The sequence below is a fragment of the Protomyctophum parallelum genome, assembly GCF_964188405.1.
Source record: "Protomyctophum parallelum genome assembly, chromosome: 3".
In the NCBI taxonomy this organism is placed as follows: domain Eukaryota; kingdom Metazoa; phylum Chordata; class Actinopteri; order Myctophiformes; family Myctophidae; genus Protomyctophum; species Protomyctophum parallelum.
In genome coordinates, this window is record NC_139698.1 from 16,448,581 (window position 1) to 16,520,669 (window position 72,089).

The 72,089-nt window shown below is 42.7% G+C and overlaps 3 protein-coding genes across 3 annotated transcripts; all 3 read right to left on the reverse strand.

Moving 5' to 3' along the window:
* Window positions 1–3,472: 3,472 nt before the first annotated feature.
* LOC310856557 (gonadotropin subunit beta-1-like) lies at window positions 3,473–7,019 on the reverse strand (the record flags this gene model as incomplete). The annotated part of the gene is made up of 3 exons (XM_083762028.1): window positions 3,473–3,685; window positions 4,411–4,586; window positions 6,977–7,019. The coding sequence occupies 3 exons, from the start codon at window positions 7,017–7,019 to the stop codon at window positions 3,473–3,475; spliced, it is 432 nt and encodes a 143-aa protein (XP_083618154.1).
* A 7,308-nt stretch (window positions 7,020–14,327) lies between these two features.
* s100t (S100 calcium binding protein T) lies at window positions 14,328–16,145 on the reverse strand (the record flags this gene model as incomplete). Its single annotated transcript, XM_083760225.1, has 2 exons — window positions 14,328–14,555; window positions 15,981–16,145. The coding sequence occupies 2 exons, from the start codon at window positions 16,143–16,145 to the stop codon at window positions 14,391–14,393; spliced, it is 330 nt and encodes a 109-aa protein (XP_083616351.1). The 3' UTR covers window positions 14,328–14,390.
* An 8,551-nt stretch (window positions 16,146–24,696) lies between these two features.
* Window positions 24,697–52,255, reverse strand: LOC310856823 (protein S100-A1). Its single transcript, XM_083762315.1, has 3 exons — window positions 52,115–52,255; window positions 34,241–34,362; window positions 24,697–25,774 (listed from the first exon to the last, which is right to left on the reverse strand). The coding sequence occupies exons 2-3, from the start codon at window positions 34,358–34,360 to the stop codon at window positions 25,619–25,621; spliced, it is 276 nt and encodes a 91-aa protein (XP_083618441.1). The 5' UTR covers window positions 34,361–34,362; window positions 52,115–52,255; the 3' UTR covers window positions 24,697–25,618.
* Between the last annotated feature and the right edge of the window lie 19,834 nt (window positions 52,256–72,089).

The window sequence follows — 72,089 nt, forward strand, 5'->3', positions numbered from 1 at the left end:
ATGTTTTCAACACGTGTGTGGCGACGAGTTTTAACCTGCCTTTTGTGACATTGTGATATTGACAATAAAGTTTGACCTTGACCATGACCTTACTGCCTTGCACGCACACACACATGCACAACAACAAGCACGTGTCCGCACGCACGAGCACACACTGCACACACACACACACACACACACACACACACACACACACACACACACATTGCACAATTAGTTTGACAATGACTCAAGTATTGATGGAAGCCACAGCTGCAATGAGCCATTTCTAGACACTAGAGGGCAGCAACTAGTAACATATAGTTATTACTAACTGGATATAGTTCTATAGCCTTTCTAAGAAACAAATATCCCACCTGTGTGAAGTGAGGGGCGCTAATATATTAAAGTCATGTTGATTAGGCGAAAACATTACATTACATTATCTTTATTGTCAATGGGATTTAATGTTTGTGTTAGGGACAAGATGACGTAAATGTTCCCTTCATTGTCAATGGCGTTTTTTAAAACAAACATTGAACTAAAAACAAACATGTTCTCTTCATTGTCAATGGCGTTTTTAAAACACATTGAACTAAAAACAAACATGTTCTCTTCATTGTCAATGGCGTTTTTAAAACAAACATTGAACTAGACACTGTGACACACAATGACATATAAATCACCCACTGCTCAGCTGCTTATATGGTTGTACCCTAACCTAGGGTACAAAGCAGTGGTTCCCAAACTGGGGGTCAGGTCAGGGGCCCCCAGGGGCCGGGGGTCTCTCTAAATATGGGGAGGGGTGATGCTTGATGTGCAGCATTGCATTGTATTCTCACTCAACAGTAAACAAACCAACATACAGTATAAGTGTATACATGGTATCTGCACATTTGTAAAGTTACTATTAATGACTTTAAATACCACAAATTGGTCAACTAAGTGCAAAGCGCTGTGAGCTTGTATGATTGGCTATTTTCACAATTCAATATAACTCAATAGTCAATATAAATGTAACGCCTCAACTCCTACAATTCCAAATGCTCGTCTAGGGGGGATGGGGGGGGGGGGGGGGGTCTTCAACTAGAGACCCCCACCCTGACCTGGCATTACATATAGCTTAACTCGGTCTCGGGTCCATAGATAATGCAAGCCGTTGTGAACCGTCTTTTTTTTTGCCTATTTCTCATGCAGGTAATATTTCACCATTTGGCCAATGTTACTTTTTTATAGTAGCCTACAGTTTGTTGATTATTTGATGCAGTAATCTTATTATCATTTTTTTTGCAGTATTAAAAAGGTTTTAAAAGTCCTTACATTGTAAGTTTAGAAATGTTCAGATATGATGTACATACATTAATACTGTATGTTGGTTTCATATTGAATTACTAATTACTTAGCATCCATTACTCCTAAGGTAGTCAGGGGCAATACGAGTAAAACATGTTGTCATACGACATGTTATTATAAGTTCAAAGTGTGCAAAGACTATAGCGTAATGATGGTCAGAAGTCAGAAGTGCAATTGTTAAAATTCACTGGACCAATTCATAAATAATGAGCCCAAAGTTATATAATCATAAATATAAATATACTGTATGTATATATATATATATATATATATATATATATATATATTTATTTATTTTTATTTTTAAAGATGGAGTGCCGTGTTTATTTTCCACCCTAAAACATGATTGTCAGGTCTTATTGTTATATAAGGAGGTATAATGTTTTCAAAAAAGTGTACCTGGTTTGCCTGGTGGGTGGTGATGGGTGGTGATCCACCTGAACTGAAGCCGCACCCACAGCTGTAGTTGTATGCTAAAGGGGGAGGGGTTAGGTGAGGGGCTGATAGTGTGATGTCACTATATTACTGTTTATTTCATTGGCCCGTTTGCCTGTCAAGGCTTCAGCCTCCAGGAAGAAACCCTAAATACAAAGTGAATACACCATCACACATACAAAAACGACTCCAGGGTGTCTAATCAGAGCCGGACTAACAATGGAACTAGGTGGAGCTTAAGCGCCAGGGCCCGAAGCTTGCAGGGCCTGGTACGAGACTATAGGTAGGCTACAGCTGTTGCTTCTTTCGAAAAATATAACGCAACATAAGAACCCCCGCTAATGTTTTTGGTCTTCTCGTCTGACAGTTTCTGTAGCAGTTTTCGGGAGGGGGGGGGGGGGGGGGGGAGCAGTCTGTTTGAGGGGGTTCCCGACGGCTGCGCGTCGCTTCCTCCTCGAGGGGAAGCGAGTAAGCGACGCCGTCAGAAGCCCCCTCAATCAGGAAGGCCCCCCTCACTCAGACCGACCAACGTGTGTTGTTTGCGACAATAACATACAGCCTATGTAAGAGGAATATAAACAAGACCTTGGCGCAAAACTTCATATTTACCCTGCTCTAATGCAACAAAAGTGTGTTCTTACATCCTCCATTTCACGATTCCAGCACTCGTGAGTAAATTAATTGAATTGCTATTATGAAAGTTTTCAGTGACGTTGCACCCACAGGTTGCATTGTCGTCAATAATTAATCTGTTTTTAAAACGTTATAATATTAATATAGCATATTGGCATTGTCTGTTGGTGCACTGTGCACACGTTATATGGACCATGTAACAACATGGTCAACAGCACTGTTTGCAAATGTATCTACATTTGTTGGCCACAAAGACAATTTAAACAAAACATGCTGCTGCCTGCTAATGGAGCTTGTAGATATAGGCTAATTATTTTTCGGGAAAATTGCAGTTAGTTTAGCAGAGACTGAAGTTGGAAAGGCTGTGCCCAGTGCGGCAGTTCCTACTGTCTTGTGTGCCTGCGGGCAGCAGGCAGTAGTGGATATGCGCTAAACGCATGCATGTTAATTAATTAGTTAATTGGCAGAATCAGAAGGGGCCTTTTGATTTGGTGAAGCGCCAGGGCCTTGAGAGGGGTTAATCCTTCACTGTGTCTAATGAAGTACTATCACCTCATAGACACATGAAAAACTGGAAAAGTACAACAATTGTGGCACTCCCTCTTTAACCCATTTTGGGCGGGAATCCCTTTTGGTGTTCTAAGCATTATATTATACTTTAGCTACTGAAAAATAGCAGATCTACAAGCTCATAGCGCGGCAGCGAGTGCAGCGGTACGAGCTTGTAGGTCTGCTATTTTTGTAAAGTCGTGAAAATGTAGTGCAAAGCTTTGAATATATCCTTTCAGAGCCAACATTTTTAACTCAAATCTTTGCTTCTGGGAGGGTACCCTGGAACAACATTATTTTCAAATGGGGGTCGGCGGCATTTTACATATCATTTCGGGGTCCTTGACATGAAATATTGAGCACCACTGATATAGAAACATGATGTTTTTCAGAAGAAAAAAAAATACAATTTAAAAAGACATTTGTTTTAAATTTCAACGTCAGGCCTGATAATATGATAATGGTCTTTATTAAAGGTTCCGACCAGTTTGAACGACAGGGGGGTTGTTTCCTTAGAACGTTATCAAGTCAAGCAGTTTTCCAGGTCGTTGGCCTGCAAGTCGGTGTCACAGTCGGTGCTGGCCGGGTGGCAGGTGGAGCACGTGCATCGCGTGGCCTCTGGGTAGGTGATGACGCCACCGCCGGTACAGTTGGCGAAACTGGCCGTCTTGTCCATCCACTCTCCCCTGCACACTGTCTGCCGCTGCGCTTGGGTGCTCATGCGATACACGTCGTGCTGTCGTTGTATAGAGTTGTTGGATAATATCGTCGTTATTATTAGCCTCGAGTCATCAATTCGTAAATTCATAATGAGAGCTTTCATTGTCACATAACGGTTTTACAGTTCCCATTGTGTCGTTAAGAAAAAAAAAGGAGAATCAAAAGGAGATCAAGGCAGGAAAAGGTTAAAGTTTAGGGGCTCCATTTTCGTCACCGCTAAACCCCTTATCCCTAAACTTCTTTGCCTTTTCTTTTTTTTTTTTTTACTATTTTGAAAAACATTCTTGAATAGTTCAACTAGCCAATCTACATTGACATGTTGTGAGCTTGTAGACTGGCCATTTTAACTATTAAAAAATGTTAAGCAAAATTGTAAAAATATGCGATCATCGTTTATTTTCATATCTAAGTCAAATTAAGCTATAATCAAGCCCAGAATATTGCATTTTACGCAGCTATGCACATAAAGGCCGCGCATGTGCGTGCGCGACTGTGCACGCGAGGATTTCGGCCGGCTTTAGGTAGAGGACATCGGCCGTTAGCCAAACATGCTAAAAGTTGCTACATTATTTAAAACAAAGCCCCCGATTATAGGGAATAAAACGATTCCGTCAACGGTAGGTTTGGGATTAATTAATTCACTCCGTCAATTCCGTCAACGGTAGGTTTGGATTATTTCATTAACTCCGGCAATTCCGGCAATAACGGTCGTTCAAGGGTTAGGAAAGGAGAGCGGTATACCTTCAGGTAGCAGCGTCCGGCGCACTCGAAGGTGTTGATGGTCCTGTGTTCGCCGCAGGCCTCCACCACCATCTGCTTGGCCCGTATGCCACACTCATTTGCACACTTGCACGGAGGCTCCGCCCCCATCAGCCCCAGCACTGCTGCCATGACAACCAGCAGCTGCATGATCCTCACTAGCCAGGTGCAGTACACGAGCATACCACCAGGGGGAGCAGTCTGCACGTCAAGGTCACACACACATCATGGCCTATTGCAGTTAATGCATGAAATCTCTGTATGTGGCGGTGTACGTGGATCTCATAGACAAGCCTATATAATGGATGACATAACATGATCACATGCCGTAACATAACTACATTTCTAACAACAAAGGACCACATTAATTGTGAGTTGTGATGATTTTAAAAGACTGTTTCAATAGACAATTACATGCATTTTGAGTTATGATGATGATAATGATGATGATGATGATGATGATGATGATGATGATGACCGATATCCGATCTCCGATTATTTGCAGAGTCATATCTGCCGATACCGATTCTGACCGATTCCGATATTATGCAGAGGACCACAATGAAAACAAGCCTAGGCCTATAAGGCCCTATAGGGGCTTGTCCCAAAGCCTGTTAAAAAGTATTCAATAAATAAATAAATGAGTACACAAATGAAATTATTTCAAAATGTTGTAATTGCTTTGTTGGTGAAAACCGAATATATAATCGGTTGTATTATTTTGAGACCGTTCCGATACCGATATGGCATTTTTATGGTCGATTCCAATTATGCTACCGAATAAATCGTGCATCCCTAATATCTATACCTCTGAGGTCTTTATTCTGCACTGTCCTCCATCCTCACTCCATACGGGGCTGTGTTATGGAAGAAGCTTTCCTGTGTGGATTTTACTTGTGTATTCTACCTAACCTGGCCAACACTGTTCCTATATATGACAGATATGTTTTTATCCTTTATTCTCCGATGTGAATTTCCATGCCTTCACCTTTTTTTGCCATCCTATCTGGACTTACAGAACTTCACATACGGTATAATCTGCCATTGTCAATTCAGTCGACTAGATCTGTACGTGCCCGTCGGCCACCGGTCTACTTGAGAGCGATGCAACTTGGGAACCTAATAATACCCCTTGTCAACTTGTCATAGCACCCGTTTTAACTGTCTGTCTGTGTCCAACATGGAGATCTCTGTATCTGCCGTTCTGCCTGTGTGTGAAGAGTGCAAACTGACTGTGAAAAGGGGAGTGGTTAATTAATCAATCAACAGGTGTGGGGTTGCCATGGCAATCAATTGGCTGAGGCAGAGGCTGGACATTGCACAGTTGAGGGGATTTAGGCTGATTAGGCCCACTGGCATAGCCTGACCAGAGCCTTTTGTGGTGGTTCTGGAGAACCGTGGGTCCGACCGACTCGATGCCCGGCAGTGCACTCCCTGCGGGGGTGTGGAACGCGTGTGCCGAATGTGAAGTCGGTGGGGCGAACGGTACTCGAGTTACGTGCATTACAACCGTGCACACACACATGCACGCAGACACACAGAGACGTGGCAAATTTATAGTAGGATTGTCTTTGCGTCAGAATGTTGTCAGAATGTCAGAATGTTGTCGATGCGAAAGGGGTGCATACATTTGCATTTACAGGTCTATAAAGATTACCTGTGTTGTTTTTGGCAGCAAATTTCTATTTTAGTTTTAGTCATAGTGTCTTGAATAGTTTTCATTTAGTTTCTAGTCGACTAAATATCATAAGATTTTACTCGACTAAATCTACAGTTGACTAAAATGTGTTTCAGCGGACCTTGATGCCATCGTTTTTACACTTGCTGAAAATAGCCGATCTACAAGCTCACAACGTGTCGCAGCTTGTGAGCTTGTAGATTGGCTATTTTCAGCATGCAACCAAGTGTAAAATGTCTGGATCTCTTGTCCACTATAGTCCCTTCCTAACATTTTAGTCTAGTTTTTATTTGTTGACGAAATTGTCAGTATATTTAATTATATATTATATAATTAGTTTTAGGTATAGCTTAGTTTTCATTTAGTTTCCATTTAGCTTTCATCCGTGAAAAAAGGTTGTCGGACATTTTTCGTCTTAGTTTTAGTTGACGATATCAACACTGATTACCTGAATGCTGGAATCGTTGAATTGTTCAGGAGTGACACTTCTTTTTCAGCAGCAAAGCAACTTAAGGCTGGTCAGTGAATGAAACCTGCAGGAAAAACATGCATTGTACAGTCAGAGAACTGACAGGAAAAGGTCAGGAAAGTGAGTTGGCACATCACATCTGTATGGAAGCACTGTAACATTTTTTGCACCTCATGTAAAATGGTTACTTGGTTATTATGGTGCATTTATATAGCGCCTTTATCCAAGGCGCTTTACATAGATTGTGCATTACATTCACCCATTCACACACATTCATACGATTGCGGCGGAAACCATGCAAGGCACCAACCTGCACATCAGGAGCAATTAGGGGTTCAGTATCTTGCTCAAGGACACTTCGACACTAACTCTGGGGGAGCACGGGTTCGAACTGGACTCACATCCAGCCACTCTACCCCTGAGCCACCGGCGCCCCGTGTACATGCCTGCTACTTTTCTTTCATGCTATATAATGTAGGCCCTAGAATGTAAGAATGAAAATGATCATTATTTTTTTTCTCCTTGAGCCGTTTCTTTCCTATCCTTTTTAATTTTGGGTTGATCACAGGTTGGCACGTTCACATTTCGCAGCATTAACATCATGTATATCTATACTGTTATTGTACCAAAACAGTACAGAACACATTACACCCAACATATTGTCATTATGTCATTATGTCAGTATTTTCAAAGCTTTTAGACCAGTCCCACGCTTTTCATAACATATAAAAAAATATTGACAGACAGACAGACAGACAGACAGACACACACAATAGAATACAACACACCTGTAGAGTTCAGTTTGGCTTCGATCAGACTTCAGTTCCAACCAGACTTGCGTCTTCGGGAACAACGATGTCACTGTGAACTGATGTGTCCTTTTTCGTGTTGCTTAAATAGTGCTGGCGGTAAATCTTTTAATCTCCCTTGGCTTGACGACGTGCTCCCAGTTTGTTTTCTATTGTATCAGTTTACTGGACGTGTAAAGGAAAAGAAGCAATCCTCCCACACAGACACAGCAAGGACTGAAGCTATTGGGTCAGCATCAGGGCCCTTAATCCTCCCACTGTCCACACATGAAGAGCAACGTACCAGTCTCTCTGTTCTGATCAGATACCATGATTTTGGACAGTGGTGGAACAAGTATACTCGGATGTGTTATGAGGTTATATCTTCCCCTCTTCTCTGGAGTACTGCCTCAAAGAAGACGTATAAGAGGTATAAAACCGTCGTTCCCTGATGTCATCGCTAGGGACACAGGCATCAGTAAGCAGGGACTGGGGATGGCAATGAAGGACTGGAAAGTCTGGCGTGATATCCACGACCTCGACCGCGGTCGAAAAATGATGACGATGACTCCGATGTATAGAGCACCGCAGTCCCGCCCCCTACCAGGGCCATTTTCCTCATAGACATTTCAAAACGTATTTATTTAAAGACCTTTTAAACTCTTGTCGTGACAAATCATGAGAACAAACACATTTCTTTGGTCCGAACAAATAATTAGAAATGTTACATAATCGGGGATTATATATAGTTATGAGATGATAACCTGATGATTGTATTTATATATATATATTATATGATAACGTGGTTATGCTTATATATATATATATATATAATTATAATATATCATGAATAGGTTACATTATTACAGAGTGCTGATCAGTTCTTTCAGTCACAGGTCTGATCTGCTGTGGTGCGTGGAGGCGGAGACCAATCAACCTGTCTGCCCACCCCCTCGTCACCAGGAACCAATCCGCTCTCAGAGGACCAGCCTGGGAACACTACTTAGCAGCAGCTGTGCCGCTTGATCGTTGGCATTGTCTCTCAGTCACCCATACTGTGTAGTACTCTGTCCATGTCGGAGCTAGTTAACGCTCAAATAGTCACTACTGTGTGTATTCTGTGTAAGGCATAGGCCTGGGTCTTCAGTGCACCTGTGGGGAGCACCCAGAGCCTTTACCTGTCTCATTACTTGAGGGTACCAGTGATTATATATATATGTAGAGAGAATATATATGTAATGTGCCCGGAGTATGGGAGCATGTTTATTGTAACCTTTTGTTAGGAAGTAGGTAGAGTAGGGAGTTTAGGCAGTTAAATCTTGTGTAACCCCTCTTTTACTTTTATAGATTAGGTTTAGGTAGAGGGCTCAGTTGATCCAGAATAGGGCTAGATAGTTTTGATTGTTTTGCTAAGTTGCCCCATACAGCCGGTTCCCCTTGTACGTTTCCTCGTATACACATTGTGTAAAGGGCTCTTCCCTTGTTTTGATTTGGTTGGAAACCCTTAACTATCGTTATTAGTAGCTTACAGGTTGCCAGGATAGAAGGAGGTAGATATATATATATATAGAGATATAGATATATTCCACTGCTTACATATAGAGATATAGACGTATATACTATGTGAACTGTGTGTGAACCACCTTCTGTCCTGTTGTGTACACCTTATCATCTTGCCGGGCAATAAATAACAACTCTTATGTCAGCCGTGTTGCATCCTCTTCTTGATATACCCCTAGACATTCAAAGGGGAATGTAACAAGAAAGAAGAAAAAACACTTTTTTTGTTGTTTTTCTTCTTTGTAATTATTCGTTTGGTCCAAAATATTGTGTTTGTTGTCATGATTTGTCACGAGTTGGTTTTGTCCACGGCGTAACCGTCTTTAAATAAATACTTTTTGAAATGTCTATGGGGAAAAATGCATTGGGTATCATTTCTGCGACGCTCTATTATCAGTGCACTTTACACTTTTTGTGTATGCATGTCTTCAATGCTTTGTTTTAGGGATGTCCCGATCAGTGTTGATTTTGTCGACTAAAATTAAGACGAAAAATGTTCGTCGACTACCTTTTTTCACTGACTAAATTGAAGCTAAATGAAAACTAAGCTATGACTAAAACTAAGACGAACTTATTATTATTATTTATTTTAATTATGCTGACAATTTCATCAACAAATAAAAACTAGACTGAAATGTTTGGAAGGGACTAGTGGACAAGAGATCCAGTATAAGTCATTTTACAAAATAGCCGATCTACAAGCTCTGCGACGCTTTGTGAGCTTGTAGATCTGCTATTTAAGTGTAAACACAGTAATTATGATGACATCAAGGCCCACCAAAATGCATTTTAGTCGACCAAATCACCTGTAGATTAAGTCGACAAAAATCTGATGGTATTTAGTCGACAAAAAACTAAAAAATTCCACGTGACAAATGTGACTGAAACTAAATGAAAACTATTGAAGAGACTATGGTCACATTCACACCAGAGAGCTTTGCTGCGATTAAAACGAATCCTGCTCCACATTTTCAGAAAGTGCACTTCGTTTGGCAGGTGTGAATTAAGGCTCATTCGAATCCTAATGCGTATCAAAGAACCGCATTTTACTCCGAGCAAAAACGGGGGTTTCGCTTCGCTTCCAATCGCACTTGATTACGATTCGGTGCAGGTGTGAATGCAATCCGCAGTAAATAAAGGAAATTAAGCAAACAATGTGGCGGGTGAGGAGCTGAACACAGTTGGAGACAGAGAAGGCATATTTTACGCAGTGCAAAGATGTCCCGTTACCGTGGATAGACGTGGTCGAATGAGGAGACTGAAGCCCTGATCGAAATGAGGATGAGTACATTAATCAATTGCTTAAGAAAACACTGCTTATAAAAACACTGCAGTGTATTATAGCCTACCCTACAGAATATTCTGTCTGTCTGTGCGTGCCGTAAACATGGAGTACTGTCACTGTGTGGGGACTGGGGAGTAGGGACTTTCATCTCGATAAACTTGTAAACATTTTGCGCTGCTGTCTGTTATATCAGTGCGCTCAGCGCTGTGCCTCCATGCCCAAAAGAACAGTGCGTGGCGGCTGCGTGCGTAAAGAGAGAGAAAGAGAGAGAGAGAGAGAGAGAGGGGGGTCCAGGCGTCCAGTCCCAGACGGCACAACACATGCACGTTATGAGTGTAATTTTATCACCATAGATTTCACTGTGTAGGCTAGTTTATGAATGGAACACATTGATAAAGGTCCCCCTGCTGCGTTTCCAATTGCTGCGGATGACAGTGTGAAGGCAAACCGCAGCAAATTAAATATGCAAGAATCCCAAATTCTCTGCCCATACGCATTGAGTCTACCGAAGTATTAGGTGAGAATGTGACCTATGACTAAAACTAACACTGGTCCCGATCATGTTTTTTTGCTCCCGGTCTGATTCCGATCATTTGATTTTGAGTATCTGCCAATCCCGATTTTTACAGATCTGATTATTTATTTTATAGATCACGTTTGTGTCATATCACAATAGTACAATATCCCAAATCACAGACTAATCCAGTCTAATATCATGATATGGATATAATGTTGATACTAGGAACCTTTTTTGAGATGTGCGCGTTTCCATTTTGGATCTTAACTGATACTAGGTCTCATCCCGTTTTTTGGCTCCCGATACGATTCCGATAGAAGAATTGTTATTTTGATCAACGTTCGAAAAGGGGTGAGTTGTCCAGTTGCCACTATAACTATTCTTAGCTACTTTCCAGTGCTGGATTAATAGAATAATGGAGGCTATAGTGGAAGGATTAGATGAACCAGATGAAATATTATGCTCCTCCACACTGACGTGGAAGGTTTGTGGAAAACCTGAACATAACGCCCGATGTTCTCTTAGAACACGTTCAAATATCAAACCATTAGGTTTATTATTATTATTATTATTATTATTATTAAGTAGTACGTTGCTAATCCCCCCCCCCCCCCCAAATGTTTGTTCAAACCATATGGGTTTCCATTGGAAATGCATTGGAGCGGCCATTAAACACAGACACAAGACAGGTGTGTCTTGAATGTGTGAATGCAGCCCAGTAAGGGCATATGTCGACCCCACCCGGTCACCTCCGCCCCACCCCCTCCTGGTGCTGCGGCCATCTTGGAAACTAAACACAATATAAACAATTGGAGAGGGGTGGGGCTGAGAAAGGCCCTTATTGCGTCCACTGTTTTGACTCGAGTGTGTGTGTGACCCAAGCGCACAGCAAAGAAGAGGCAAATTGAGGTTTGAAGCTCACCCAGGCATATGCCGTGATTTTTCCCCCCTTATTATATAAGGAGGAAGACATTTTTCAAAAATGTGTAGGCCTACAGTATTTGTTAAAATGTCGTTTTTATGTGGGCACACCCACCAGTTCATTAAGTAGGCTATGCCTGGTTTGCCTGGTGGGTGGTGGTGATCCACCTGAACTGAAGCCACACTCACAGCTGTTGTTTTATGATAAAGGGAAGGTGTTAGGTGAGGGATGATAGTGTGATCTCACTATATCACCGTTTATTTCTTCTTTTTTTTTTTTTTTCTTCTTTTTCATTGACACGTTTGACTGTAAAGGTTTCAGCCTCCAGGAAGGAACCCTACAAAGGGAAGATATCATTGCACTTAACAACCACACCAAGGGGTCTAATGAAGTAGTGTCACCTCATAAACAATACAAAAACCACACTGATGCCTGCCAATTACAATGTGGGACAGGGTCTCAATTTGAACACTGATGCCTTCCAGTCACAATGTGGGACAGGGTCTCAATTTGAACACTGATGCCTTCCAGTCACAATGTGGGACATGGTCTCAATTTGAACACTGATGCCTTCCAGTCACAATGTGGGACAGGGTCTCAATTTGTACACTGATGCCTGCCAGTCACAATGTGGGACAGGGTCTCAATTTGAACACTGATGCCTGCCAGTCACAATGTGGGACAGGGTCTCAATTTGTGGGACGCCTGAAAAGTCTTGGAAATGAGGGACTGTGCCACTTGTCACGTTGGGCAGAAGATAGAACCCGCAAATGCAAGAAGCCAAGCATGCAGGAAAGTTCAACTTAACGTATTTATTAATTCAAACTAAAGTAAAGCTTACAAAAAATACAAAGGTTGCAAGCAGAAAATCAGGAAAGCAAAAAGCTAAACTGTTCAAACACAAAAGCAGGGATGCCCAATAATGCAAAACAGGTTAAGAGTCCAAAATCTCTCAGAGGCACAAGAAGAACAAGGAACATCACAGGAACAGAAAGTATACTGGCAGCAGTGTTGTTTCTTTTCATAATTTAACATTTTTAACTAAAGTTCATGGCTCCAAAAAATGAACAATTTTAGTTATTTTTGGTTCTTTTTTTTCAGAAATTATTGCCACAGCCCATAACCGCAGACTTAATTCCTATTGGGAAGGAAGTCCAAACCTTAAAAAAAGAAAAAACGTTGGGAATAATAAAGTGACAACTTCTACAATATCTCCATTACCATTATCCAAATGAATTCCTTACAATATATATTTCTTTTACATTTTGGAAAAAAATAGCTCTTTTGAAATGTGAAATGCCACTGAATTCAAACCTTTCCCAGTCATGGGCCAACTTGTGAAAGCTGCATGCATTCATTGTGAAGGCTCTCAGTTCAGTTCTCACAGCCTGCATATCTCCGCGTGCTGAAAATAGCTGATCTACAAGCCCACAACGCGTCGCGGATGCAACACGTTGTGAGCTTGTAGATCAGCAATCTTCAGCATGGAACACAGAATAAATCAGGCAATAGGCATCTCTGCGCTTCTGTGAAGGCCAAGAGAGTTCGTGGAACATTATGTTTAATCAACAACACGTTCACCTCCTGAGGAGCCTCCTCAGTGTTTGGGTCGGGACATGTTGCTGTCTGTCTTGCGTGACTGCCTGCATCATCATGCAGTTAGATATGCTCGCGGCGCGCTCCAGTGAAATTGTACGGCTGAGAAAGATTAGTTAATTTTTGCCGGGTTTTCCGCTAGATATTAAGTCCTGTTTAGGGTGTGTTTTAACAGGGAGTTTGTCTGGAAGGCTCTATAGAAACACTCACTCTTGAACGAAGTTGAACGTGAGAAAGGGACGTTCACAGCACGCACGCCAGAAACGCGTTCACAATGACATCCGTCAAGTACAAATAGCCTACAGTACATTCCGTTCACGTTCACCCAAAATATGAACGATTGTTTGTTGAACACGTTCAGGGACAACACTGACTGGCTGTGTGTGTATGGGAAGAGTCCAGTCTAATAGGGAGCAGGTTGATTATAGAATTGTTCACAGGTTTGTGGGCAATGGACTGGTCAGGGAGTGGGGACAGGTGAGTAACTAGGACTGAGAGAAGGAATGTGGGAGTGGCTGACAAGGAGATAATGTGGTCTGTAGAGAGGCAGACCATGACGACCCTACATGTGACATGTTACCTTTATGGAGTTTTAACATATTACACCAGAGTCATTTGTTAAATGTCATGGTTTATTGCATCCAGGACAAACAGCTTTTAATCATGAACGGACAAAAAAAAAAAAAAGTTTACAAAATGAACGAAAAGACAGCTGAGAGTGACAGACATTATATTCCATATAAATTCAACAGTATAATCGAATCCGACATTCAATTATCGATATAGAAATGATCCGATTGGTCATTGGTCACTCGGAGATAATTATACAGCTTGGAACACCGCACATGAACACACACTCACTCACACACAAACACACACACACACACACACACACACACACACACACACAAAACTCGAGCACACAGCATGTGTGTATATTCAAGTCCATGACAGAAATGGCCTTTTTGCAGAGCGTCGCATTGTGACACTCCTTTCCCTGTCACATCCTTTCCGATGTCGCAGCGTGTGAGTTTGTGCGTATATAAGGCTATGTGTGTGTGTCTGTGTGTGTGTGTGTGTGTGGTTGTGCGTGTGAGTGGGTGCGTGCGTGCGCGAGTGGCGAAGCGCGCCGCGCACACATACACATTCACTTCTTCTTCTCCTGCTTGTCGTTGTACTCGAGGAAGAAGTCGTTGCACGCCACGGTGAGCGCTCCTACGAGGATGATGAACTCGGTGAAGTCCACCTCGCCATCGTTGTTGGTGTCCAGGTCGCCCATCACCTTCTCCACCGCCTCTTTGTCCTGGGCTTGCTGAACCACGGAGGGACACACAGCGTGATTATTAGAACTCAATGTCTGCCAAGGACTTAATTAACTTATTTTTTATCAATGACACCGTGTAAAAGCTTATCCCGTTTAGACCTGGGAAGGATTCTACAAAATGTCTTCTCAATCCTGACCGTTTTCTTGAAAAACCTCATGTTTCTATGTCAGTGGTTCTTCTCAATCATTTTCAAGGAAACCCCCAAGATTATATGTAATTGGCCGTCGACACCCATCTGAGAATATGTTGTTCCAGGGACCCCCATATTTGAGTTAAAAATGTTCGCTCTAAAATAATATATATTCAAAGATTTGTGCCGCATTTTCACTTTTTTTCTAAAATAGCAGACCTGCCGTGCTACGAGCTTGTAGATCTGCTATTTTTCAATAGCTAAAGTATGATATAATGCTTAAAACACCAACAAAACGTGTGCCAAGCCGTTCCTTATAATAGTCATTGTTGCGATGCAGTGAGCACTAACTATGAGACCCTGCAGATCGTGTCTGTCTGTGTGTCTGTCCCGCTGTGACACCACCCGCCCGCCACCAGAGGGCGCAGCTGTAGCACACACACACACACACACACACACACACACAAACGAGCTGCGTTCGCTTCCCGCGTTTGCGCGTCCTACTTGTAGTATAGTAATATTATCAAGTGTTTTATTTAGTACAGGACAAATCAAGCGGTGAAAGCAGCACAAACATATCATGTGTATGGCAACCAAATGGCCTCTTATATGTCCAGATTTGTGGGTTTGCGTAAACACAAACATGTGTAAACACAAACATTGAAGACGAGGGCACAAATTGTGACTGGCCAGAATGAGCATGACCATGTGTGATCATAAGAGCGCCCCTCACTTCACACAGGTGTGATTGACTCGACACCGGGATTATAGTAACTGCATCGAAAAATCGATTTTAATTTCAAGAATCAAAGTATATCGAAATGAAAACAGCAACATTGTCTATGTATCGTATCGTTTTGCAATGCAAATAATCGGTATGGAATCGTTTTGCTAAGCAAATCATTGATTGTATCAATACTACATTTTTGTTAGCAATTTATAGGACAAAAAAGAAAGAGGGGTTTAATTACTTAGTTTAAAATAATGTATTTTAAATAGTCACTGTATCGATTTCAAATCATTGAATCGTATCGGATGGCCATAATGAACCAATATGGTCCATGTATCGTATCGTCAACCATGTATCGTGATACGTATCGTATCGCTGTTGAAATGTAATGTTACACCCCTAACGGGCACTGCACTCCCTGTGGGGGTGTGTGTGGAACATGTGTGTTGAATTTGAGCCAAATTGAGCCAAAGCATTTACGGTGGGTCCTCCAGCCAAAAAACGTTGAGAACCCCTGTATTATAGCGGCTGCCGCAGTAGAGAGACACTTACTCCCAGGTAGTTTCCTAGCTCGGACACCAGCATATCTTTGAGCTCGGCGTTGCTCAGCGTGTACTTGTCGCCCTCTTTGCCCGAGTACTTGTGAAACGTCTGGATCATCAGCTGCATGGCGTTCTCCAGCGCCGAGGCATCCTCACCGGAGTTAAGACCAGACATTCTATAGAGAGGAGGAGAGGAGGAGGAGGTGGGGAAGGGAAGGAAGACAAAAGAAAAGACGGCGACGGGTTAGATCGGAGGGCGTTCCTATATAAGACATTTTTCATTGGAGACCCAAAGGAGAAATTGACCCCCAAAATTATGAATGAATGAATCACGTATGCTCTTTAGTGTCAATATACCATATCACAAGGATGTTATTTCCGGGGAAAATAAAATAGCTGAAAAAAATGAAGAAAAAAACGAAGAAAAAAAGTAAAAAGAAAAAAAAGTTAATCTTTATATTTCAATATAAACAATTAAAATAATTGGAAAGCTTACAAACTTAAATGAAACGAAAACACTTTTGTATATGAAAACATGTCTGTAGTCCACATGTTGTTTGTATGAGTAGCCCTATAGGTGTACCCAAACACCTTAGAGCACAACATCGGTCATCCAACCACTCGTTTGAGTTCTACTCTGACAAGTGTAAGACACTGAACTACATCGTTGTGGCGCGAGGAGGCTGCATGGTTTGCGTCATGATGCCAGCTAATGTAAGTGGCAACCCCTCTTGCTCCCGCTGTAGTCAGCAGATCTGATTACAGATTAGGGGGGGATGGGAAGCGTGTCTTCTCTCTTAACATTGTTTGTGACCTGGCTGGTTTCTTCCACATGACGTGAGCCTATAGCCCTCGCGAGCGTCCCCACAGGTAAGCTCTGAGGGACAGGAGGAGAGGAGAGAGACATGTGAGCCAAGTAGCCGATAAGAATGAAACGAGAACCCCCTCGCCCCCGGAACAGCTGTTCCAACCAGAGCGCCAACAGATAAGCTGAGCAACCTGAGCTCTGAGCGCCGCAAAAACAAGTTGTAGAGCTCCCTATGCGCTTCCTCTGACCCAGATCAGACCCCGGCTACGCCGCTGATTTAACCCGCCTGTCAGTCAACCTGTCTGTCAATCGCATGTCACCCCAAGCCTTTGGCTTGATTACAGTGTTCGTCGACTAATGCTATGACGAAAAATGTACGTCGACTGCCTTTTTTCACTGACGAAAACGACATAAAAACTAAGCCGTGATGACTAAAACTATGACTAAATATACTGTCGATTTTGTCGACAAATACAAACTAGACTAAAATGTTAGGAAGGGACTAGAGATCCAGTATAAGTCATTTTACACTTGGTTGCATGCTGAAAATAGCAGATCTACAAGCTTGTGAGCTTGTAGATCGGCTATTTTCAGCAAGTGTAAAAACAGTCATTACGACGGCATCAAGGCCCTATGAGACTATGACTAAAACTAAAGAAATTATGCTTTTCACAGGCCAACATATTTTCAACCAAACTCACGCTTTTTACCGTTTTCAATTGTGTTCTGCCATATAGGCATGACCATGTTACTATCAGTAACATGGTCATATAACATGGTCAACTTTCTGAAATGAACAAGAAGGCCATCACACGGCTAGCACTTTCGATATCAAATTACACTGATCATCCTCTGTATCGCTATAGGCCTATATAATGCCATCTGGACTAATATACAGAACCTTGCCATGGGAAAAAAGTTTCAGTTTCAGTTTCAGTAGGAGTATGCCCCCTCAGCCATCAGCGGCATTAAACAAACTGCCCCGCCGATAGGATGGTTCTGTATAAATGTCCTTCGGTGACAATAATGATTTTTATTCATAGACCCTTTTCACAGCTGCCTGCAAACACAGCTTGTGGGTGTGTTTTGTTCAGCTCGTGCCCAGCGACCTCACACGGGCTGGCACACGGTTAGAGAAACAACTTCTGCACTGCTGAAACTAACCTGCTGTGCAAAGGGTGGATGAAGCAGAATAGAGTCACCAACACAAGTATTGCATAATATAGCTGCCGTTGCGACAAGACATCAACAAGAATAAAAGCAATGCACTTTACAAGCAGAACTGTAAGTGTACTGAAACGTACTGTATATGTTAAAACAGGAGGCCAGGATTTTCTGTCTCACTCCAATGCAATCAGAGAAAAAACATATATATATGCATCTTTTCGTTTTGCAGAGTGACAGTTCATGCTGTCGTCAAACTGATCTGATGGACGAATACCCCAAACTTTATGCACTTCTGCAAAATTTAAAATATTTTTTAAAAAGTAAGAAAAAACATAGTCCTGTTTGGAGAGCGCTTTTGCATCGGAGTGAGTCTAAATGATTATAGGATCCTGTTCTCTGCCTTGTACTGAGAGAAAAATTATACTCATAAATTTTGTCATCTACAATTTATTTACAGGCGTTGTGTTTGCCCGTTTAAAAGTTATACTTTTAGGGTCAAATGGAATGACATCAAGCATTTCATCAAGCCCTACACTATCACAATCTTCTGGGTTAAAGAAACAACATTTGAACAGTGAAGCGAGATTCATAAATACAGCAAGAATGTAAGCTCACAACGGATGGTCAACCTCAGTCACAATGTGACTGTCTGTTGTGAGCTGGACAATCTGCTGTTTCAATGTGACTGTGTTGTGAGCTGGACAATCTGCTGTCTCCAATGTGACTGTGTTGTGAGCTGGACAATCTGCTGTTTCAATGTGACTGTGTGTTGTGAGCTGGACAATCTGCTGTTTCCAATGTGACTGTGTGTTGTGAGCTGGACAATCTGCTGTTTCCGGTGCGCGACAGTCAGCACCCAACCCAGTGGAACCCCGTAGCAAGGTATACAGCCACACACACACACACACACACACACACACACACACACACACACACACACACACACACACACACACACACACACACACACACACACACACACACACACACACACACACACACACACACACACACACACACACACACACACATATATATGCATCCCTTTGTTTCATTTTGTTTGTTCCTGACAACAATTAACCTCTCACAGGAAACAAGAGTTCAAAAAAACGTTGGGTAAAGCTCTTCTTTACCCAACATAAGGCGACGAATAAAATGATATATATTCATATATATATTTGGTTTGATGCCTTGACACTCGCATCTGTAGAGAAAATGCAATCTTGCTCCGAAGACTCCGAAGACCAAAAATTAATCATGAGTGGATGTCGTGTGAGATCCACTCACACTCACGACACAAACCAAAAGTAAAAGAAACAATTTGGGGGTGAATAAATTGCACACAAAACAACAAAAACAGTGCTTCCCAGTGTGCGTAAAAGCACCTTATAGGGCTCAACAAAATATCTGTGCTATAAACCAGATTTTCCGTTTCTTACCTGAGTTGGTGGAGGAGGAGTGGTGCTGACCTGCGGGGTTTCTGACGACAGAGATGGAGACAGGAGGATCAGAGAGGAACAGAGACTGCTGTGGTGTGGAGATGTGGAGGGGGGGACTCCATCTTAAATACACCTCCCGATCTCTCCTCCCTCCCTCCCCTACCTGCACCCCTCCCCCTCTCCTCACCTTTCCTCTGCCTCCAACCCACCTGTCGCTCACTCACCCCCCCCCCCCCTCCTCCACCCCCTCCCCCCACCAAATGCTCCTCTTTCTCATTTTGCGACTTCTCTGTTTACAACAACAACACACCACGCGTGCGCGCGCAGAGGTGTGCGCGTGTGCTATAGGCCTTACCAGGTCCACTGCTGCTCTCACCAGGAGTACAGCGAGGACCTGTGCGTTGCACCAGACACTTCATTCAGGAGTGGTGGATTCCTGAGCCGCAATGGTTCCGCAGGCTCCACCATATTAATTGATCTTTTACTGATGCATTACTGCTTGTTTTTTGTCGTTGCCTTGCTTTTTTCTTTTTTTTTTCTCCATTGTTCTGTAAAGCACTTTGAGCTGCATTTCATGTCATGAAAGGTGCTATACAAATAAAGTGTAATTATTATTATTATTATTATTATTATTATTATTATTATTATTATTATTATTATTATATATGACGTGATGCATCGTATAATCTAATCTACGGTAATCGTAATCGTCGTGAGGGCAGTGGCAATGCACACTTTTCACGCACGCGCACGCACACACACACACACACACACACACACACACACACACACACACACACACACAGACAGACAGAGGTAAGCCTATGTAACTATGGACAAATTGCCCGCAGGCGTCACCGCGTCTTTCATGTTGCATCTCCCTTTTGTGACCCGATGTCAGCCTGAGTGCTAATTGTGGCACCTGCTGTTATAATTAGTGTGTGTGTCAGTGTACTGGCCGGGGGCCCCGCGTGTCTAACGTTGCACCTAGAGTGTGTGTGTGTGTGTGTGTGTGTGTGTGTGTGTGTGTGTGTGTGTGTGTGTGTGTGTGCGTGCGTGCGTGTGTGCGTGCCTGCGTGCCTGCGTGCGTGCGTGCGTGTGCCATATGTGTGTCCTGCTGCATGGACAATCTGACATGTATACAGGCGTATCTGCTTTCAATGGGGAGATGCTGGTGGACGGACACACACACATGCACACACACACACACACACACACACACACGCACGCACACACACACACACACACATGATGGATGGATAGATGCTGCAGACTGTGACAGACAGCTGACTATATTTAGAAAGGCCAGCCAATGGCTTCAAGAAGCAGGTGTCATTTATGTCAGGTGGGCGCGGCACGTAGCCAGAGGGGCGTGCCAATCACGTAATGGAAAGGACGGCCCGCTTCACAATTACTCCTCATTATAACCTCACGCGCGGCGATATACTCTGCGGTGCGGTGCGTGTGTGTGACGAAAACGGCTCGTGGATTGGCTGTTCTTTTAGTGAGCAGAGGGCGCGCCCATTATGTCATGCAAAGAGTTCAGATGCGGCCTGGGCCATGGCTCAGCGGTCCAGGCACCTTGGCTGGTAATCCAGTCTGGCAGTGTGGCGCGGGTTCGACTCCCGATCTTTACTGCATGTCTTCCTCCCATCTCTCTCCCCATTTCCCATCAGCCATCCCATCCAGAAAAAATATAAAATAAAGGTGAAAGCCACCCAAGCCCGTTGGCAATCCGATTCCAAAATGATGCAATGGCATATTTTTTTTTAAATGGTCCCCTTTTGTAAAATTGTTTTCTTCAACATTCTCTCACTGTGCAAAAAGCATGGAATACGGATGTGTATTTTACAGGAAACTCCCGTTAAACTTTCCAACCAACTCCCAAATTGTACCATCACACCTGTATATTACCGTATATTACTGTATATGCCTGCTAAGATTGAGGTTTACGGGCATCAGAAATAGCTCTACGAGTTCACATCGCATCAAAGGAGAAAACCAATTGCTATTACCTATACCAACGTGCACTAAGACATGCGAATCCCTTGACTCCTTCAAAACTGCTCTCAAAGGGCACCTATAGGACGGCTGCAATTCGAAACTGCCCCCTGTAAAATCTGAATCCCCCACCCACCCCTTTCCCCCCTTACTGTATATGTATCTTTTCCCTTTTTACGTCCTCTATGATGATTTCCTGTTTTGACTATATAGTATATTTATACGTCTCTCTAAATGTTTTTGATTAATTGAAAATGGTGGGCCCTATTGTAAACAACAAGTGTAATGCTTTATGGTGTCGTCCACTCACAGTTAACAGTTTTTGTATTGAGTTGTACTTGAAATGTAATAAATCAATCAATCAATCAATCAATCAATCAATCAATCAATCAATCAATCAATTACCCACCACCACCCCCCCCCATCCACAGCCCATCCCCCATACTAACTGCAACAAGTTTTTTTTTTCCACACGTAGGCCTACATAAATGGGCTTCCCCAAAATACTTTAACTTTAAAGCTTTTCCACACATTGTACAAATATAGGCTTCTCCACGTTAGATGTGGCAAACCTTTGCTATATTTTTTTATATAATGTTTTACACATAAAACATATTTACACATACATAGTAGCCTGAGATGAGAGAGAGAATATATGAGGTTCAAAACAAAGTGAGCATATAGCAGCCAAAGTGCACGGCGCATTAGACACATAAAAAGGCCCATTGTATAAACCTTTTGTCAAGCCTTGATCATCTGGTATTAATTACTTTTTAAAATAAACTGCATACTATGAATTGAACACTGCGCGTAACTTTTGTCAAACCATCACTACACCCGTGTATATTTCACCCAATGTTATTCCTTTAAACAAATATTTCCCATTAAAATAATACTGAAGTGCAGCAATGCATGGCAACTTGAGGTGATCTTCTTTAATTTTCATCACGACTTAAAAAAAGAAGAATCCGAAAAAAGTCCATTGTGGGTGTGTGTATGGGATTGTTCTCTATCACTAAACACAGGTGAAATTGACCCAACCACCTGCCTTTAGAAAAAGGCAGGGCAGGGAAATGTATAGCAAGCATTATACTTAGTGATATAAGAATATATATGGACTAGTACTGTTTTCAGAAATAGGCGTATGGTGGAAGGAATTTACATTGACACCGTGACGAACCCAAGAGACTGAAAATTATGTTTATGATATTAAGAAGAAATAAACAAAAGGCATAAACAGTTCGGATATGAAACAAAGTTCAACCCCAAAAGTCAAGGTCAAAGTCAATTGTTCACTCTCCTCTTAGAGGATCAAAGTCATTTCAAGGTCAGAGGGGTAACGTGAGGCAGTGTGTTTGTGAATGAATGGTGTAGTTTAGGTGTGTGTGTGTGTGTGTGTGTGCGTGTGTGGGGGGGGGGGGATGTGTGGATCAAGTATGATCGTACCCTACAAACCCTCAGATCAGCCAACGCAGGGAAGCTGGAGGTACCTTCACTAAAAACACTGACACAATGCTCCACACGTCCCAAACTCTTCTCCCTTCTGGCTCCAAAACTATGGAATGCACTTCCCATCACAGTCAGAACTGCAGCCTCACTCCCAATCTTCCGCCGTAGTCTGAAAACCCACCTCTTCAGACTCCACCATGGCCCGTAGCATGCACTTGCCCTAGCCCTAGCACTTCATGTAGACTTTGATAGTATTTTAGACAGACTTATAGCTTGTTACGTAGACAGCACTAGAATTGCATTTTATGTAGTCATAGCATTTTATAGTACACATATTGTATAATATATAATATAGTATAGTATGTATAGTTGACATATATACTCCACTGTTACGTTCTTAGTTTATACATGATTCATGATAACTACTTTTTATATATGTGATGTATGCCATGCTTTAGTTTTTGCTTAATGTAAGTCACTCTGGATCAAGAGCGGACAAAGCCAACTCTGCATTGGGAATAATTTCCTGTGCCTGGCGTCGTCATCAAAACAAAGAATTCAGCTGCTCTGTTTTCCCAGAGCACAGCAAACTCGGTGGCTAGGCTAGCTAGTTTCTTGGGACATTTTGTGGTCGTATAGTGACTACATCTGTGATTAAAAAAATATGTTTTTTCTTTTTTAAGGGGCACGGTGGCACAGTTGGTAGTGCTGTCGCCTCACAGCTAGAAGGTCCTGGGTTCGATTCCCGCTGGGGACACTGTGGGTGCTGGCGGCGTGTTCCCTCCTCCGCGTCATCAGTGCCCATACCCGAGGCGGGGGTTGGCGATAGGGCCTTTCTGTGTGGAGTTTGCATGTTCTCCCCGTGTCCCCTAGGGTAGGTACCCTCACAAAAACATGCCGTAATCCTGGTCTCTAAAACTACCTCCCCCTGGCCAGCCGGGGCGCCTGATGGAGGGGAAAGGAACTAGTCGGAATAACGTGTCCCTTCCACGCGCTACGTCCGGCCGGGGAAATTCCCCTCTGTCAGGTGAAAAGAAGCAGCTTGGGCTCCTCATGCATAGAAGGAGGCATGAGGTCAGTCCGCTGCCCCCCCCCCAGGTTGGCAGAGGAAGTGTAGCGCCCAGGATTACATTAGATAATTGGCACTGGGTGAAAAGAAAACTGGGTTACAAAACCGTGGGATAAAAATTTAGCAAAGAAAATATATAAATGTTTTTTCAGCGATTTTCTTAGTTTTAAGGGTAACTGTTGTATAATTGCAATATTACACGAGAGGGTGTGGTGTAACGTGATTATTGTCCGGGTGAAAATCACCCGTGTTTAGTGTTCTATAGGGTTAATGCAAAACATATTTAAAACCCCATACTGTATTTCTGACAGAGCATACATTTTCTCTCAGCTTTCCCGCTGGCCAGAATCTGTCCATGGTGTGAAGAGATTCCTTTTATTCTCCTCTGCACGCACGCACACACGCACACACGCACGCACACCTGGAGTATGGGTGATAATGCAGCTTAATGGAGGATATACAGCCAGATATGATACGATTGTAATGCTTTTATTGAGGTGAAACCCCAGTAACCATAATGTACTTTGTATCGATGCATGCTTTGCCAGGAATATAGCCCTGCAAGCTAAAGTGGAGTATAAAGAACCGATACGCATACATTCCTTGATATCACATCTACAGCCTTACCATCACGATGTGTTGTGAGCTTGTAGATTGGCTATGTTTTGTTACTTTTGTTGGGACACTTTAATATGACTAAGTAATCTCGCTTCACTCCTCGAGTCTCTCGCGCAAGGGCATGAGTAAGTATAAGAAATTCATTAAAAAATATATTCTGTTACAAGTAAAAGTCTGCATTCAAAATATGACTTTAATAAAAGTACAAAAGTATTGGCATCAAATATACTTACAGTAGCAAAGTACAGGTAGTACAGTATAGTAAGTATAGTAACTTGTAGAACTTTCTATTTTATATCTCCAAATAGACAACGTACAACATTGCTTTTTGCCTCTGCGATGTAGTGGAGTGTAAAGTATCAAAAATGGAAATACTCAAGTAAAGCAAAAGTATGTCAAAATTGTACTTAAAGGGACACTTGCCAAAACATAATATATGTTAATGATATTTAGAAGGTTTAGAACACATTCCTTTTTGTGTGTAATATGTGGTTTGAGATATTTTAGATTATAGGGCTCACTTCCTGGACTACATGTTGTCTCAGTAAGTCAAGACGGGGTGCATACTAAGTTTAGACTAGTCATTGGTTAGACCAGTCATTAGTCCTACAACTATAACTTAACGCATGTCTAACCAATGATTAGTCTAAACTTAGTATGCACCCCATAAAAAACCCCAGGGAAAGTGTTCTAAATCTGCTAAACGTCATTAACATGTGAAGGACCCCCAACATGACACATGATATATATAGCCCCTGAACCGCCCATTTGAAAAGATACGCCAGGGGACCCCATAGGAGGAGCTTTTGAATGGCTCTAGCAGTGATTCTCAGACCCCCCCAGTTTGACATGCATTAGGCCTCCGACCCACCCATGTAATTACATTTCTACCTCTGGGACCCCAATTTATATTGAAAGACCAGTGTTAAATTTAACAGATGGCGTGTGCAGATGGCGGGTCCATTTGGTTCCATCTGTACACTCTCTGAGTTACAGACCATTCCTAACTATCTTTCCTTTAGCTGCATGGGGGGGGGGGGGGGGACCTCCTGGAACTCCCCCCAAGGACCCCCCCTCCCACTTTGAGAAGCACAGGTCTAGGGAGCAGCAGCGTTCGCTCCGCTGCTGATCTGGCTCATGGAGCCGGCCAGGGCACCAATCAGGCGGAGGTATTCCTCGAAGTCCACCTTCCCGTCGTTGTCCTCGTCCAATCCCTGCCTCATCTCGTTGACCGCCGAGGAGTTGCTTGTGTCCTGATGACGGACGGACAGACAGACAGACAGACAGACAGACAGACAGACAGACAGACAGAGAAGGGCAGTTAATGTAATTTTCCAATTTTGCTACAAACACTGGACCGATTCACTGGGGGCTCAGAAACATAGAGAGAGAGAGAGAGAGAGAGAGAGAGAGAGAGAGAGAGAGAGAGAGAGAGATATGGCAATTTCAGCACCATGGACAGCGACTCAGCGACACTGAGCTTGGCATGGTCTTACTGTTTGGCAGTAGGTTATTATAAATAGATGCAATAATGATATCCATACATAATACGGTATGACATCAAGGACAGAGTCATCCCCTTGTGTTTTGAACAAGCACAGAGTCGTCCCCTTGTATTTTGAACAAGGACAGAGCTGTCACCTTGTGTTTTGAACAAGGACAGAGTCGTCCCCTTGTGTTTTGAACAAGGACAGAGCTGTCACCTTGTGTTTTGAACAAGGACAGAGTCGTCCCCTTGTGTTTTGAACAAGGACAGTCGTCCCCTTGTGTTTTGAACAAGGACAGTCGTCCCCTTGTGTTTTGAACAAGGACAGACTCGTCCCCTTGTGTTTTGAACAAGGACAGAGCTGTCCCCTTGTGTTTTGAACAAGGACAGAGTCGTCCCCTTGTGTTTTGAACAAGGACAGAGTTGTCCCCTTGTGTTTTGAACAAGGACAGACTCGTCCCCTTGTGTTTTGAACAAGGACAGACTCGTCCCCTTGTGTTTTGAACAAGGACAGAGCTGTCCCCTTGTGTTTTGAACAAGGACAGACTCGTCCCCTTGTGTTTTGAACAAGGACAGATTCGTCCCCTTGTGTTTTGAACAAGGACAGAGTTGTCCCCTTGTGTTTTGAACAAGGACAGACTCGTCCCCTTGTGTTTTGAACAAGGACAGACTCGTCCCCTTGTGTTTTGAACAAGGACAGAGCTGTCCCCTTGTGTTTTGAACAAGGACAGACTCGTCCCCTTGTGTTTTGAACAAGGACAGATTCGTCCCCTTGTGTTTTGAACAAGGACAGAGGGCCCATGGAGACAGAGGGCCCTATTTTATAGGGCTGGGACGATATGTCGATATTGCAATATATCGTGATATATATCCCTGCCATATTTATATCGTATCGTCCTCCCATTATCATGACACGTTGTGGACAAGTTGCAGTCAGTGCTTTATTGTTTGGAGGAGGCAAGATTCATGTTCTTATTGGTCAGTTTGTGACAGAAAATAATGTTGTACGATTTTGGGATAAATACACAATTCCAGATTTTTGCCTTTTTTATGGTTATTAGTTTAAATTTTCAGTTACAGATATCGTGATACATCGTTGATGAAATCTCTCGCAATAAATCGAACTTCGCAATATACTGCATTATCGAGGGCCTAGAATATCGCCACAGATATCGTATCGTGAGGTATACCCATATCGGCCCACCGCTACTATCTTATGCACCCTTATGCACTAATCTTATTAGGCATTTTTTTGGGGATACATTCTAAAATAGTCTACACACGCCTAATACGATTAGCATAAAGGATAAGACGGCGGCGCGCAAGATAGATGACTTATATTGGATACGGCCCGCACAGAGAGCGCGAGAAAGAGACACTCATATACGTCTTGACACCAACATGCAAAGCTCTTGAACTTGAACCGAGCTGTTGAACTAGACTTGGCAGGGTGAGGGGAAGATCCACCGCAAGAACATGAAGTGTCATGTTTGTTACGGCAAGGTGTCACATCACATGTACCGAGACATGGGGTTAACCGTCAGTCTGTCACCCATCTGCACCCGCTCACCTTGTACAGCATGGGTATAATAAGGTGACGACGCCAGGCCCAGGAAATAATTTATAAGAAGAAAAACTAAACAAATAGTGTTGTCTCCTGCCTTTATTTTCTTCTTTCTGATGATTTGATCGGCCCAAAATATTGTGTTCATTGTCATGATTTGTCACGATCCGAGTTGGCTTTGTCCGCGGCGTAACCGTCTTTAAATAAATACTTTAAGAAAATGCCTATGGGAAAAATGCATTGCAATTCATTTCCTGGGCCACTCGTCGTTCTGAAAGGGACTGCGACGCTCTATAGCCAGGGCTAACTGTCTGTCACCCATCTGCACAGTGGTGGAACTAGTGTTGTTTTTGGCAGCAAATTTCTCTTTTTATTTTAGTCATTAGTCTTTGGGCTGAAACTTCATTTAGTGATGTCTTGGCTTTGTGTGTTTTGGCGGGCCTTGATGCCGTCGTAATGACTGTTTTTTACACTGAAAATAGCCGATCTACAAGCTCACAATGTGTAGCACTGTGACACGTTGTGAGCTTGTAGATCGGCTATTTTCAGTATGCAAACCAATTGTAAAATGACTCATACTGGATCTCTTGTCCACTAGTCCCTTCCTAGTATTTTAGTCTAGTTTTTAGCTGTTGACGAAATTGTCAATATATTTAGTCTTAGTTTTCGTCACCATAGCTTAGTTTTCATTTAGTTTCCATTTAGTTTTTGTACCTGTGAAAAAAGGTAGTCGACTTCGGAGTTCGGGTACTTTCGCCGTCTGCTTTGTTCTAATGTTGGTGATAAATAAAACTACGTTTACTTTTATTTATTTTTACCTCAATTACACCCAAAAAACCTGAACTTTGAACACTTTTCTGTGGTCTGGAGTTTTCTCAGGGGTTTGGAAGCCTTTTGAGCCGCAATGAAAACAGGCAAAACTAGTGACAAATCCCATTGTCATAATATGGGATTTGCTGGCTGTGACATCACAGTCAGCAGGGAAATCAGAGCACTTGTTTGAGCCACCAAAACCCCCAGACCACAGAAAATATATACTGAATGTTAAAAGTTCAGATTTTTTTGGGGTGAAATTGAGCTCAGAAAAGTGAGAAAACCCCCCAAAAAAGTAAGAAAATTACATAACCTAGGGGTAGGGGGCGAAGGTTACTGAGGTGATGATGTTCTTCCCTTCTTTTGCACTAGGTATCACTGCGTGAAAAGAGGAGTTAACGGGCAATTTTGGGCACTGTATTTTGCCAGTAAAGTCTAGCAGGCATATACAGTTAATATACGGTAATATACAGGAGGTGGGATGGTACAATTCGGGAGTTTATACGGTGGTTTGTTGGAAAGTTTAACAGGAGTTTCCTGTAATGTATACACATCCGTATTCAATGCTTTTTGCGCAGTGGTTGGTGTGTGGTATTTAAATGTTGTACGGGTCACTGTGTGCCTTTATTGTATTGTATTGTATTGTATTGTATTGTATTGTATTGTATTGTATTGTATTGTATTGTATTGTATTGTATTGTGTTGTGTTGTGTTGTATTGTATTGTATCTCTATGCTGCAGGGCGGGTCCTTGGGGTCCAAGTCAAATTTCTCCCTCGGGAGACAAAAATAAAGAAACCTTTAACCTTGCCAGACCGGGCGGGGAGGAGGGAGGGATGACTCATCTCTGAGCAGATCCACACGGGCACGCTCGCAACTTGAGGACGCACGCAGGTTTTTGAGAAAACTTGGATCTCCTTGACTTTTTTATTTTTAATTTATGGGCCCCCCGGACGGCGCCTGGGTGCCCGGTGTGCAGCACATTGGTTGAACTTTCGATATTTACGCCGCTGGCTGCCTATGCATAGGAGGCCTTCGCTACGTTTCAGCAGTTTCAATTGAAACGGGCCTCCACCCTCAAGTTACACCTATTTCCTGTTAATAACTCGGGTAAAATGTGCAGCATTGGGAGTTAAATGGGAGACACGTTATTGTGAAGGGACGGCAGGATGAGGAGAGGTGTTGTTGCTGCGTAATTGTCGAGACAAATGGCTGCGAGCGATATTGAACAGTCAAAACTATGTGTCAATACGCCTGTATCAACAGCATAATTATGTTATAGGTATATAGGGGCCTCGTTTGGTCATGAAACGGGCCTCCAGATTCCGAAGGCCGCCCCTGTACCTACTGTATGCATACATGCTGTGCAAGGTGAGTGGGTGCACAGCATGTATGTATGTAGGTAGCCAGAGCTAACTGTGTCACCCATCTGCACCCACTCACCTTGTACATGCATGCATAGCCACACGCACACTTTGCTTGCACTAGTGTTGTTTTTGGCAGCAAAGTTTAGTCAGTTAGTTTAGTCATAGTCTTTGGAATGAAACTGAAAACTTAGTTAGTCTAGTTTTAGTCGACTAAATGTTGCTGAAAATAGCTTGTAGATCTGCTATTTTCAACATGCAACCAAGTGTAAAATGACTTATACTGGATCTCTTGTCCACTATAGTCCCTTCCTAACATTTTAGTCTAGTTTCTATCTGTTGACGAAATGGTCAATACATAGCTTGGTTTTCATTTAGTTTCCATTTAGTTTTCGTCGGTGGAAAAAGGTAGTCGACGAACTTGTTCGTCTTAGTTTTAAAGTCGACAAAAACAACACTTTGCTTGCACACACATGCGTTTGACTTTAAAACGTACTTAGGGTTCACTGAGTGATTAACTAGTAGGAAACATGTTTGTATAGTTAACAACAAAATAATAACTCAAATGAATAATGACCAATAATGTGACATGTCACACACAGCATCCGGACAATTTGCAGTTTCAACCGTGGACTGTCTGTGGGCCAGGCACACCGCCGTCACTCCAATCCGCACCAAACTCAGCAGCATATCGGGCTATAGTTCTGTGGGGGGGAAATTAACCTGACTGCCAGATGGGGGCGGTATTGAGTAACCATGTTCCCCAAGACAGCATCCATCTGAGATCGCTCAGGGGGTTGAGCTAACACGGAACCGCTCCCGGTTCGAACCAATCAGCGTGAGCTAAGGGCGGGATATGTGCGAAACCGGATGTGACGCTATATAGAAGCGCCTGTTGAGGGGTCTTTAAACAGTGTTAAACCTAACGCTATCAGGCATTCGTTAACACTTTTTCGTTTACAGGCTTAGTATCAAATATCTTCTTGAATTAGTAATAGTACCTTTTATGCGCAGATTGGTGTTACAAAAACGACAAAAATCTCCGACCTCCATGATAACTTTTTTAGCAACTAGTTGTTCTGGTGAAATACTGGACTACTTGTTTACTTCCTGCTGTCGCACCTACCATACGTCACGTAGACACGTCAATATGATTGGTTGTGTTTGCACGCCCACACGGTGATATACAGACGGTCCCATCCAATCATCTACCAAGTATCTTGAAAAAAAGGAACAGCCCCATCATCGAATTGGCTCCCGAGATCCCAGATCCAAATAAGCTGTGAAACAAATGTGTGTAGCAAGCTTCTTGGATCTGGCAGCGTCAGGTTAGGGCGAAATGTCATGTGCAATTAACCGAGTGCATGCCAAAACGCAGTTTATAGTTAAGGGACGCAATAAAACAATGACCTCTGCATCCACGGGATGCACTACTGTACTACTGTACTGTTTTTTGTTCTAGTTTATTTTGCTAGCTTTAGTTATAATAATCATTTCTTCTTCTGTTTTCTACATGAATATATAACCACATTATAACCATATAAAATTAAATGGTAGTTAAATGCTGCAATTTGTAAGAATGGCAAAATCTGACGAACGTTGTTGAAGTGGGACTCAAACTGTCCCTGGGACTCATCTAAAATGCCATCCCTGCATCCTGGGACTCATTACATTGAAAACCTTTTTACATCACTGAATCAGGCAGGACTTGCATTTCTCCTTGCCATTAGTCTACTTCAGGAAAGTGTGTCAGAGAGCTGTCTGTCCATCTGTCTGTCTGTGAATGATGGAGCTCAGATGTCACCGAGTGGAGGAACGCAGCGTCCCTCCTTAACCCATTCAGGACGGGAACAATCTCTTGGTGTTTTAAGCATTACGTTATACTTTAGCTATTGAAAAATAACAGATCTACAAGCTTGTAAATTTGCTATTTATTTTTATCGTGAAAATGTGCCGCAAATATTTGAATATATATTCTTTCACAGCAAACGTTTTTAACTCAAATCTTTGCTTGGTGGGTCCCTGGAACTACATATTTTCAGATGGGGGTCGACGGCCAATTACATATAATTTTTGGGGGTTCTTGACATGAGAATGTTTGAGAACGACTCACATAGAAACCAAGAAAGAAAACTGTCAGGATTTAGAAGACATTTGTAGAATTGCATCTGTGTCATTTTACATTTTAGCTGAATTGCAACATACGTTTTTGTTTTCTTCAGAAAACTCATAGGATTTAGAACGGTGGTTTAGAACAACGGTTCTCAAAAATTGCAGATATACAAGCTCAGGGCGTGTCACTTTGTGCAGCGCTGCAAGCTTGTACATTTGCTATTTTCTTTTTTTATTATTATCGTGAAATCTTGAATTAACTCACTCAGCACCACAGGACGCCTTATGACGCCTCCCCCTTAAAACAGATGAGGTTTCGCGGCCCAAATACATATACCGGTACCGTAATTTTGGGAGCCGCATTGACATGAAAAGTTGTGATAAGATTTAGAAGGCATTTTGTAGAATCGGCCTCAGGTCTAAATGGGTTAAGATACTATCTTGCACGCACAACGTGCATCAACCTATCAGGTTTGGACTGTTTAACCCAGTGGGGGATGGGGATGGGGGCATATTGGGCCACATTTGCACTGTTATATTCAAAAAAATTGGAAATAGCCGAACCCATTTAGACATGAGCTTGATTCTGCAAAATGTCTTCTAATCTAAATCATGACAGTTTTCTGAAAAACTCTGTTTCTATGTCAGTGGTGCTCAAACTATTTCTTGTCAAGTATATTGTTCCAGGGACCCCCCCCCCAGAAGCAAAGATTTGAGTTAAAATTTTTCGCTCTGAAAGAATATATATTCCAAATTTGCGCCACATTTTCACTATCTTTCAAAAATAGCAGACCTACAAGCTTGTAGCGCGCTATGAGCTTGTAGATCTGCTATAACTTCTTAAAACACCAAAAGGGGTTCCCGCCCAGAACGTTGTTGAAGTGGGACTCAAAATGTCCCTGGGACTCATCTAAAATACCATCCCTGCATCCTGGGACTCATTACATTGAAAACCTTTTTACATCACTGAATCAGGCAGGACTTGCATTTCTCCTTGCCATTAGTCTACTTCAGGAAAGTGTGTCAGAGAGCTGTCTGTCCATCTGTCTGTCTGTGAATGATGGAGCTCAGATGTCACCGAGTGGAGGAACGCAGCGTCCCTCCTTAACCCATTCAGGACGGGAACAATCTCTTGGTGTTTTAAGCATTACGTTATACTTTAGCTATTGAAAAATAACAGATCTACAAGCTTGTAAATTTGCTATTTATTTTTATCGTGAAAATGTGCCGCAAATATTTGAATATATATTCTTTCACAGCGAACGTTTTTAACTCAAATCTTTGCTTGGTGGGTCCCTGGAACTACATATTTTCAGATGGGGATCGACGGCCAATTACATATAATTTTTGGGGGTTCTTGACATGAGAATGTTTGAGAACGACTCACATAGAAACCAAGAAAGAAAACTGTCAGGATTTAGAAGACATTTGTAGAATTGCATCTGTGTCATTTTACATTTTAGCTGAATTGCAACATACGTTTTTGTTTTCTTCAGAAAACTCATAGGATTTAGAACGGTGGTTTAGAACAACGGTTCTCAAAAATTGCAGATATACAAGCTCAGGGCGTGTCACTTTGTGCAGCGCTGCAAGCTTGTACATTTGCTATTTTCTTTTTTTATTATTATCGTGAAATCTTGAATTAAGATACTATCTTGCACGCACAACGTGCATCAACCTATCAGGTTTGGACTGTTTAACCCAGTGGGGGATGGGGATGGGGGCATATTGGGCCACATTTGCACTGTTATATTCAAAGATTTTGGAAATAGCCGAACCCATTTAGACATGAGCTCGATTCTGCAAAATGTCTTCTAATCTAAATCAATTTTAGTTTTCTGAAAAACTCTGTTTCTATGTCAGTGGTGCTCAAACTATTTCTTGTCAAGTATATTGTTCCAGGGACCCCCCCCCCAGAAGCAAAGATTTGAGTTAAAAACTTTAGCTCTGAAAGAATATATATTCCAAATTTGCGCCACATTTTCACTATCTTTCAAAAATAGCAGACCTACAAGCTTGTAGCGCGCTATGAGCTTGTAGATCTGCTATAACTTCTTAAAACACCAAAAGGGGTTCCCGCCCAGAATGTTAAAGATGGAGTGCCACAATTATTGTATTTTTCCAGTTTTTCATGTGTCTATGAGGTGACAGTAATTAATTAGACACCCTGGAGTTGTTTTTACGTGCAATGGTGTATTAACTTTGTATTTAGGGTTTCTTCCTGGAGGCTGAACCCTTAACAGTCAAACGGGCCAATGAAATAAATAATCGCTTATAATAAGCAATCCTTTGAATTTGCCTTTGAGACGGACGGACGGACGGACAGACAAGACAAGACAAGACAAGACAAGACAAGACAAGACAAAAATGATTATTCTTACAGCCATGATGTTGGAAAACTGTGATTTGACCAGCTTGTTAAAGTCCTTCCGCCCCAGACCGTCTTTCCCCTTGGAGGCTTTCACGTACACGCTCACCAGTGTCTGGATGGCTGACTCCATGTCTAGAGAGAGAGAGAGCATCAGCAGGCTGTGTTAAACTATTGTTGCAGCCGTTCACTGTGTTTGAGAGCATAATTTGGCATTTAACGGAATGTAAAGCATTTGTTTTATGTACATTCGTATAGTTTACTCTTAAATGTACACATAGAACACATATAAGACGCAATACTGCGTACATATTCAGTCGAAAGAAGTGGCACTGGTTTGGACGGCTGGCGTGGACCTTCCTGACAGCGTGTTGCGAGAATGCGAGTGCGACGAACCTTTGCCGAGAACCTTTGCCACCACCGAAAATCCAGACTATGTATGAGCCTTTAGTATATGTCGGACCAAACACATGCACCCAATGGAAACAACCCACCATTTTTGCAACAACCTTTGACTCTTCGACCTGTTCTTTTAAGTTTTAACTCAGGGCTGTTTATAAGAGGCAACGTGACATTGCATTAATGGTGTGTGTGACATTGTGACAACCCAAAAAGCATAATAATGTAATTTGACCTCAAACTAATTGCAAAAAAACTAAACTCAGCTGATTTTGTATCTTCAATATAAAAATATAAAAACACTCATTGGGCTAAAGCTGGCCATATCCGCTTTGACATGTCACATGCTACTTAGAAAAAAAGTTGACAGGAATAGTCCTTGCAAACCTCGCACCTTTGGTATGCAAATTTGGCGGATGCGCCATTTTGGCTGTGATGAGTCACTACTATATACCTGGCCAACGGATAGGCATACAGTGGTGGAAAAAGTACTCAATTGTTTTACTTAAGTAAAAGTACCATTACTGCAATTTAGAACTACTCCGTTACAAGTACAGTAAAAGTACGGAATTGAAAATGTACTTGAGTAAAAGTACTGGCATCAAAATGTACTTAAAGTACTAAAAGTAAAAGTACTCATATTGCAGGGCCAGCAGACCACCATGGCCCATCGCCATTATTTTGTTTAACCGATATTGATAACATTCTGCTTCTCAAGACCGAACTGAAAATACATTCAAATATATAAAAAAATATAAAGATATAGGCTATTTGTAAATGTATATTAATCTGTGTAGTAGCCTATTAGCACACCTGAAGGTAACAAATACTAGTAGTGGGCAAAGATGGATTTAACATAGCTTTGACTTAACCAAATACAGTATATCATTATTCATTATCATGACTATTAAAACAAAACCCAGAATAGTTCTGACTGAATGAACATATATATTTTTTTCAAGTCCTATGACACTGTTTTCCCCACAAGCAGGACTAAAAACCTATGGGTCCTTTGTCACTTAAAATAACATGGATGATAAAAATATGGTATAGCCTACCTACCCTAATAATACTAGGGACTTTCTGAGAAGGGCACTTCTCATTGAGGTTTTTGCACACTTCATTTAAATCTGACTCAGAGCTGAGGTTACTGAGAGTGTACGGGAGAGGTGTGCGAACACATCCGCGATGTATTGTGGTGACCATCTGTTATAAATCACAGATGAAGAGACTCAATCAAATTTCAAATCTCCGCTTTGAAATTGTTTTTACGAAATAATGACTTTATGACTCTCGATCTGTCCTAGCTCTGGTCCATAGCCGTCTACTGCTTCTACGATTCTGCCCTGCGCAGTAAGGCTATGGGACTTTCAGTTTTAAATCTCAAATCGAAATCAGACCAGCCTCTCCTCTTTGGCGTAAATAAAAATAACGTTTTTGCTACTCACCAAAACAAAGGTGGATTGTGTCATTAGAAAGCCTACTTTCAATCCTGGTCTCTAAAACTACCTCCCCCTGGCCAGCCGGGGCGCCTGATGGAGGGGAAAGGAACTGGTCGGAATAACGTGTCCCTTCCACGTGCTACGTCCGGCCGGGGAAATTCCCCTCTGTCAGGTGAAAAGAAGCAGCTTGGACTCCTCATGCATAGAAGGAGGCATGAGGTCAGTCTGCTGCCCCCCCAGGTTGGCAGAGGAAGTGTAGCGCCCAGGATTACATTAGATAATTGGCACTGGGTGAAAAGAAAACTGGGTTACAAAAATCGTGGGATAAAAATTTAAGTTAAAAAAAAAAGAAAGCCTACTTTCCTTAGTGGAAGCACTCTGAACCCCCCACCACACGTATAAACGGTACTTTTTGGCCAGAAAGGGATTTTTTTTCACCAGAGGAAAAATATTCTCTATGAGGCAGTTCTCTGGGCAATATCAGTAGAGGGCGCAGCGGAGTAACTAAAAAAAAGTACACTTTATACGTGTGGTGGGGGGCTCAGAGTGCGTCCACTAAGGAAAGTAGGCTTTCTAATGACACAACTCGCCTTTGTTTTGGTGAGTATCAAAAACGTTATTTTTATTTACGCCAAAGAGGAGAGGCTGGTCTGCGTTCATGCGAGCGGCGGAAGTTTAGAGTAATATAGCTCTAAATTAAACGCATTAGAGCTATGGACCAGAGCTAGATCTGTCCCAGACTAGTCGCTGCCTCAGTCAGACAGAAGCAGAAAGCTAAACGCATGAAGCTTAGCTAACAGGCAACATTGCCTGGATCATGGAATGCCTTCAGAGGAAAATCAACAGCAAACGCATCGATTATGTCACATCACCACATCGATGCAGAATCGTGTGAGTGTGTGTGTGTGTGTGTGTGTGTGTGTGTGTGTGTGTGTGTGTGTGCGTGCGTGTGTAAAGTAAAACAACTCTATAACACACGGGCACAGTGAATGAATGAGATAATAGAGGTTTTATGTTGCAGGCTAGTTTGTTGTGTTAGCCACCTATAGCCGAGCTTGACTCTCATTGACTGTCGCCGTCGGTCGGAGATATTAAATAATTAAATGACCGAGGTGGTGGTTTGACAGAAAGATGGAGCAGCAGGTAGGAAATGGGTCGCCGATCTACTCACACACGCGAATGTATAACGTGTGTGAGATATATGAGAGAGACAGAGAGAGGGAGAGAGAGGGATTGAATAGTAGATCCATAATATAGCGCGAGAGAGAGAGAGAGAGAGAGAGAGAGAGAGAGTCATACTCAGGCGGCAGTGAGATGAATGCGCCGGTGAAACGTTGTTAGTCCATTATCTATTTTATCCCCTTTATTCTGATTAGTATTTATTACCTTTATGGTGAGAAGCCTACTTGTTGTATTTCACACAACAGTATTGGCTACTCAAGTAGGCTTAATAAATCCCATTTTGGCGAACTGAAAGAGCTCTAGCACTGTGCACTAAACACTCAAACACCAACTTTATACACTTGATGCAGATCTAATATGTAGGGCTTGTAGGCCATCACAATCACAATGGCACCGGTAGTCAGCCTTGCAAGGCCTATTGTCTGAGGGGAAAGTTTAGAAAATGGCCTGTACAGTATGGCCACCATTGACATCCTATAGGCCTATAAGGCAAATATTTTCTAGATGTCCTTTTGCTTTAAGTAGCATGCAACTTTATTTTCTGTTATTCAGGATATATTGAAGGTACAAAATCAGCTGTTTTCTTGCAATTAGTTTAAGGTTGATCCTGTATTTTCCAGGGATTTCCTGTACTAATGAGTGTCTGTACATGATTGAATCAGTCTTGCTGAAAGATAAGCTAGACACACACACACACACACACACACACACACACACACATGCAGGGGGTGATAAAAAAAACATCATCTCCGGGCCCCGCGGTATCTTCCGCCCGGGCCGTGTGTGCATGGCCGCGGGCGAAAAAAGCAAAGCCATTTGGACAGAGTGGAGCTCTGTTGAAGCGTCCAGAGGAAAGATGAGCCGCTCGCGGTGATGTCGTCACTAAGTAAGACGAGGAAGAAGGAAGAAGACAGCTGAACAGATCAGGGTCAAGCCCCCGAGGCGCACTGAGGTAAACACAAAGATGCACACCTAATTATCTAATTATCATTCTGCCCCCCCCCAGGGCCAGGTGCGGGTTTAGGGTAAACAGAACGATGCACTGCGCCACTAATGACCTTAATTATCATAACCTTTCCACCCCGCGCTGCACTTAATGGGCGGATCCTTTACCGAGGAAGGCATGCTTTTCAACTGTATATTGTAACATTCTGCTAGCCTAAGATTTAGACTCTCGTAGAGAGGCGCGGGGCAATGTTCTGTTGCACATTTACAATGGAGTGAAATCCAAGATGGATGTCAGATTCCGAGACGGAGTGGACCAAAACACCTTTTTTTATTGAAAATAACGCTCCTACAACTTTCAAATTATGTTTCACATGATGATGTATACTTTTTGAGACATAACATTTAAAACGTTCCTTAAAGATAACAAAAAATGTAGGTCAGATTTAGCCGTGTTGTTTATAATTCACAATGTTAGTTGCTTGTTGCTTTATATAATGTAGGAGCATGCATTGTATAATTGTCTCCACCAGGCCGAAGGCATGGGGAGAGAGTATGTTTTGCACTCCGTCCGTCCGTCCGTGTGTGTGTGTGTGTGTGTGTGTGTGTGTGTCCGTCCGTCCGTCCGTCCGTCCATCCGTCCGTCCTTCCTTCCTTCCTTCCTTCCTTCCTGCCGTCCGTTTCCAGCTAATCTCCGGCACCGTTAGCCCGATGCCAAACTTTGCACACACACTCCCTGGATGCCAACGACGAACCTCTGCCCCAAATATTCCTCAACGACCTGTTATAGTGCCACCATCAGGCCAATTTAGGCAAAACACATTTCTGCTATTACTCGTACACATTTTATCCATACATCACACAATTCGGTATACACTATCTCCATAGTCATGTGATCAACACGGATGTGCACCATTTCCCATCTTCCATCCTGATTGGCTAAGATCGGCTTACAAAGCTCACATGATTGGTCTGTTTCGAACAAAATGCCACAAATTACGTTTGTGAATTGTTGCAAAAAGAAAAAGAAAAAAACATGTTTATATTACTCCTAAACATTTTGCCTAACATGTGCCCAGAAGGGCACTTTTTCTAGTTTGTATATGGAACCCTAAAATTGTCGAAGAGACAAAGACATGGTTCTGCGAAACCTACAGCAAACAATGCCCCCCCCTTTCCCACAGCTGCAGCTAATTAACGAGTCCTTTTGATTTAGGTCTGCGGATGGCTGAACGAGCTCTGACTGACATCGTATTCTCGATGGTCGATGACTAATATGCGCCTAAATCAAACGTGCCCCCTATTGATTTAATTAGCCACAGCTGTGTTCAGCTTAAGGCACATCTGTGAAAAGGGGCCAGAGGGTAAAGTCAATTGCTGCATGATGAATCCAATCATACCATAAATACACTAGCATGACTGAAGTAAAATCAGACTGAAGTAGCATGTGCTTAAATTCATATTTAAATTGTTTATTTAAAAATGTTTCAGATGTCAAAAATGTCTGAGATGGTAGAATGATGATGATGATGGTCATGGAACCTTCTGAAAGCTTCATGGGCAAAGATAATCAACTTCAAAATCTTAAAAAAAACGTGCAGTGCAATATCAGTGCCCAGATAGGCTAATCTTTCTAACTATACTTCTCTGGAGAGAGTGATGCCCATGGGCAATAACGACAGAAGGAGATCATCTGACCTCGTTCCCCCCAAAATTAGGCTCAAACATGGGTACAATTTAAAATGCATTCTACTATGCTGCCACCGCACAATGTAGAATGGCCTATAGATACCACACGACATGTAGCCTCGGAAACCCAGACGTTTTTATTTCCAGGGAGGGAAAGAAAAGTCTGGGTCCGAGTCCACTTCAATTCGGCATAGAGTAGCGCAAACGTCGATCACTCTCTGCTGATTTCTGATCGTCTGCACCTTTGTTAAATTGACGCACACACGCACACATGTACACTCACACACTCCTCTCTCTCTCTCAATCGCTCTAATTAATCAGTTTCATGTCGCGCAGCTGTGTCTAGATTCTCCCGGCGGATCCTGCCGGGAGCTGCCTATGCCATAGAAAGCGGTGCCGTGTCATTAGTCAGAAGGTTCATTGTTCCGAAATTACTATCCCTATCTCTAACCCTAACCTAAACCTAACCGCAAGCACGGGAGCAAACCTAAACCTAACCGCAAGCACGGGAGCAGTGCATGTTCGGACTAACGGGACTTCGGATCTATGGGAAGGTCCCTAGAAAGCATAGGTGGACCCCAGGCTACACGACATGTAACCATCACACAAAATGTGATGGTTATCACTAGGGATTCGCTTCCGATCCGATCCTGATACCTCAATTTCTGTGTAAGCCGATACCGATACCGAATACCGATACCAGGGTCGTGACCCCATGTTGTGTTGCTATCTAGCTATATATCTCGTGTTGTGTTTATAGCAGACTCCGCACTTGCAGTTTGGGCAACTCCAAAGCAAACTCCACATGTCCCAACATTGTATTTACCTGCCATAGTGTCAACCCCTTACCCCTGTGTCGGATCGGTGGTTAGACTGGCATATTCACCGATACGGATATGACCCAATATGACAAATAAGGGCCGATCCGATACTTTTCCTGTTACCGATACAGTATCGGGACATATAGTTATCACAAATGTGCAAGTGGCCAAAGATCGCCGACCCCAAAGATTCTAGGGTCAGCGACCCCCGCGGACCCTGAGCCCCATTCCATTCATTCATTTTGTGCCTGGCCCAAGCCCCCGCCACCCCCACCCAGAAACGTTCCTGCACAGCCGAGTATTATCATCTTACTTGAAATGTGATGTGATGTCTTCTTACCCCCCTCTATGCCTCCCCCCACCCCCCTATCCTTTTTATTTTCTGAAGATGCAAGTAGGACGGGCGACCAGCAGCAATAACTTTGGTCTGACTGATGTATTGTGTTTCAAGCCTTATGACCTGCTGTAAAACCTTTTGCCCTTCGGGGACACTAATAAACAACCTTGAACCTTCATTTATTGTTCACTAAATCCCTTCAACTTTCTCAATGCTGTGTTTATTCTGACTATAGTCGGCCCGCGGGTTGGGTTGTGAGTCGCTTCCTCAACAAACTCATCCGGTTGCGATTGGTTGACAATCACTTTCCGTCCACTCCTGCACACACCTGCGGCTGGCTACCTCATTAACCCATTTAGATCTGAGGACGATTCTACAGATGTCTTCTGAATATTAACAGTTTTCTGAAGAACCTTATGTTTCTATAGGTCAGTGGTGCTCAAACAATTTCACATGAAGGACCGCCAACAATATCTGTAATTGGCCGCCGACCCCCCCCCCCCCATCTGAAAATATGTTGTTCCAGGGACCCCCCCCCCCCCCAGAAGCAAAGATATGCGTTAAAAACGTTTGCTCTGAAAGAATATATTTTCAAAGATTTTTCAAAAATAGCACATCTACAAGCTCATAGCACGGCACCGAGTGCCGCGCTACGAGTTTGTAGATCTGCTATTTTTCAATAGCAAAGCCCATTCTGGGCGGGAACCCCTTTTGGTGTTCAAACCCTTCTGGACGCGAACCCCTCTTTGGGGCTCTGTATACAGTATGTAACAAAAAAACATCGCATGGATGCACCTGGGACGTATCCTCAGTGATGTATCCTGAGGTCAACAGGGTTTCGGGTCTCTCAACATCATACCCCTCAACTCAGGCGACCCAGCCAGGAGTGATCCAGTCCCGACTTACGTCGCAGTAGCTACCCTCAATCAGTCCCACTAGGGAAAAACCAGGGGCACACAATCCGTTGGAACTACTCCAGAACTACTCTGCCAGGGCTGGGAGGTACACTTCTGGCACATGGAGGGACTAGGCTCTGTGGGTTGTCTCCTGGCCGGGCCCCTCCTACGTCTCACCAGGTCCACTCCTGCTCTCACCAGGAGTAGAGCGAGGACCTGTGCGTTGCACCAGAGTCCCAGCACCAGACAGTTCATTCAGGAGTGGTGGGCAATGGTTCCGCAGGGTCATGGTGCTGCGGTTCCGCTTGCTGCTTGCATGGCCCTCCCAAAGGCCTCACCGAGGCTTGTTGGGCTTCCTCCTCACGGAGGACACAGGCTGGGGCGCTAACCCATACTGCTCACCCGGGTGCCGTCTACATTCCGGCTGTCACCCGTCTCTCCGGTGGCGCGCTTTTTCAGAAAACTGATGTAGAAGAGATATTTAGAATCTGATCTCAGGTCAAACTGGGTTAAGGCCTGTGTATTTACATGCCAGCTCACATCCTCCGCTGGCTGCCACATTGTTCTTTAGCTACAGTATGACTCAGTGAGGGTCAGATTCCGTTACCCATGTTTCCATTTGCCTGAGTCCTGTTTCAGGTTCTGCATCGTATACTGTTCTGTTGTTCTGTTCTGTGTGCTGTTTGTTGGCCCCCACTCTTATGTCAGTGACACTCACTTCTGTTTGTTTTACCGGTGGTTTGGATGTCTTTTAATGTTTCCTTATTTTTGGATTTATCTTTGCTTGTAGTTGCTCTTGGTTCCCGGTGACGTCATGAATGGATTAAAGGTCCATTTGGGGCCTGGGCCAGTGGTTCAGGCACCGTGGCTGGTAATCCAGTCTGGCAGTGTGCCGCGGGTTCGACTCCTGATCCTGACGGCCTGTACTGCATGTCTTCCCCCCATCTCTCTCCCTATTTCCTGTCAGCCTACTGTCTGTCCCTCCATAAAAAAATAAAGGCAAAAGCCACAAAAAAAAACATTAAAAAAAGGTCCATTTGGTTCCATTCGTACACTGCCGGAGTCAATATATTAACACTTGTGATCTCAAAGACAAGCATCCTAACCGGGGTCCTTGAAATGACAGAAGGTTGAGAGTCACTGCTGTATTGGATTCTGGACCATTAAATGTGACTGGGATTGCTGTTGCACTTTCACCAGGATATATAGCGAAGAACAGTGAAGGCCAGAAGGGAGCAGCCTGTATACACCAAATCGCCCCTCGGAGACAAACAGATAAATGAACCTGAACCTGAACTTGAACCTGTTGTTTATGTATCATTTTTGGACTACGGCTCAGCATTCAACACCATTTTGTTCTTGCCATGTAAGCTCGACACAAAGCTCGGGCCTGCGTCCGACCGTGTGCAACTTTACGCAGCTGGCTTCCTGATGAACCGCCGCCAAAAGTGGCAAGAGCGGGAAGCATCGCGTCAGACCCTCTGACCCTCAACATCGGAGCCCATCAGGGCTGCTAATTGGGTCCTCTCTCTCCTCCAAGACTGCTCCGATGTCATCATCACCCATGCTGACGACACCGCAGCGACGGCGGCGGGAGCCAGGTTGTCGACGCCCGGCGATGTTGCCAACAACAGGGACGGGGGTGGGGATCGACTGTCACTGCGGAGTGCCAGCTGGGAACAGCCTTGCAGGCTGCCGTCGTCAACGAGACATTTTGGCCGGAAACCCATTTTGGTGTTTCAAGCATTATGTTACGCTTTAGCTATTGAAAAATAGCAGATCTACAAGCTCATAGCGCGGCACTCGGTGCCGCGCTATGAGCTTGTAGATCTGCTATTTTCTTTGAATGGTGAAAATGTAGTGCAAATCTTTGAATATATATTCTTTCAGAGCGTTTTTTACTCGAATCTTTGCTTCTGGAACACCATATTTTCAGATGGGGGTCGGCGGCCATTTACATATAATTTTGGGGGTCCTTGACATGAAAATGTTTGAAAACGACTTTTTCAGAAAACTGTCAGGATTCAGAAGACATTTTGTAGAATCGTTCCCAGGTCTAAATGGGTTAAGCAACTTTGAATTTGGAGACGTGCCACTATAGTTGATTCATGATGACTACTTGTTATGTATGTGATGTAATTGCCATGCTTTTTGTTCTCGCTTAATGTAAGTCGCTCTGGATTAAGAGCGTCTGCTAAAGGCCTAAATTGTAATTGGATAGTTCCACACTCACTCCAGAGGGCCACATTGCATAATGCAAAAAAGAGCAGATCTACAAGCTCAAAACGCTCCGCAGTGCGACGCGTTTTGAGCTTGTAGATCGGCTATTTTTGCTATATTTGAATTGAAAACCTTAATATTTTTTGGCTATTTTTGAATTGGAATCCTGAAAAGTAACCTCTTTATTGAATTTAAAATGCAAAATACTAGTCATTAAGTAATTAAAGCGGGTTTGGAATTGTAACAGCTGAAATCAATACTATATCAGTATTCTGATATTAACATGAGGGCTGCATTATAAGTGAAGGTGGGGCTGCCGGTTGCCCACCCCCTGCTTCAACACATGCAGTAGAAGTTGAGCAACTGCATGGCTCCACTACTGCATTGTATGAACTGTTTTCTGACAGAAACAAGCATCAAGTATGGGTCAGCTCTGCTGCGGTGTGTAGAGGCCTACAGCTGCTGGCTTTCATCTGCTGTATAGCCGTGGACCGCAACTCACTTATTTACGAGAGTGTCACTCCAACCTTGGACGCGCCCATTTTGCCACAGCAGCTATGTGTCACCCCCCGAAATCGTGTCCGCTTCTGAACGAGGCTAAGTCAGTGAAATGTTTTTAATTTTCGTTTTTTTCCCCCATGTCATGTGAAAGCTGTGAATCATTGCTTCAAATTGACTTGATATTGGTTGTTCAGTTTGGCACACCAGTTTTGGAGATAATATGGCTTATAGAGTAATGTCCTGCAGAGAAATAAGCGAGTTGAGAAAACAGGCCTGAAAGGTTCACTTCTGTGGACTCTAACATTACACCTATAGCTACATGTTTAAGCATTTATTTCATATTTACATGTCGATTTCAGCTCTGACATTTTATTTCAGACATGCTCTATAGACCGATTCACAGAGGGTTTCCTGGGTGCGGCCATTACTGAGGTGTACCATTAAGTGCAACAGCACTGATTAGCTACACCTGGCCTACGGAGCCCATGCTCCATGTATTACACCTCAGTAATGGCCGCGCCCAGGGCACCCCTCTGTGAATCGGTCTATATGTGAAGAGTCTGCCTGTGCCATTAACAGTGAAACGTTAGTCTTGCCGCCATGACTGTCTCCGTATATCAAAATCACACCCGTGTGAACTAAGTGGTGCAACTCCGTGTGGGCGTTCCCGGGGGGGGGGGGGGAGGTTCCAGACACACAGGAACGCCCAGGGCCAGTTGCGACGAGCCGCCCGCGTCCGAAACGGTTGAGAAATGACAGAGTTACCGTGTGGGGGTCCCTAATACTGTACTGTACTGTACTGTACTGTACTGTACTGTACTGTACTGTACTGTACTGTACTGTACTGTACTGTACTGTACTGTACTGTACTGTACTGTACTGTCACACCCGAAATCATACAGTTAATATGTGTGTGTGTGTGTGTGTGTGTGTGTGTGTGTGTGTGTGTGTGTGTGTGTGTGTGTGTGTGTGTGTGTGTGTGTGTGTGTTAGTGTTAGGCTGCACAACAGTGACACTTGTTTGTGAAAACCAACCAAATGCTATTTCCGTGCTCAGACACAAGTAGGGACGGACACGTCCAGCCAGCCAGCCACTAGCCTCGGAAACCCAGAGGTTTTTATTTCCAGGGAGAAAAAAGAAAGTCTGGGACCGAGTCCACTTCAATTCGGCATAATATAGTAGCGCAAAAGTTGATCACTCTCTGCTGATTGACACACACACACACACACACACACACACACACACACACACACACACTCCTCTCTCTCTCTGTCGCTCTAATTAATTAGTCTCATGTCGCGCCGCTGCGTCTAGATGCTCCTGGTGGATCCTGCCGGGAGCTGCCTATACGCCATAGAAAGCATAGGTGGACCCCAGGCTAGCCAGCCACCCACAGACACACACAGCTGCGTAAGGAAGTGGTTGCACCACTTAAAAAGAGTCACAAATGTCACAAACGCCCCACTGTCCCAGTAGTTGTAGCACAATAACTGCTGTGAGACAATAGCCTTAATTTTGCACATATCCACCCCCTGCTGCTACCTACAGTAACTACCTTCATACTTTACAATACTTGCTCTTGCATGCAGGTGTATAATTCACTTTTAGTAATGGTTCAAGCCAGAAGGGCAGAAGAAGGCTGAAACCTGAATGTGTTTTCTTTTTTTGTTGTATTTAGTTTTCTTATGCCGCGGTTTAGTCAAATCCCATGAGATGTAATATGGTAGAAATGTGTAGTACCGTGGAACCTTCAAATATGCACATATGAAGTCATCATGACTCTCAGAACTTTATATAAATTATCTATTATTATAGTTATCTATTATAAAAAAAAACTATAATAGATTGCTATTAGGCCTATATTATACAAACTGCTAATTTTGATTTCAGTTTTAGTCATAGTCTCTTGAATAGTTTTCATTTGGTTTTAGTAACATTTTATTCACCTGGATTGTTTTAGTGTTTAGTCGAGTTTTAGTCGAGTAAATATCATAAGATTTTAGTCGACTAAATCTACAGTTGATTCAGTCGAACAAAATGTATTTTGGCGGGCCTTGATGCCGTCGTAAAGGCTGGTTTTACACTTGCTGAAAATAGCCGATCTATTAGCTCACAACGCGTCACAATGTGACGCGTTGTGAGCTTGTAGATCGGCTATGATCAGCTTTCAACCAAGTGTTAAATGACTTATAGTGGTCCACTATAGTCCCTTCCTAACTTTTTAGCCTAGTTTTTTGTTTAGTATATTTAGTCTTAGTTTTAGTCATCATAGCTTATTTTTCATTTAGTTTACATTTAGTCGACGAAAACACTGTTCTGAACAAGGGCTCAGCGTGGCTTTAAAAAAACTATGATTTTTGTACTGGTTTAAAGCCACAATGAGAATGTCACCAAAAAACAATTAAGAACACCTGGTGATGCTGCTGTTCTATACTGGCCATGTTGTGACTCAGTATTCCATGTTACATGTCGTTACTCGCTGTTTTACAGCTTGTGGTTTAACGTGGTTCTCATGTTACTGAATCTAACTCAGCTGTCACGTCACGCACACGCGCAGGCTATGCTATGCACGCCCACACGCACGCACACTGGAGGGGAGTTCAATGAGCGCTGCACTTACTTACACACCATCTGGTTGAAAGTATAAGCAGGAGGAGGTGACGTGATGTTAATTCAGTCAAAGAAGACACTGATCTGGCCGTGAATTGAGTGTCTGTCCGATCCAGTGTTGTTTTTGGCAGCAGATTTTGAATAGTTTTAATTTAGTTTTAGTCACCTTTTAGTCACCTTTTAGTCAACTAAATATCATAAGATCTTAGTCGACTAAATCTACAGGTGATTTAGTCGACTACATGTATTTTGCAGGCCTTGATGCCGTCGTAATGACTGTTTCTACATTTGCTGAAAATAGCCGATCTACAAGCTCACAATGAAGTCACGCTGGGACACGTTGTGAGCTTGTAGATCGGCTATTTTCAGGATTCAACCAAGTGTAAAATGACTTATAGGCCTACTGGATCTCTTGTCCACTAGTCCATTCCTAACATTTTAGTCTCATTTTTATTTTTTGACGAAAAAGTACAGTACAGTACAGTACAGTACAGTACAGTACAGTACAGTACAGTACAGTACAGTACAGTACAGTACAGTACAGCAGCGGTGGGGGGATTTGGGCTAGCCTGGAGCTAAACAAAGGCTTGGAGGTGAAGAGGTGATGAGCAGTCAACACACACACACACACACACACACACACACACACACACACACACACACACACACACACACACACACACACACACACACACACACACACACACACACACACACACACACACGGGAGACACAATGGAAACATGATGACGAGACACCTGAGACCCACAATGCATCAGGAGATACCGGCGGCTCACGTTACTGTGGCTACACGGCCCGCCGCCCGTCTGCTGCCGCATGCACGCACACACGCACGCACACACGGACACACGCACACACACATACACACACACACACAGACAAATGCACAGCGTGTGTGGGAGAGTCTGCTAATAATAATAATAATAATAATAAAATTAAAAAAAAAGAATAATAATAAAATAAAATAAAATACAGCATAAGCAACATCATAAGCATAACATGAAGCATGATCAATAGAGTTGTCCCGATCGGATCGGGTGTTCGGAAATCAGGGTCATTTTCAAAAACGTGATCGGGACATCCCTGGTATCAATATTATAAACCATATCATGATATTAGACTGGATATTGTCTGTGATTTGGGATATTGTACTATTGTAATATGACACAAACATGTTCCATAAAAATATAAATATCGGATTGGGAAAAATCTGTATTGGCAGATACTCTAAATCAAATGATCGTGATTGGGACATCCCTAACAATCAATATCATGGGACCCAGCATCGCTAAACTGAAAGGATCAAGTTAAGACTATTATGTAAAAACATTTTTAAGAGAATGCGTTCTTAAAATGGTGTGTCTTTAGTCCATTCTTAAAGGCATCAGTGGACTGTTAGAACTGTGTGTGATGTTTCATGGCTGACGTTATGAGTAACCCACAGCCGTCACACCTTGTAAACACACACACACACACACACACACACACACACAGACACAAGCATGCATGCACACACATGCACGCACGCACGCACACATGCACTCGCAGAGCTTTACACTAGAAAATGTACACACACACTTTTGGAGGTCAACGCCAATTAGGCCTTCTCTTGCATTAGTCTAATTAACCAGGCCAAGAAAAGCACACGATCTGCACTGCAGGGTACTGTTTCATATGCCTCCCTGAAATGAAGGTGACCCCCCCCCCCCTCTTCTCTCTCTATCTCTCTCTCTCTCTCTCTCTCTCTCTCTCTTAAACGCACGCACGCACGCACACGCACGCACGCACGCACGCACACACGCACACGCACACACGCACGCACGCACGCACGCACGCACGCACAGACATGGAGTTACAGAGGCAGAGCATGTGATCATGGCTTCTGGCCGTCACATCTATAAAAGGCTGACATGTACTTTGTTTTGCGTGACGACAGTGTCGTGCACAGAAACATACTACAAGTTTACGATGCATGTCAGTGTGACACGACAGTGTAAACAGTGGTGTTTCCAGGGGTGTGCATGTGTCCAATAGGGCATTAAGCATCTAGTCGACTAGTCGACCTTGATGGTACTATAGTTCACTATAGTTGATAAGAAAATAAAAAAGTTCTATTTCTTTTATTTTTTTCCCGATTTTGTAGGCCTCAAGATCAGGTAGATTTAGTTATAGTCACCAATGTATGGTGTGTACAAAAAACATATAATAGAGAGTTAAACAACTATAGGCAACTATAGTCAACTAGTAAAAATGACTAGAAGTGAATGCCCTAGTGCCCTAACAGTCCGACAGGCATTAGTCCGACTCCCTACACACAAAACCCAAGCCCTGGCCTAAACCTAACCTCACAGGAATTAAGACATAGGCTAATCGTCGGCGGCGACAGTGTTGTCGGACTAACACCTGTCTGACTGTTAGTAAGTCTAACCAACGCATGCGCCCCATTTTCAGTGTTTTACCAGACAGACAGCGTTTTTTGGTGAAAACAAGCATTATGTGACCGTTTTTTTTATTTGAGCCACAAGTTGTGGAGATATGGTTTATAAAGTATTCTACAACAGGTCGTTAAGAGGAAGCAATCTGATTGGTTGAAACGGTTTCTAGCCGTTAATCAAATCAGCACTGTTCACCACCTAATCAAAACAAAGAATTCAGCCGCTCTGTTTTCCCAGAGCGCTAGCAAACTCGGTGGCTAGGCTAGCTAGTTTATTTGGGCATTTGTGGTCGTAGTGACTACATCCTGTCTTTACATTTTTTCAGCGATTTTCTTAGTTTTAAGGGTAACTGTTGTAGAATTGCACTCAAGGGTGTCTACTTATATAATAAGTAATAATCCCTTCAAACATCAATTTACCCTACATCTTACTGTAATCTGATCAGATTACAGTACAGTGCAGTACAGTACAGTACAGTGATGCTTGCGGAACTCGACTTCGTCTCGTTCCCCTACCCTGTCGTGGCAATAATCACGTTAAACACGTTGTAATATTGCTTAAATGTCTTACAGAATACAGCAAGTTTTTTCTCAACATTACACCTGTTTAAGCATGTTAACCTGTTTTTATTTCAGACATGCTCTACTAGTATGTGAAGAGTCTGCCTGTGCTATTAACTCATTTTGGATAAAAAATTAAAGTAGAGACTCTCTTCTCGAAGAGGTTTGGTGTACAGGGAAAAAGAGGATAGCAGACAAAGTATCGAGCGAAAGGTGAAGTTTACAAAGGGTTTAAGTCAAGCCCCCAGAAAGTCTGGCCAAAAAATGGGACATTCTGCAATATGAATACTTTTTAGTACTTTAAGTACATTTTAATGCCGATACTTTTGTACTTTTACTCAAGTACATTTTCAATTCCGTACTTTTACTTGTAACGAAGTAGTTCTAAATTGCAGTATTAGTAAAGTAAAACAATTGAGTACTTTTTCCACCACTGGTCAGAGCTGGAACTACAGGCGGGCCCGAGCATTTAGCGCGAGAAAACCCCGCGCAGCCAGCTGGGGGTTTAACATTGAGCACTTCGGCCTGGGCCATGGCTCAGCGGTCCAGGCACCTTGGCTGGTAATCCAGTCTGGCAGTGTGCCGCGGGTTCGAGTCCCGATCCCAATGGCCTTTACTGCATGTCACTCCCCCATCTCTCTCCCCCATTTCCTGTCAGCCTACTGTCTGTCCCTCCTTAAAACAAATAGAAAAATAAAGGCGAAAGTCACGAAAAAAAAACATTGAGCACTTCTTCATTTTGGGCACCAAATGTTGGCGCCGAAATCGAAGAACTAAATGCAACCCGTGACCCGACTACGGATAAGCGGTTGAAGATGGAGGAGCCAGGGAGGTAGCTCTGCCCTGGACTGAAGTGTTACGCCTTACGCCTACACAAACAAATCAGATTACAAATATAAAGTGCTCACCTCAGGGCCATGGATGTTACAATTCTGCTAGGGTGGGTATACCGTAAGTACCGGTATGAACAACATGCTACCTGTCAACACCCATGACGAATGAATGAACAACATGCTGTCAACACCCACGACGAACAAATGAACAACATGCTAGCTGTCAACACCCATGACGAACGAATGAACAACATGCTAGCTGTCAACACCCACGACGAACGAATGAACAACATGCTACCTGTCAACACCCATGACGAGTGCAAGCCGGCCTGCAAACCAGCCATTTGTGACCAGTGTAGCATTAAATACACCACAGGCTTCTCCATCCATCTCCAGTGTTGCTACTATAGTGTGAATAATTAACACTACACACGCTGATAACGAGCGGCGTCGCCTTGCGGCCACCGATACAATGATTGGGCTCACGTATATGTGGCTGTTAGCATAGTTTATACCACGACAACTCCGGGTCTCGCACTACACACACACATGCCTCACGACATCTATGTGTACACATAAGCATTTTAGTCTGACTAATCCGTAACAAATTTGTAGATTGGCTCCACAGGGCGCCGGGCTGAACACAGGAAGAAATAAATAAATAAACGCGCGGAGGGACTCCGGTATCGACTTAATGTGTCCCAGGTGATTATGTGTGCGTGTGCGCGTGTGTGTGTGTGTTGGAGGGAGGGGGGGGGTTGTTAGGTTACCAACGAGGACAACCTAATACCTGATCCCGCATGTAAAGAAGGACAGATTGAGATTGAGTAGAAATTGAAGCCCGACTGACAATCCATTTAGTTTGAGTTTCACCTCTAAGGAAAAGTCGAAAAAGGAGGTCCTTCATTTATTTAGCGCTGTATAATAATAACAAAACAACCATGTCTAAATACAGTTCCAGAAGGACGGTATATATAGGATAACAACTGCACTTACCGTTTTTCTTCTTCAGGATGCAAAGTGTTTTCAGCAGGCGTTGGTTCTTTTCTCTGGCTCAGATTATGGGAAGCTTCCAGTCCACATATCTCTGCTGTGACTGTATATCCTCTCTCTCTCTCTCTCTCTCTCTCTCTCTCTCTGTGCAGCCAAACTTATTACACACAAATCACATTGAGTCATAGTCGTAGGCGTAGGGCGTGTGTCTGTCTGAGGGGAGGCAGATGGAATGCACGCACACACACACACACACACACACACACACACACACACACACGCACACACGCCATGTTACAGTATTCTCATCTGGTAATAAGCAAAATTATACTAATACAAGTCACGTACTGCGGCCTTCAGTTCCTCTGCACACGCACGCACACACACACACACACACATGCACACACACACACACACACACACGACACACCTTGTTTTTACTCATTTTATTTCTATTTTGTTTATGTGTGTGTGTGATACATGTGTGTGATACGTACATGTGAACATGTGAACCCATGTGACTGTGAGATGGGCCAAAACTGTGGCAAAACTAACCACATGCATGAATAGGCATGTTGCTACTCACTTGGTACCTTATTTTAGATTTTTTTTTAATCTGGATATATTGTAGACTTTATTTGGCCAAATAAACTGATCACAAATCTTGTGCAATGTTGAAACCGTTTTCGAAGAAACTTTGGCAATACAGCATACATTTCTCCTTTTTTTGTAAATCTCTTCCATCCCACCCAATACACACACAGCTAATCTCAGTGAAACTGTTTGGTGCAGGTGTGCTACTATGTGTAACGTAATTTACTGGCATGCTGTTGTGTCTGAACACGCAGTCAGTGTGTGTTTGTTCAAGCCCAGCCTGCCTGCTTATGTGTGTGTGTGTGTGTGTGTGTGTGTGTGTGTGTGTGTGTGTGTGTGTGTGTGCGCGTGCGTGCGTGTGCGTGCGTGCGTCCACCCTGCAGCTCTGATGAGAAACAATGCTCCAACACGGATCAAACTCCCACGCACACCTCTCTCTGACTCATTGACATACTCACCTTCTCTAAGTAAACGCCTGGAGAGTCCAAACGTTTGCTTGTTTCAACAGTCAAGCTGGTTATAGGCCTGACGTCGAAATTTTAAAGAAATGTCTTCAAAATCCTGACATTTTCCTGAAAAACCTTATGTTTCTGTATCAGTGGTGCTCAATATTTCATGTCAAGGACCCCAAAAATTATCTGTAATATGCCTCCGCCACCCCCATCTGAAAATATGTTGTTCCAGGGACCTCCCCGGAAGCAAAGATCTGAGTTAAAATGTGCACTAATATATATTCAAAGATTTGAGGCACATTTTCACGGTTTTTCAAAAATAGCAGACCTACAAGTTCATAGATCTGCTATTTTTCAATAGCTAAAGTATAACATAATGCTTTAAAACACCAAAAAGGGTTCCCGCCCAAAAGGGCCTTTCTCGGCCCCACCTCTCTCCCATTGTTTATATTGTCTTTTAGTTTCCAAGATGGCCGCAGCACCAGGAGGGGGTGGCCTTACTGGGCTGCGTTCACACATTCAAGACACCTGTCTTGTGTCTGTGTTTAATGGCCGCTCCAATGCATTTCCAATGGAAGCCCATATGGTTTGACCAAACAACAGACACAAGTCAGGTGTCAGACACAAGGCAAGTGTCTTGAATGCAGCCCAGTAAGGGCATATGTTGACCCCGCCCCACCCCCTCCTGGTGCTTGGATCCTAAACACAATATAAGAAAGGCCCTTAATAAGGGCCTATCTCGGCCTCATTGTTTGAAAACCCCAGTATCCATATTCCAAGGGGAACGTTTGCCCTGCATATTTACAAGCTCACAATAATGGCAAAGAGATAAAGTATAAAAAGCGGTCCAAGTGCCAATGCAGATCGAATTAATTGTGTTTTATTATAGATCATATAATGTATACAGTACAGTAGTGTACATACATTACATATACTCTACAGACATTTGTGGCTCATGACCGAAAGAATGAGGTTGCAAACGGGTGGCTGGCATCTCCCTTAGAGATAGGGTGAGAAGTTCAGTCACGCGAGGGAGACTCGGAGTAGAGCCACTGCTCCTTCGCCTGGAAAGGAGCCAGCTTAGGTGGTTCGGGGCATCTGGTTAGGATGCCTCTCGGGCGTCTGCTTAGGGAGGTCCTCGACGCACGTCCCACTGGGAGGAGACCCCGGGGTCTCCTCGGCAGACCAAGGCGCAGTTGGAGGAAACTCATCGACTCATTGGCCTTGGAACGTCTCGGGATCCCCCCCAGGAGGAGGACACTCATGTTGCTCTGGAGAGGGAAGTCTGGAGCACTCTGGTGGAGCTGTTGCCCCCGCGATCCGACTACGGATAAGCGGTTGAAGATGGATGGATGGATGGATGGAGACATTGTTGTACTTCAAGCTTCTCAACAGCGGGCACAACAACAACACAATTAAATAAGATATATGAAAGGTAAAAGTAGTAAATAAAATAGCCAGTCATTATGTAAAGTCTGTAATGTCCCCAAATCTGCCATATATGCATATAACAGGGTTGAGATCTGGTGAGTGACTGGGGATGGGTCGGACCTAGAGCACAGCACGGGTCCACCCAGACCCGAATACCCGAGATCCGACCCGAGAACCGAGCCGGGTCGGGTGCAAAATATTGACGTGCTGTCGGGGAACGGGCGGTTCCATTTCAAAACTGCGGATCTCGTTTCGGGTATCTGAAATGCAGAATACCCGAAATAACCGTGAGGATCAGAGATTTATAAATTAAACCCTTCAACTTTAAAAATAGGTTTCAAAAATAGACCTGCGTGCGTTGTAATTATTACATTCTAAAGTCCATATTGTCGGTTGAACAGAGTCAACGAGGGCTGGGTCTCGTCATGCACCTCGACATGAGCGAGAGCGCTCTCTCTCTCTTTCGCTTGCACACAAACACACACACACGGCTATATAATTAATGCAATCATGGCGGCCCCCTTCAGCGAGCGAGGTGAAACGCAAAGCAACAAGCAATGTGGGACTAACCTCGCATCACCAGGCTTTCCACCTCGGAGGAAAAATGTGGGACAGTTTTGTTGTGATTGTCAACAGCTCTGGTAAGAATGTCGGTCGGTGCACAAAAATGCACTATAGCCTATGCAAGTTTGCAACCCTCCTCCTCCGCTGCGCTGTCTGGAGAGGCGGCGGGCTGCACGTTGTTCATAGAGAGCATTCTCATGTCATGTTAAAGCATATAATATTGCAGAGAACACACTACGGGTCCGGATCTCGGATCGGATCAGCGCCGTTTTGGTCAAAACTTCTCGGCTCCGTTTCGGACCGGATCCAAAACTTTCGGGTCCGGTTCTGGGCCGGGTGCGGCCAATTAGAATGTTCTCGGATCCGGATCGGGTCGGTTCTGATATCACCGGGTCCTTTTCGGACCGGGTCCAATTTTATGGACCCGTGCTGCCCTCTAGTCGGACCGTCAATGCTGTCATTTTTCAACAGTTTTCTGAAAAAAAATGTTTCTATGTCAGTGGTGCTCAACCTTTTTCATGTCAAGGACCCACCAGAATTAGAATTATAGGCCTGTTTCAATAGCTAAAGTATAACATTAAAACACCAAAAGCGGTTCCTTCCCGTCCTCAATGGGTTAAGATCCAGGGACAGAAACCATGCAGGCTGCATGGGAAGTTAAATGAATCTAGATCTCGTAAAACATGCTAAACTTGAATGTCATTTTTATTGCACAGCACCACCTCGTAACAATTGTTTTGAAACTTTATACATGAAATGACCTTGTACCTTACCCGGCATAGCCTGGGGTCCACCTATGCTTTCTATGGCATATAGGCAGCGCCTCCCGGCAGGATCCGCCGGGAGAATCTAGACGCAGTCTAGTGTGTGTGTGTACGGGTGTGTGTGTGTGCGTCAATTTAACAAAGGTGCAGACGATCAGAAATCAACAGAGAGTGATCGACGTTTGCACTACTCTATGCCGAATTGAAGTGGACTCGGTCCCAGACTTTTTTTTTTCTCCCTGGAAATAAAAACGTCTGGGTTTTCTAAGGCTATACCCGGCTGTATGATAGAGCCACACACGCACACACGCCATGTTACAGTATTCTCATCTGGTAATAAGCAAAATTATACTAATACAAGTCACGTACTGCGGCCTTCAGTTCCTCTGCACACGTACGCACGCACGCACACACACACACACACACACACACACACACACGACACACCTTGTTTTTACTCATTTTATTACTATTTTGTTTATGTGTGTGTGTGATACGTACATGTGAACATGTGAACCCATGTGACTGTGAGATGGGCCAAAACTGTGGCAAAAACTAACCACATGAATAGGCATGTTGCTACTCACTTGGTACCTCATTTTAGATTTTTTTTTAATCTGGATATATTGTAGACTTTATTTGGCCAAATAAACTGATCACAAATCTTGTGCAATGTTGAAACTGTTTTCGAAGAAACTGTGTTTTACTTTACACTAGTGTTATGGTGGGTCATAATGTGTATATTCCTGTGTTTTACTTTACACTAGTGTTATGGTGGGTCATAATGTGTATATTCCTGTGTTGCTCTGTCCTTTTTTCCTCAGTGTTCGTGTGAATGAGTGAGGAGTGACTGATAGAGGACCAGCTGGGGTGAATGTGGGATGAGTAGTGATTGAGTGAGTAGACTGAGTGGTGTATGAATGTGAGTGGCTAACTACCAGGTGGACCTTGCTGGTGATTGGCTCCTCTGACCAGGCTCACCTATAAAGCTGCCTGTTGTCAGTCCTTCTGATGTCTTCCTTCTCGCCAAGTCCTAAGCACCAGCACTTTACTTTGACAGTTTTTAGCTTTGTGATGTGCTCTAGAGTCTAGATGTATTCGGTATGTAGGGGTGGGTGACCTCTTTTTATTTTGTTTTCCGTCGTTTGTTAGGAGTTGTGTTTTGTGTTATGTTCCCCACCCTGAGGTATTGTACCCTGCATTTTATCTTGAATAAATCCTACAGCCATAGGATTTTAACCATGTCTGGCCTGACTGAATTGGGAACTGGGTAGGAGGGAGTTCATTGTAATGTTGCGACCCAAGGTTGCCCTAGATGCACCTGCAGTAGGCTTATGAAATAAACTCATTATTTTGACACTAGCACTCTATGGGGTGACAACTATAGAGTGCCCAAGTCCTGACGTCACTCGCTCATCCCCTGGTTCTGCCCGGTTCACAGAAGTAATTTCTCTATGGAGAATAACATGGGCAATAAAATAAACAACAATAAAATCGTTTCATATAAGCATTGTTGTGGTCCAAAAATAAACAAGCTGTCTCTGTGTCATTGTCAGGGAGGTGTCTGTGTCGTTTGTGACAGTCAGTCACTCCTATATGATACAGTCTATTTCTAGCGAAAATGTAACTAATTCAGTAGCGGTAACAATAGCGTTTTGTCTCACTCAGTTGATTCTTCATATACATATGAGTGAAGCGGCCTGGACGATTTGTTTAATTTTCAAACACAGTTCTTATATGAGGCGATCTAAAATACCCCTATGGGGATTACAATGCAAATAAAAAGTACATGGACCTGTGGATTTGCGTCCTCTACCAATATTGACGTCAGACTTTGGTGCTCTATAAAAAGAGGGTGTAATAATAATAATAATAAATAATAATAATAAAGTTACAGTCTTCTAAATCCTGACAGTTTTCTGAAATACCTATGTTTCTATGTCAGTGGTACTCAAACTATTTCATGTCAAGGACCCCTAGGAATTATATGTATTTGGCCTCCGACCCCCATCTGAAAATATGTAGTTCCAGGGACGACCCCCCACAAGCAAAGATTTGAGTTAAAAACGTTCGCTCTGAAAGAATATATATTCAAAGATTTGCACCACATTTTCACTATTTTTCAAAAATAGCAGATGTACAAGCTCGTCTATGAGCTTGTAAATCTGCTATTTTTCAATGGCTAAAGTACAACATAATGCTTAAAACACAAAAAGGGGTCCCCGCCCAAAATGGGCTAGTATATATCTGTATAGTTGCGAACTACAGTGAGCCATTACTATGTAACCTGGGCAGAACTGTCTGTCTGTCTGTCTGTCTGTCACGCTGTGACATCACCTGCCCGCCACCAGAGGGCGCAGCTGTATCACACACAAAAAGATACACACGCGCACGCACGCACGCATGCACGCACACATACACAAAATAACTTTAAAAAAATAAAAATAAAAAAATAAAAAAGTACATCATTTATTCTAATTGTTGTTATTGCAATTTACGAGCTGCGTTCCCTTCCCGCGTTCGCACGTCTTACTTGTATATACTGTACCTGTATACAACGTATACAGCACTATAACCCACCCAGAGCTCTGGTGACCAGTCAGGTAGTATATAATGTATAAAGTAAAGAAATAGTTAAAGTAAGTACAATCACAATAATTTATTTCTTAAATACATATTAATTTATTTTAAATTAATATAAAAAAAACACTGGCCATGAAAACACCCTGGGTTTCAAATATTGTAAGGTTGCTTATTACAAAGCATTTTCACAATTTATTTTCTCTGTCTTTCAGGACCTCAGAACTCCCAAAACTGTCTCAGGGACAGATGGGGGCACAGAACAGTGTTGCCAACTTAACGGATTTGTCGCCATATTTAGCTTCTTTCCAGACCCCCCTAGCGACTGAATTAGTGAAAAGCTTCTGGCGAGAAATCTAGCTCCTTTTTCTGGTGAATTGGGGACAAATCGTGTTGACAGGCGCCAGAGATAAAATCCCAAATTGTTCTTAATTTTCCTTCTCAGCCTCAAATCCGCTAAATTGGCAAAACTAAAAGTGGTCGGCACGTCTGGCTCACAGGCTCAGTGGCTTCCTCGGCTCGGTTATGTGCACTGTGCACAGACTGCCAGTGCTTCCTCCTTTCTTGCTCTGCTTAGATGAGTGCGCTCCGGTGCGGTATTTCCGAACGCGCCCCTCGAGCTCGACAGCAAGAAAGAAGGAAGCACTGGCAGCTCAGTTTAGTCGGCTAGTAAAAATAAAATACACACTCAGATGCATAAAGTATTAACCTTCTAATTCCTGTATGGATCGGAACAAAATAGCGTTCTAAACGTTAGTTGAATTGAGGTATGTTTTTTTTATATTACAATGAGTTTAAACGAGCAGCGCATTTTCAGAGTTCAGACCACAGCACAGAGTGCCTCACTATCCACCAGTGTTGATTTCGTCAACTAATACTATGACAAAAAAAATTCGTCGACTACCGTTTTTCACTGTCAAAAACTAAGACTAAATTAATTGACAATTTCGTCAACAAATAAAAACTAGACTAAAATGTTAGGGAGGGACACGTTGTAGACTGTAGATCGCGTTTTTTTCAGCAAGTGTAAAATCAGCCATTACGACGGCATCAAGGCCCGCCGAATAAATCAACTGTAGATTTAGTTGACTGAAATCTTATGATATTTAGTCGACTAAAACTAGACTAAAACATTCCAGGTGACTAAAATGTGACTAAAACTAAATGAAAACTATTCAAGAGACTATGACTAAAACGTAAATGTAAATTGCTGTCAAAATCAACACTGGTATCCACACACACTAGGCTCGGCATGGAGAGGAAGTGTGTGGGCGACTGTGAGGGTCTGACGTTCTGGTTGGCCCAGCCTGAGGACTACCAGGAGGTCATGTCCATGTCTGAAGGCATCTATGGAGGCGACGATTACCTGCCACACTGCTACCATGAGTGGCTGGAGGAGCCAGGGAGGACGGTTCTACTGGCACGCAGCAACCAGGAGAAACTTCAGTTAAAACAAAAAAATAAAAAAATAAAAGTCTGCACCGAGGAACAAATCCACATGAAAAGCCAAGGAAAACAACTTAAAAAATATCAGACATTCAAGTTAAAAATGCATCACATTCCGGTGTGTTGTGAGCTTGAGCTAGATACATAAGAAAAACAAGTTGTCAATTAAAATCTAAACTGGACTCTACTATACAGGTAGGCTTAAAGCCTGCATAGTTCTGATTCTTTTCTCTGTCACACATGTTTTCCCTTCCTCCACTAGGTGGCACTAGAGTCAAGCCTGGTGGTTGATGAGGGGACCACAGCGCTGACAATAAATGGCATCTCCTCTACCTGTATTGATCATATCTTTACAAAAGATCTATGCTCAAAGGTGATTTCTGTTGAATTTGGATGCACTGACCACAACATAGTAGCTTTTACGATAAAGGCAAAAATCCCAAAAGCGGTTCCAAAAGTAATTTACAAAATATCCTTTAAAAACTTCAGGGAGGGCTCATTTCTAGAAGAACTTGAAAACATACCATGGCATACTGTGTAGGCGAAGAGGAAAATCCAGAGATAGCTTTGAATGTGTTTATGCAGTTATTTCTGTCAATAGCTGACAAGCATGCTCCAGTTAGAAAACATACTGTTAAATCTGTAAGAGCACCTTGGATTGATAAAATTGATTGATTGGATTAAAAACTGCATGGCTTTAAGAAATACTGCTATAAGAAAAGGCGAGTGAATCTGGCAGTCTGGCTGACTGGCAGATCTACTGTAAATCAAGAAATAATGTTACAAAAATGAATTTCTTCCTATGCATTTCTTCCTATTCAAGGATAAATGAAATATAATCGGACAGTAAAATGCTGTGGAAAACTTTTAACAATGCTCTGAGTAGGGGCTCTAATAGGGCTTCCTCCTTCATTGAGGGGCATGGGGCTTTTATCACTAAGCCATATGACTAATGACATAGCTCAATACTTTAACAACTTTTTCACCAGCAAAGTAAAAAGGTTAAGAAAGGATATGTCTTGTAATGATGTGCATTGTGTTTCCTCTATATTAGATAAAATGATGAATAATAAGTCCTGTATGTTTAGTTTTGAACCCATCAGCTCTGAGGTGGTGGAGAAACTGTTACTTTCAATACACAGTGAGAAGTATGCAGGCCTGGATAACCTTGATGGCAAGTTACTGAAGCTCGCTGTACACCTGGTAACTAATACAATTACTCACATTTTTAACCAAAGCCTGATGTGGGGGGTGTCTCCACAAATTTGGAAGGAAGCTAAAGTTATTCCAATATCAAAATATTCTAAAACAAACATCACAGGGGTTAACAGCCGCCCTATTAGCATTCTGCCAGTTCTTTCTAAATTAATGTAAAAATATGTATTTAACCAAATTCAATCATATTTCTCTGAGAATGTATTGAATACTGACTTTCAACACGCCTATAGAGATGGGCTTTCTACAGCACTGACACAGTTAATAGATGACTGTCTAATAATGAATGTGGATTCTAAGAGACTAGTGGGGTCTGTATTGTTAGATTTTAGTGCCGCGTTCGACATTATTGATCACAATCTATTGCTTGACAAACTTTCATGTTTCATGTTATCTGCACTAAGGTGGATAACAAGCTATTTATCCAGCAGATCACAGAGAGTATACTATAATGGGAGTCTCTCAGACACTACACATATTCACTGTGGAATTCCACAAGGAAGTTGCTTAGGTCCTTTGTTGTTCACTATATTTACAAATGACATGCCACTGGTCTTAGACAGGGCCAATATAGCCATGTATTCTGACGACACTACTTTGTATATGTCTGCCACTAATGTGGAAGATCTGTCTGTAGCTCTTAACAAGGAACTACAGAACGTACCAGAGTGGGTGGTGAACAATAGGATGGTCCTGAACATCTCAAAGACTAAATCCATTGTATTTGGATCACAGCATATGCTCAAGTCAAAACCCAAATTGAATCTGAATCTGAGCGATCTAGCAGTTGAGCAGGTAGATGAAACAAAACTACTTGGGGTTACATTAGAGATTAGACAGTCATCTAACATGGTCTACTCATATTCAAAACATAACTAAGAAAATGGGAGGGGGTTTGTCCATGATTAGGAGATGTGGTGAGTTTTTAACTCCATCTGCTGTCCAGGTTATCCAGGCACTAGTGATATCCCACCTTGACTGTTGTCCAGTTGTGTGGTCCAATGCAGCTAAAAAAGGACCTGCGTAAATTACAAATAGCCCAGAATAAGGCAGCTCGCCTTGCCCTGAACTGCAATACTAGATCTAGTACACTGTTCAATCATCAGAAGCTGTCATGGCTGTTGGTGGAGCAGAGATTAGCTGCTAGTCTGGCTGGATTTTTTAGGAACATTTGTTCAAATAAAAAAACAAAATGCTTATATAAAAATATTCAGTGATAGACACATACATAATACCAGACATGTTGCAATGGATCGATTTGCAGTGCCTAAGCCAAGAACTGATGCAATGAAGAATACAGTCATGTACAGGGCAATGACTTTCTGGAACTCTCTACCAGTATGCATCACAGAAATTAAGGGTAAAAGGCATTTTAAGAAAAGACTGAAGGATTTTTTATATATATGGCAAAATCGTAATTCTGTTTATGTCAATATACCAGTTATACCATGTAATCTAGAGTGAATGCACTAACCGTAGTTGTTATGCTTAATTAATGTATTTATTTTGTGATATCTGTAATGTTGTTTTTATTTCAATTTTTGTATGTCTAATCTATAATACTTCTCCAGGAAGAATAGCTGTTGCCAGGTGTAACAGCTAATGGGGATCCTAAATAAACTAAACGTGCGTGTCTCTGTGTGCACACGTACAGTCACGCGCACACGCACGGTCACGGGCCTCCTGTTACAGAACCATATAACCATCAGTCATTGCATAACCGTGAGCTACTGTAATAATCAAAAACATTTGTGCATAATCGTCCGGATCCTTTCTTAACAGCTACAGATGAAAGTCATCTCGTCTCAACTAAGAAAATAGTAATTCAGCAATGTTTTTGACTCGTGGCAACATGGAAACAAGTTGTAGTGTGACATAATTACAATATGCCTGACCTACTTTAGCTCATGTTGTATTAGCATAGACTCTAAAGCATGTTCAAGTCAACAATCTTCCATTGATATTATACTAAGCCAGTGGTTCTCGACATGTGGGTCGGGAACCCCAGGTGGTTCCCCCACATGATTTTGTTACCCAGATGATAGTTAAGTGATAATTTAACAACTTTTAAGTTAAATTATAGTTGTTAAATAAGAAAGTCCCCCCAATAGAGGGTATGCACATGACAACATCATCATACCTGGAAGTTAAAGTACCTTTCTGGCCCATACATCCAAGCAGAAAAGTCCTATCTGATTGCCTTAAAGGACCTACATTAATCTCACTTTGCCAAGTCACTTTGCCACTTTATTTGCCACTCCATTCCCCAAACACTTTATGCATGCGCATACCCTCTATATGATTCTTTTTTCGGTGTCTCAAAAGGTTACAAATAGTTGGTTTACGATGTGTTTAAAAGTCTGAACTCTCAGCTCACCTACTATACTGTGTAGTATTTTAGAAATGTGTCATGCGTTCTGAGTCAATACATGATGTGACTTTCAGCACACTGCCTTGAAGAAATTCAAACACTTCTCTCCATTTTTACTATGTCAACATGTGACATATAAGTACAGTGGCTTCAGGGAATTCTATAAAAAAAGACAAGGAGTACAATGTAAGGACATGCCTTAAAGATTTACCTAAATCTATAAGAATAATTTAACATCACCTTTCTGCAAGATCAAACACACGCACGCACGCACGCACGCACGCACGCACGCACGCACGCACGCACACACACACACACACACACACACACACACACACACACACACACACACATAGTTGGTTGGTTGTTGGATGGAAGTTTCACAAGGCTGCTGCTATACAGTATTTGTCCCTTTCTACACAAGAGGTCGTCGAGCCTGAAAGGGATCAGGTAATTGTGCTCTCTTGTTTTTCTGTTTTAAGCATTATGTCATACTTTAGCTATTGACAAATAGCAGATCTACAAGCTCATAGCTCACTATGAGCTTGTGGATCTGCTATTTTTGAAAAGTCGTAGATCCACAAGCTCACTATGAGCTTGTGGATCTGCTATTTCAGGAAAAGTCGTAGAAATATGGCACACATCATTGAATTTATATTCTTTCAGAATATTTGAGTTTTTAACTCAAATCTTTGCTTCTGGGGGGGTCCCTGGAACTACATATTTTCAGATGGGGGTCGGCGGCCAATTACATATCATTTTCGGGGGGCCTTGACATGTAATATTGAGAACCACTGATATAGAAACATGAGGTTTTCATAAAATTGTCATAATTTAGAAAACATTTTTTTTGATTTCGACGTCAAGTCTAAATGGGTCTAATATTAATAATAATAAGTCTAATATTCTGTTCAACAAAGTTGGAGTCATGGAGAATTATCTCTTACTGAAGAGACACTATAGCAATGAGCAAGCATAGATCAATTTAACACTTGTTTTTATTGTCATTGTTGGGTAAACAATACATTTTATACACAAACAGCATAGCATCATTGAGGTTCTCAGTACAAAATTCACATTGTCTTTAACACTTATTTTAACCACATTAAAATAACGTACTGTATGTTTAATGTTAATTTGATTTGTTTACTCTTACTGTGTATACCCAGTGTGTCCACTACTAACGTGACACTCGGCCTGCGTTTTCATTTCGTTTCACTTCGCCAGGACATATACTGTATGTTTTTTAATGGTAGCGATTCAGGGCTGCATGGAGCCAGTCTAGTCCTCTACCCCCAGTGGTTCCCAAAGTAGGGTCCGGGGACCCCCAGGGGTCCTTGATGGGGGTGTACAAATGGTACCATTTGTACACTCAAAGTGAAATTAACATTTAATGTACAATATAAATTGGGGGTCCCAGAGATAGAAATGCCATTAAATGGGGGTCCGTATAGACTAATGCATGTCAAACTGGGGGTCCTTGAAATGGAAATGGTTGAGAATCACTGCTAGAACCGTAAAAGAATTCTCTAATGGGGGGTCCCTGCAATATCTCTTCAAATGGGGGTCCACGGGCTAATTACTGTCAATCTGGGGGTCCTTGACATGGGAACCACTGCTCTACCCAATGAGTCCATTATTAACCTGTCCTATAACCAGTGAGTTCATGTAACATGTCCTAAGTACTAATGAAAATGAATCGATATCAACCAGAGTTACTTATTATGATTGCGATTAGGAAACGTGGAGACGTCCGATGTGGCGTTGGTTGTGTTGTCCGACTATTACTACTAACCCTGACCCTAAATCTAACCCTAACTATAACCCTAACCTCAGGCTTAACCGGCCATGCAAGTCAAACCATTGAATCCTAACCTCTAAATTGCTCTCAATTTGAGCAGAGCCAGGGCAATAGCATAAACACAGAGCCATTTAGATTCAAAATCAGACCATGATCTGATATGGTCTGAGGTTGACATTAATGGGCTTGATGGGTGGACCTCAAAGGCAATCACACTTTAAGTATTGATCTCCAGTAACCTTACCTAGAGGTGACTAGATTAAGCCAGACTAAGTCTAAATATAAGATTTAGAAACCTTTAGTGTTTCTAGTAAGACTACATCGTAATTGCTCAGACTCTTCTTCAACAAAGATGGCGAAAGCAAACATTCTTTGTTCGGCTTCTTTTGGAACTGAATCCAATTGTTTTGAATAATAACATTAAGAAGAAGTCACAAATCGCCCTAAAAGGCTAGACAATGAAGCAGCAAGCTCTCTCGACCTTTTAAATGAAATGTTTTCAAGCCAACAGCCAACAAAACAACAAACACAAAAGTGATGTCCTAAGTATATGTAAGTATTATGTCCTAATTTTACAAAGTAAATATGTATAATATTACTCCTTTTTTATTTGTATTACCTTACTTTACTCGTTACTGGGAAAAGTAATAATATTGCAGTAATATATTAGTTACTGCCCAACACTGCTGGCTCCATTGCGTCTTCTTGATAAGTATAACCTACTATCTGTTGATAACATTCAAAGCAGGTGATCCTACTGAATACCCAATGTGTCCGCTGTCCATTATCAACCTGTCCTGTATGCAATGTGTCCAACAGGATGAAAGGCCTGGGCCTGGTTTTACTCTGTTTGACTCTCAAAGGAATAATACCCCCCATCAGAACCCATAAAGCAGGTAGGACGCTTTGGTTGAAATGCATCTAAGTCTAATCTGTTGATTAGAAGGCTGAAAGCATGTTCCACTCTGCCAATAAATGGACAAATGTGGCCAAATTTGACTGAGGGACTGCCATTGGATTTTTTTTTTTTTTGTCATATGAAAGCATGCGAGTTGGTCTCTAACATTACACCTAGCTATATGTTTAAATATTTATTTCATATTTATATGTCGCTTTCAGTTCTGACACTTATTTCAGACATGCTCTAGTATGTGAAGAGGCGGCCTGTGCTTTTAACTCATTTTGGATGAAAAGAAAATAGTTTTCTCCTCTGGTGAAAAGCTGGAGGTTGTGCGATGGCAGGCTCTCAGTCACAAATATATCATAAATGGTAGGTTTTTCTGTATATTCCATTCCTTTTGGAAGGGAATAATGTGGAAGACAATCTTGTGGGGAAATAATTAATAATGATGGTGCTTTGATACTTTGTGTTTTATTCAGACAGTTAGGTTTCATGCATACCTGCTATCCTAGTTGCTTTGTGGCACAAGTTCTGCCACTAAGCAACTACCTGTATAGAATAACGGTAATCATAAAAAAAATCACACCCGTGCGAAGTGAGGGGCGCTCTTGTCATCGACATCATCATGCATCATATCATACTGGCCAATCAGTAGAGCTCTACCCACCGACTTTCCGTTCAATGCCAATGGCGTTTAATGTTTTGATGTTTAATTTACGTCATATTTGGCAGAATTTTGACCTAATTTCTCCTTTCATTGTCCATGGCATGGAAGGGACGACCGGACATTTCTGATGATATTCAAAGTTTTTTGTTTCATGCCATGGTTTCTTTCAAGGGATAAACAAGGTAAGTGACGGCATCGTCACCCACACACAGTTTCAGTTTGAGCCCTGGTGGAGACTGGACCTGCTGCAGGCCCACAGAGTCTCCTACATCAGGATCACCAACAGAAAACACTGCACCGAGAGGCTGGGCGGAGCCGAGATCCGCATCGGAGATTCTCTCGAAGAGAATGGAAACCTCAATCCAAGGTACATCAATGCATAGGGTCTGAATAGATGAATTTGGAAGAGAAGCAGCTTGGACTCCTCATGCATAGAAGGAAGCATGAGGTCAGTTCGCTGCCCCCCCCCCCCCAGGTTGGCAGAGAAAGTGTAGAGCCCAGGATTACATTAGACAATTGACACTGGGTGAAAAAATGGGTTACAAAATTGTGGGATAAAAATTATAAAATAAATAGATGAATTTTGTTCTCGTGTGAATTGTGGATTTACTGTATTGAGCAGTGGGTTTTCAACCCTTTTCATGTCGAGGCTCATTGTTTATTCTGCATGCCACGGACCACCACACTTAGGCTCTCAGACCCAAAATTTAAGAATATTTTTTTGTCGTTGGATAGGATTTTGTCCACAATTCCATGCTGTATTGATGTCGGTGCCGTTATTATGACAGATAACAGTCACACGTCCATAATTTAACACTTGAGAGCGTGAAATGAGAGCGGTTTGGGCTTCAAACCGACTTCAAACCCAGAGGGGTTGAAGTCGGTTTGAAGCCCATTTGGTCAATTTGGTTTGGGCCCATAAGGGTCCATTTGGTTTCATTGTACGCTCTCAAGAGTTAAAGATCTATAATGGTCCATTTGGTTACTAAAAAAACACTGGTATAGACAATCACTTTTCCACAATGGCCAAAACACCAGGGCAGGAATCTGACCTTAGTTTGGCATTCTGCTCCTCCTCAAAAAATAACATAAAATCACGTCCAGTGTGACGCGATGAGTTAATTGCATTACTTGCGCACGCAGAGTGTGCAAGTATTGTGGTCGTGCTGGCTTTTTTATGCAAGGTTCAAGGTTCAAGGTTCAAGTTTATTTAGTGTCCCCGAAGGGCAAATTGGGTTGCAGCATAGACAGTAGCCTACATTAAACAATGAATGAAACAGTACAAACAAACAGTTCACATACTGTAGCGGATACCTGAGTACAAAGGTGCACACAACCATTAAAGTGCAGGCATTAAAGTGCTATGCGATAGGTCATAAAAGTGCATGTGCATAGACATAGGCACGAGATAATACAGTAAAAGTGCTCATAATAAGGTTATATCCTCAATCTACCCACAACAACATTCAGTGTGCGAATAGAGACCGGGACAAAGGAATGTTTGTGCCTGTTTTTTGTGGCACAGGGGGCTCGCAAGCGAAGGCCGGATGGGAGAAGGATGTACTCTCCGTATAGTGGGTGAGCAGCATCAGATCGGATACACAGGGCTTTGTTAAGTACCTGTTTCTTAAAGATCTGGTCTAGGCCGTTCATTTGTGAGCCAATCATTTTAGAGGCCACTTTTACAATTTTCCCTAGGGAAATTTTGTCTCTGATGCAGAGATTACCATACCAACAGATAATGGAGAAAGAAATGACGGACTCGATGTAGGCACTGTAAAACTTGTCGACATTGAATTTAGCCAATTTCCTTAGGCAGTACAGGCGTTGTTGACCTTTTTTATGCATCACATCAGTATTTAGGTTGAATTTCAGTTTGTCATCAATAATTGTGCCTAGATATTTGTAGCTGGGTACAATATCTACAGTCTGTCCGTTGACAACACTCTTCTGGGGGGATTGTGGGGAACGCATAGCTCTTTTGTTTTTGAAACATTAAGCTGCAAGAAGGCGTTGTCACACCAGGATAGAAAGTCGTCTACCTCTTGACAGTGACAGTTCTCATCATTGTCAAGCAGGCTGACGATGACCGAGTCGTCAGCGTATTTAATGATGAATCTATTTTGGAAATGGCTAACACAATCGTTGGTATAAAGAATGTAAAGAAAGGCAGATAAAACACAACCCTGGGGCGAGCCAGTAGAAGATGTCAGGAAGCTAGACAGTATTTCATTAACCAAGAATCCAGCCCACCAGACAAGGATCTACACCAAAGGAGTTAACCAGTTTATCAACTAAGACATGGGGCTGTAACCCTAGCCTAGCATGGGCTTTACTACCTTCAAGGTGTTTGTGCAGGAGATTAAGTAAGGTGGCAAGTGCATCTATACGCAGACTGGAGGGGGTCCAGTAAGCGCTCAGTTTTTGCCACGAGTTCGGACTTGATTCGTTTTTAAAATTGTTTCATGATCAAGGAAGTTAGAGCAACAGGCCTGAAAGCGTTTGGGGCTTATTGCTCTTGGCCACCGGAACTATAGTGGACTGTTTCCAGAGGGATGGCACCTTCTGCTGGAAAATAGATAGATTAAATATATAATAAAAGATAGGGCCTAGTTGTTCAGCGCAGGTCTTTATCAGGTGACCCCCAATATTGTCTGGGCCGGGACTTTTCCCAGGCCTACAGCCTTTAAAGGAGTGCATGCCTTTCATCCGACGGAGCATTGGTCCGAACGACAACCTACCTCCTCCCTCACCCTAACCCTAACCTCCCCCGGGGCAGACACCTAAACCTAACCGCAACCCTCTCCCGACCCGCAGCGCACCTCGGAGCATTGCTCCTTCGGAGCAATGCTCTGTCGGATGATAGTACGCCTCCCCCTTTAAAGGACTTGATGACACTCTGTTCATCAAAAAAGGGTTTCAAAGGGGGGGCTGACTGCAGTCTGTTCCTTAACACGCAATGGTTATTGCTGAAGTCATGGACATCGAATCTAGTATAGAAATCATTGAGGCTCTGAGCCAATTGATGATCAGAGGTAAAATTGGGCAGCTCAACCTTTTTCCTTTCTCCCTCTTTCATGCGTATGCCCGGAGGTATATACTGTATATTAGATGTTGATGGTAACGTAATTAGGATATGCTTCAGTGTCGGGTGAATTAAAGTCTGTATGTAATCTGAAACCTATCTTTATTACGTCATTATCAAAAGCCAGTTATAACCCGGCATTGATACATTATCTTAATTATGTCACCATCAGTACATCTACCTCTAGTATAAATACCTATGAGCATACGCATACAAAAGCCGACCACAGTATAGTACCACAGTACAGTATAGTACTTTCAACTTACAACTTCATTAACACTAGGAAGTCTGAGCAGCCGTTCTGACCGAATTTGAAATTTCAACGTTTATTTTCTTAGCCCATGGAGTCCAGAGAAAGTTCCCCTTGCATGACTTTGTCTAAATATTCGGTTGAAATCATCTCTGTTTTTTTTTCCATTTGAAACATTTTGTAAATATGATTTTAGGCATATATCTCTTACTCAGTCTGACTATAATCGGCCCAATCGACCGCCGTCACCCTTTCTCCCCCTCTCGTCTTTTGTTTGCGCTGCTTGATAATGGTGTTAATGGTGATTCCCCGACATTTCCTTTTCACTTGATATCGTTTCGTAGAGAGCGCCTACACAACCGATTTATATACCAAATAAAAGCCCCAATTCCATAGTTTACATGGTATTTTGATTTTTTTTAAATGAGCAAAAAATGAGCGAGTTATGGTGGTTATGGTGGTAGGGGTGGAGAAAAAAAAAGAACACACAGCTGGAGACGGCATTGTTGTTGTTGTTGCTGCATTCCATGTCCAACGAATTAAATCATATACGTTTGGCTGGTTAATTAACTTGGAATTTGTTTATTATTTTGATAAGATAATAGGTGTGAAGGTGTGAAGTCGGTCCGGCCCATCATGCACGTGGGTAATTCTCGTGCTGGATAAGACAAACACACAAGTGTTGGAGGGCCTTGCACCGCTCAACTAACCCTAACACTCAGCGCTAACATCACACATCATCATCATCATCATCATCATCATCAGCAGCAGCACTCTGCGTGTGTGTGCGTGTGTGTGTGTGTGTGTGTGTGTGTGTGTGTGTGTGTGTGTGTGTGTGTGTGAGTGTGTGTGTGCGTGTGTGCGTGTGTGTGTGTGTGTGTGTGTGTGACTGTGTATTTGGTGCTCAGGTGTGCTGTGATCAGAAATATACGAGCTGGAACCACCCAAATCTACAACTGCAAAGGGATGATAGGTCGCTATGTCAATATCGTGATTCCTGGCAGGAGACAATACCCAACTCTGTGTGAAGTGGGGGTTTATGGGCACCGTTTTGTGAAACCTGTGATTTTGAAACCGATTGGTAAGTAGACCTACTAATCTGTTACATAATATCACCGAATTTACTGAATTTGACAAGCAAATAAGGACTTCTCCTTAACGCTGTGGGACCTTTAACAAGTCTCCGCACACGCATTACAGGCTGCACAGCCTGTCGACTTCAGTAAAAAATAAAAAAAAGTACACTTTGTGTACTCACTGATACAAAGACGGTTTTGTGGAGTTGAAAGCATACTTTCTCCAGTGGGAACACTCTGAGCCCCCTACCTCACGTCTAGAATACACCTTTTACCCAAAATGCTAAATATTATACAAAGAGGGGAGACACTCTTCCTGGTTGAGCAATGTGTTTAGGCAACAGCGCCTCCCACGTTGCAGAGCCGATCAGCACACAGCTTACCTGTAACTCAAGGTGTGATGCAGACCTGTAGGAGCAGTAGTGAGTTGGTGCTGTGATGGCGCCACCAATTTAAAGATTAGAAAAATTAAGAAGTGATGTCTCTGCCCTGTGGATTATTTAACATGTTGGGCAAAAGGTGTATTTTAGACATGAGGTGGGGGACTGAGGTGTTAATTCCACTAGGGAACTTTCCCTAGTGGACATCACTTCTTAATTAACACCTCAGTCCCTTCTTAATTAACACCTCAGTCCCCCACCTCATGTCTAAGGCTTTCAACTCCACAAAAGTGTATTTGTATTGGTGCACAGAGACTTGAAAGTCCAATAGCGTTAAGGAGAAGTCCTTCTAACGCTATGGATCAGAGCTCGAGGTTCTTCTGAAGGAAATTGTTCTCTCG

Excerpts from the sequence above, each read along its gene's own strand:
- LOC310856823 (XM_083762315.1), bottom strand. The coding sequence starts at position 34,360 with ATGGAGTCAGCCATCCAGACACTGGTGAGCGTGTACGTGAAAGCCTCC. Across the intron at positions 25,775-34,240 it reads AGTTTTCCAACATCATGGCT|GACACAAGCAACTCCTCGGC; the intron begins GTAAGAATAATC and ends GTCCGTCATCAG.